Genomic DNA, 72,089 nt, shown 5'->3' on the forward strand with positions numbered 1-72,089 from the left:
AGAACTATTTTTATCTGTTATATTATATTTGGGAAAATAAACACACAGAGAAGTTAAAGGGTAGAAGTCAGCAAGGGTGGCTATTTCTGTGAACCTACTCATTGGAAATATTCTGTCCTCAGAGGGAGTCAAGAATCATCTGTATGGTGAAGATAGAAAGGGAATACACATTCATTGATTATCTACAATATGCCAGGCACTGTGTTAAGCACTTTTTAAATAGTATCTCAGTTGCATGTAGTACATTTGTGTGGACACATTTGTGTGTCCCATACTTATTTCTGGAATGTCTTTAGGGCTGTTTCATTACTATGAATATATATATATATATATACATAAATTTTGGCTGGCTTCAATATTAGAGCCAAGATGACAGTTAGTTTGGTTTGATAATCTCCAAAATAGTATCATCACACATGTGTGACAGTTAATCAATGTCTATGTTTTTCAACTATGAAGAGGAGAAAAATTGTCCATGACTTGGCAGGTCTCTTTGGTATCTTGTAGCAAATACTTTCTTAGATATGGAGAACTGACAATATTAAATAAATATTTATTATGCAAATCAATGTATTATTTCTGACAAACAAAACATTGTCAGTAGCTAAAAGAAAAGTATTAACAGAAGTCTATAAAGATCTTGTTTCCTATTTTTTTTCTGTGGGATACCTGGTGATTAATATTTTTTTTTTGAAGTCACTGTAGTGCTAGTTACATATAGATTCTCAGTAAGTACTTGATTGATGTTTCATTTTCTTAATGGCTGTAGCTTCCAGCAATTCACACGATTCTTTCATAGAATTTACTTTTTTAGGTGGATAATACAATTATCATCATCTTCATTTTATAGATAATGAAATGAGACTCAAAGACCATGTGTTAGAGTTAGCACTCTTCTAACGTCCTTCCTAGTGCTCAATCCATTATACCACATTGTTTTCTGGCATTGAGTCCCTTGTAACCAAAGGATAAGGTAAAGTAGTCAAAACTGTCACTTGAGGTAGAGTTGAGGATATTTTATGATAAGGTTTCTCTATCTCCAATACTTCCAGTAAGCAAGGAAATAGTCATGTACCATACCAGGCTTTGTGCTAAGTGTTTCAGAAATATTATCTCATGTAGTCCTCACAATAACTCTTGAAGGTAAGTGATATTATTATTCCAATTTTACAATTAAGGAGGCTGATGCAAAATAATTTATTTGACTTTGCCAGGTTCCCACAGCTAGGAAGTGTTAGATACTAGATTAGAAGTCAAGTCTTTCTGACTTCAGATCCCATGCTTTATCCACTGTGTCATCTAGCTAGAACCAAATATAGGCATCTAATTTCTCTGAAATAAAAACTTAAATGATCACTTTATAGGATATATATGACTAGACTTGAAATGAGAAAATTGGGGCAAGTAAAGGTTTAGTGACTTGTCCAGGGTCACATAGTTACTAAGTATCTGAAATTCAATTTGAACTCTTAGGTCTTCTTGACTCCAAGTCCAGTGCAGTAACTATTGTGCTATTGGTTATCTCTATTGACTGTTTATGTTAAAGAAACTGCAAGTTAGTCAGTAGAGCTACATCATAAAATGCATAAAAGACACAAAGTTTGGTAGAAATCTGGAAAACTAACAATCAGGTTATCAATGCTTTTAATGCCAAATAGGGGAATATGCATATACAAATACATACACACAGACACATAGACATGCATATATCTATATAGATCGATAGATATTTAAATGTCTATATATAGATATGTTTATCTAAGTTTATCTATATCTATATGTATATATCTATATTTATATCTATCTATCTAAATGTATACAGGTCTATATTTACATATTATCCGGGCAGTATTAGAGAGCCCTTAGAGTTCACTGTTCAAAGGGATAACATGGTCAGATGTATGCTTGCAAAAAAAAAAAAAAATCTTGTTTTCAAATGAATAGGGAGTGGAATGGAATGAGGAAAAAGTTAATGTGCTATTTGAGGAAAAAGTTAATGTGCTATTTTATAAATTTTACAATGTTATCATTCTCTCTGTTTTCTGTGGTTTCAGCAACAATTTTATGTTTTAAAAATAATTCCTTTTGGGAGAATGAAAGATGTAATACAGAAAGTCAAAGAGTTAAAGAGTTCCAGAGGAAGTCACTAATACATTGTCTATCACTGGCTAATTATTTGTTTATTAAAGCAGAAAGAGAAGAAGTTTTTATAAGTGGTCTATTCCTGATGATTTTATTATGAAAAATAAAAACTCCTCATTATATGTTACTTTATGGTTTACAAAGCACTCCTTACAACAGTACAAAGACAGAACTGCTCAATATTTTTAAGTTTTCTATTTTCTCTGACCAGCAAATGAGTTTTATACTGGAAGTGACAGAAGAAAAAATCACTAACAGGGAGTTGATACTCTAGACAAGTAAGGATATATTTAGAAAGCATCTAATTGCCTTTGAAGTGTTAAAATTCATATTTTTAACATGTCCCTAGGTGAACCATATCTTTGAGTGCTCAAAAAAGTAGCAGATATGATTGCTAAATCAAGTCAGAGATATTTCAATTATGATATAAAATGGGAGAGATACCAAAGCAATGGAGACAGGTAAATGTTGTCACAGTTTTAAACAATGTACACCAAGTAAAGTCTACAAAGCATAATCCAGGAGGTTTGACTTAAATGCTTCTAAAAGCCTAGTTTCCAGTTCTCTCCAAATATTTTTTCTAATTTTCAGAGAAAATATCGGTCTTCATTACAATAATAGCTTTCAGTTCTTGACATTATTATTTTTTTCTTTTTTGTCATTATTAGCTAACTGATCTCTTTTCATCACAAACTTAAATAATTTTCATATACCAGAAGTTGGCACATTTCTATCAGTCATTGAAATATGCTTTTTAAAAGAGTTGCTTACACATTTGCTTAGAATAATATTCATTCTTAAAAACCATAGAATAACATAGACAAAAACAACAAGAAAAGAGAAACACCTATGTATGGCACAAAACCTATCACTCAATGACAAAGAAATAATCATAGTTAATATTAAATTAGAATTTTATATTATCTGTTAAAGGACAAATGATCTTAGTCATCCTGGTTTTAGTAGAAACATGCATAATTATTGCTATTTCTAAGTAAACTCTCAAAATCATGACTTATCCCAAGTAATTTGCACATCTCTATACTACAGCAATGCATAGTGATCTACATCAATAAGTAATCTAGGGAAACATGCATTCATAGACAACAAAAAGCAAAGACAAAAAATATGCACACAGTTGACTCAATAAATGGCAAGTTCAGTGTCATTGAGCTATTTCTCAAGCCAGATTGCACATACAATAGGAACTGAGGAACTAAAAAAAAATTATGAGTATATATAGAATATTTATAGATTATTTTTCAACTTCATGGCAAGTAGATAAACTTTGGAGTTAGATAGATCTGATTTCAGGTTCTATGAAATAAACTGGCTCTGCAACCCTGAGTTAGTCACATTTGCAAGTATCATAAGCAACTGTGTAAAAGTCCAAATTGCAGAGTAGGTTCAGACCTAATTTGACTGAAGACATTTTCTCACTAGGAATTGTCTTTATGAATAAAAACAGTTATCCATTTTTTTAAGTAAGAAAAAGCACTAATAATTGGTAATATCAACAAAAGATTTGGTTCAAGTTAGGGCATCCTCCAAGGGTGTGATCAAAATTCTAAAGAAAGTTAAGTTCATACATAATTCACTGGTATGTGATGATTATCATTAGGACAAATTTGATTTAGAAGGCACAGTGAGTTCCATATGAAAAAGAAAATAATTACCTACCCAAAAGAGATGAAGACATAGTGGCTTTGGGAATGGACAGTTTTGTAGCCCCTTTATTCCAATCTTTGATCTCAAACGATAGCCTCTTTTTAGTCTTTGTTCATCTTCAATGTAATTATCACCTTGTGCTATAAATTTAAGTAAATAAAAAGAATATCTGATTGTTGAAGACTAAGGTTAAACGTGTGTTATTTTCTTTCTCTGTCTAGCTTCTGTTCCTTAAGTCCTAGACCTGAAAGACCTACTTTTGGAGAAATAATTACACAGTATATTGTTTCCTGCTATTATTCATATTGATGAACAGAGAAGAGAGTCACCTTAATGTTGATTCATTATCATTAAGTAACTTGCTAATAGACACGATAGAGGTTTAAGAAGAAATGTATTCTTTTTGGATTGACAGATAGTATCAAATGTGAAACAGAATAAAATGAGTACCCAATTTGACTCTACAGTGTTCAATTTGGTACCATAAAAATCCTCATCTTAAGGTTTTAAATTGCTGTTGGGTGATATTTTCATCTTTAGTTTCTTACTTTTATGCCTTAAAGAGTACATAATGACAGAATTTTATTGTCCTCCAGGAACAATTCAGTAAAGACTTGGAAAAAGCACAGATATACACACATATAAATGCATATGTGAATGCATACATATGCATATATGTTTATGAATATATATATATGTGAATATATGCATACACACATATGTATAATATATATTTTTTTCATTGTTTTAGAAAAGAGTTGGTGTTTTTTCTCCTCTTTTTTCTGCAAAATATTAACTTAATATCTTACTTAAATAACTTAAATATCTTACTATTATTAGGTAAGCAAAAATAAGGATATTATTAATAATTTAATTAATTATTAATTAAAATAATGTTATATATGTGTATATATAAATTTTCAACAATGGCAAATATATACAAACTGTTGGGTATTTGTAATGTACAATAGATGACATCCTTATTAGTGGTTTTAGTAGTGTATTCTGGAAAGGTGGACAAAAGTATATAACTGAGATTTTTCAAAAAACTAATCAAAAGGCACTTAAAAATAAATCTGATTAGTTGTCATTAAGATCAGTACTGCAAAATATACAGATGGTTGTCTAATGATATTACTTCCATTTTATAGATCCTCTAAAGGACTGATAAGAATTGTTCAAATCTTGTCTGAATCCTACTTATTAAGCCTATAAGTCAAAGAAATAACACACCTCTGTCATCACTCAATTCATGCCACAATATAAGTGGCATGCCCGCACTTAAATCTTGTCTATTCTATGTTCTGTATTATCTCCCAAATTAGCTGTGTTATCTTTATAACACTTGTGCCCTTTATGACCAATGACCTAGCCAAAAGTATATACTGTCCTTTATTTAATCTTCCTGTCATTTTAAAAAAATATGACATTGGCACACCCTTAGAGATGGAATAGAACATGTATGGGAAAAATAATCATTAAAGTCTTTAAGAATGTTTAAGAACATTCTTAAATAAAATGTTTAATAATTCTCTATTTTTTTTCTGCATCTCAGCTATAGTTTTCAATAATTCCTAACTCATCATGCCCACAAGGGAGAGCTGTGCTCAAAAAGGTTACTGTGACTGTATTAAATTACTAAAATCAATATTTTTTTGTTTTACCTAAGGATAGTAAGAATTTAACCTATTAAGCTGTTATTTTCAGAAGAAATATCAGGAGAAAGAATATCAACTATTTTCCTAAAACAAGGAAAAAGTAAAAATTAGATTAACCTGTTATGAAAATCATTTCTTAAGAGTATTACAATGATTGGAAGTAATATAATAAAATGGATACTATTCTGGGCCTAGAATGAGGAGGATTTGAGTTCTAATCTGACCTCATTTACTGACTATGCAAACATGGGCAAATCACTTAACTCTGTTTCTCTCAATTTCCATATCTGTAAAATGATCTGGAGAAGAAGATGGCAAACCACTCCTGTATTTGCCAAGAAAAACCCAAATGGTGTCATGAAGAGTTAGATATGACCAAAATAATTAAATAGCAACAGTAACAATAATTATTTATACAATAATGAATAAAGTATATAGAGGAGAATAATTGCAATCTCTAAGGATTTTTTCTGTATGATATATTGAAGGATTAATATTGGAAGATTAACATAGAGAACAAGGAACAGATATACTGTTAGTAAAGATTGAGTATGGTAGAGTCAAATAAAGTTGAAAGTTTAGTCATGAGATGCACATTTTATTTTTTGCTTGGTCATTAACTCTATGGACTGAAAGCAAAATAGTTAACCACTACAAATATTATTTTCCTTATGTATAAATTGAAGAATGTAACAAAACAGACTGAATTTGAAATAAGAACTCCTACATACAATTATTATACTGCTACATACAATCTGTTATTTCACCTAATTAGATTCTATTTCTTTCCGCTGTAAAATGCAGGGATTGGACAAGGTGACTTCAAATGCCCTTCCCAGTTCTAAATACATAGTCCTGTGAACTATGTATTTAGAACTGGGAAGGGCATTTGAAGTCACCTTGTTTCCTTATTTCAAGAAGATATTAAAATGGATGTTAAAAATAAGTAAAATAATTAAACAAGTATAAAATGCTATAAAAGGTGAAGTATTACTTTAGGAAAAAAGTCAGTGTATAGTGTCTTAAAAACCAGAAGATCCTGATGGAGGTTCTTCTCACAAACCTTTGGTATGTAACTCTAAATAACTCCCCTATGCCCTCCGTGCCCCTAGGAAATTCTTTAAAATTACACATTGCAAGGCACAAATCTAAATTTTGATAGGAGTTTCCTCATAATTTTCCTATTTCAACGAAATGTGAAGTGGCTGGAAAGGGAATCAATATCTACTATGTGTCTGTCAGCTCTTTTTAGTTCCAAAACACTGATACATTTAGTATAACAGATTCACAAAAGTAAAAGTTGTAATCTTCATTTTGCAATTGAGATTAAAGGACTAATTTAAACTCACAATCTAGTAAAGTTCAAGAACTGGATTTGAAATCAGTTCTTACTGATTCCTGGACCCACAATCTATATATTGTACAACCTAGGTCCAATCATAAAAAAAAAGGATATATATGTATGTGCATGTGTGTCTGTGTGTGTTCGTGTATATGTATATGGGTATATTAGATGATAATTAAATTCAACAGCCTCCAAAATATAATTCTACAAGCATACATAATAATAGTTATATAGGGATGTGACTTGTAGATTTTTAAAAGCTATGTGGTACAGTACAAACTTTAACAAATTATAGAAATCTGGAGAAATTTAGAAAAAATGTAATTGGTGAAAAAATACATGTTTTGTCTAAGGACTAGTGTACTTAAGGAGAGAAATACAATTTATGAGAAGATTGGTCACTAGGTAATGAATTGTTATGTCCATATTACGATTTACTATTACAAAGGTCCCTTCTACTTTTTTCAGCAACAGTGGTAGAAAAAGATAGTGGAGAGGAGACAAGAAGTTGCTGAGAAATTCCCAGTTGTTAGATCATATAAATATCTTAATGCTGGTAATTTTGTTATTTTACCTTGCAGGGCTAATGATGAACATAAACAAAAAGCCGCAATAATAATAATTAAAACATATGTTACAGTTTTCAATGAAGATTTAAAAAAATCAAACAAATCTTTAAACAATAACAACATATACTTTGACAGTGACTGGCAAGTGGAGCCAATATGTCAGAGGAGAGGGAGATTTCCTGCAGAACTCTCTCAACTTTATTTTCAAAATAATTTGAATGTGTCAAATTAAATTCTGGAGTGGTATAGTCAGCAAAATGTATGGACAAGCCATTTTTCCACTCCAATACAACTTAGGTGGTAAAGGAAAGTGCTGTGATATTGAGATGAAGATGACCCAGAATATAGCTGACAAGAACACCAGTGCTAGGCTTTAAAGGAAGTAATAGTAAGAGCATATTTGGAAGCCATAACCACAAAGAGAAGATAAAAGGATTGTATAACTTGTCTAAAAAAGAATAGAGGGGAGCCATGTGTTAGCAAGGGCACATGATGGAGCACTATTTGAAAACTCCATTGTCCATAACCCAATTGCAATTTTGAGTTCCAGGTAGGAGAGGGACATTTGTAGTCACAAGAATAGAGGTCTGGATAACAATTCTAGGGCACAGAGGAGAACCATTAATTCTTTAAGTTGAAAGAGAGCCGGACACCTCGGTAAGGACATTCCTTTCTGTCTGAATCACACTGCCTTGGAAGAACAACAAATCTAAGTGACTTGCATCATTATCTGTGAAAAGAACAATATAAAAAGACCTAATTCTTGAAACACTGACACACATACCCCTTCCCCCCCAAAAAAAAAAAACATTGTCCAACTCTAAGAATAAAGTTCAATCAAGAAATAAACTTGAAAAAATGAGGAAAAAAGAAACAACAAAGAACCTCATCATAAAAACCTACTAGGGTAACAGGAAATTCAAGACAAACCAAAAATGCAGTTAAAATACATACAATCAAAGCCTCAAAAGCAGAAAAAATCTAGAAAGTATTCAAGACCAATAAGAATTCTTAAAACAAATAAAGAGATATTAAAAGAGCAAAAATGATCAGACAAATAAAATTCCTGGTAGAAGAAAATTGGGAAAATATATGAGAAAAATCCAAAGAAAATATGAAAAGAGAATTGTCAGGTTATCAAAAGAAGTTCAAAAGCTAACTGAATGAAAGAACTCACTAAAAAGAACAATTCTTCAAAGGCTAAAAGAGAAAACTAGAATTGTCCAATTAGAAAAGGGGGTACAAAAACTCAATGAAGAAATACTTCCTTAAAAAGTTCAGCTGGGTGAATGGAAGCTAATAATTACATATGAGACATTAAAACAGTGAAATAATTTTTAAAAATGGAACACCATGTGAAATATTTCACTGGGAAAAAAATCTTTCCTGGAAAATAGATTAAAAAGAGATAATTTAAGACTTATTGGATGATCTGAAAGTTATGATAAAAAAAGAGCTGAGAAATAATCTTTTTAGAAATTAGCCAGGAAGACTGTCCTTGTAACAACTGCACTCACACTCAGGACCCAGAATCAGCCATTCAGGATAAGCAAAAGTCCTCAATTTTTATTCTTGGTCCCCAGACTCAGGATTGAACAGAATGGAAGCAGAATCTTCACGACCACATTCCCTCATTTACCGCTGAGAGTGTGTGTCTGGCTAGCTTTACTCCACCCCCTAGTCCTTCCTTCAATCCTCTATACACCAATCATTGAGCCAATACGGAGAGCGGAAAGGACCATTTTCTAAGCATATGCCCATTGAGTATCATCCAATCAGAAGTTAACCTCAAGCACTCAGCAGTCCCCATCTCAGTACATAGTTCCAGCCCTCTACATGCCCTGATGTTTCTATAACCAGAAGGTAAAATAGAAATTGAAAGCATCAACCAATCACCTTCTGAAAGTGGTCATAAAATAAGAAATTATAAATTAGAGATATAAAAGGCTTGGAATAATATTCTACAGGTAAATGAGCTAGATTACAACTAAGGATTGAATAGCTGGCATAACAAAGTATAATCCTTCTGACTAATTACATATATATATATATATATATATATATCCAGTGACACAGAAGACTTTTAAGTATTCCAGATGAAAAGACCAAAGCTGAATAGAAAATTTTACTTTTATTTCAATCATAAGATTTAAGTGAAGAATAAAAAAGTATATAGGAAAGAAAAATCAAAAGGAATTCATTGAGATTAAGCTGTTTATATTCCTCCACAGTAAAATGATACTTGTAACATCTTAGAATTTTCTAATCATTTGGGCAGTTGAAAGGAGTATACATAGAAAGAAGGTATATAAGTGAGTTGAATTTGATGGGTGATTATCTTTAAAAAAAATAAATTAAATTAAGAGATGAGAGAGGAACACCCTAAAGGAATATTATAAAAGGACTCCAAAATTCTTTTTAGGGTGTCAAAAGAAGAGTAAAAATGCAGTGAATGAGAGCTAGACAAAGAATCAGCCAAGTAAATATAACAGAAGAAGTGGCAGAACAGAGAAGACAGGTAAGTTTCTCAATGTCACTTGTGGATGAGATATAAGATGATGAAGAATAAATGATACACTATTGGAGTGTATTCTTAGGAGTTAATTCACCATTTTAAGAGGGTACTTTTGGGAGAATATGGGGGGAAAAGTCACATTAAAGGAGTTTTTGAATGACTTGTATGTTGGTTTGGGAAAGGTAATTAAAATTTTCCAATAATGAAAGATTTGAACAATTAGAATTATTGATCAAATTTATTAAAATGTAATTTCAATTCAACATGTTGTGTCCTACTCTTAAGTTTAAAAAATGAAAGACTGCATGACAAATGTGATGTTAATAGATAAGTATTTTCATTAATAAGATCTGGAAGGGTTAATAAACATAATGTTCAACCAATGAAACATAATAGCCTTGAAAACATACAATCACACAAACATGTCAGATTTAAACAACTGGAAAGATATCAATTGCTCCTAGCTAGGTTGATCTAATATAATAAAAATGACAATTCTGTCTAAATTGGTCTACTTGTTCAGTGCATACCTATTAAAATGCCACCAATAACAGAATTCATTAGGAAGAACAAAACATAAAGAATATCAAGGAGAATCAAGAAAAAAAAACACACAAAGGATGGTGGCTTAGCAGTACCAGATAGAAAATTATTATAAAGAAGCAGTCATCAAAACTATTTGAGTGGTGGATCAGTGGAATCAGTGTGTTAGGTCCACATAACACAATAATTAATTCCCATAGTAATTTAATTTAATAAACCCCCCTAGCTCCAAATTCTGGAATAATAACTCCTCATTTCACAAAAATTCCTGGGAAAATTGGAAAGAAATATGTCAAAAACTGGACATGGATCTACATTTCACAGCCCATACCATATAAGGTCAAAATAAGTACATGATCTGGGCACAAATTATGATACTGTTAGCTAATTAAAAGATCAAAGGATAATATACCTATCAAATCTTTGGAAAAGGGAAGAATTTATGACCAAAGAAGAAGTAGATAACATTATAAAGTGCAAAATGGATAACGTTAATAATGTCAAGTTTAAAAAGTTTTTTGTACAAACAAAACCAATAAAAACTAAATTAAAAGTGAAGTACTAAGCTGGGAAAAATTTACATCCAATGTTTCTGATAAACATCTCATTTCTAAAACATATAAATTACTGTGCCAAACTTATAATAATTTACAAGTTATTCACAAATTCATAAATGGTCAAACAATATGAGCAAACATTTTTTAGATGTCAAAATTGAAGCCATCTATAGTCATCTGCAAAAGCTCTCTAAATCACTATTAATTAGAAAAATGTAAATTAAAGCAATTTTTCATTACCATCTCACACTTCTCAGATTAACTAATATGACAGGAAAATACAATGATAAATGTTGGAGGGGGTGTGGGGAAACTGGGACATTAGTGCATTGTTGGTGGAGTTGTGAAATGATCCAGCTATTCTGAAGAGCTCTAAAACTGTGCATAGCCTTTGAGCCAGCAGTGCCATTAGTGGGTCTGTCAAGGACATCGTGAAAAAGAGAAAAGGATCCACATATGCAAAAATATTTCTAGCAGTTCTTTTTGTGATAGCAAAAAAATAGAAAAATGAGCAGATACCCATCAATTGGTGAGTGGCTGAATAATTTGCAGTATATGAAGGTGATAGAATATTATTGCTCTATAAAAATAATGAACAAGCGGATTTTAGAAAGATTTGGAAAGATTTACACGAACTTATGCTTAACAAAATAAGCAGGACCAGGAATACATTGCATACAATAACAGCAACAATGTTTGATGATCATATATGAAAAACAGTCCTTCTTAGTGGTTCAGTGATCTAAGAAATCCTAATAAACTTTAGATAGAAAACACTATCTGCTAACAGAAAAAGAACTAAGGAGCTTGAATGTAAATCAATACATGCAATGCTCACTCATTTTTTCTGTTGTGTTTTTCTCTCCTATGGTTTTTTCCTTTGGTTCTAATTTTTCTTTCCCAACAAGATTCAAAAAGATTTCTTTATGTTGTATCTAATATATGTGTTTTCAAAAATATTATAAATAAAATAAAAAAGAACAAAGTACAAAAAAGTAATGTTAAAAAAAGAAAACTGATGCAATTTTAGGTCCCATTGTTCTTGATATATGTTTTTGTGCCCTGGTCAGATAAAATCTTGTTTATTTTATTCAGTTTCATGCATCAATTTTTAAAAGGCTACTGAAAATCTGAAGGTTTTTAAGAGATAAACAAAGAAGTTAGGGAAAATATTTTGTTATAGGAAAATCAGTTCTAAATATTAGAAATGTTTAATCTTGAAAAAAGAGATGATGGTTAAAGATTGGCATGATAGTAATATAAAAGTGGGGCAAATGGTGGAACCAAGATGGAAGAGAGCAGACATTGACTTCTGTGACTTCTGAACTTTTCTGAAACCAACAGTAGACTAAGCCTGTAAACTGGATTTGGAGTAACAGAACCCACAACTATCTGGAGTATACCACATTTCCAAAAGATACTTTGGAAGAACTTTTGAAAAAGTCTCTTTCAAAAAGGCAGGGGGACAGTCTTCTAAGCCCAGATCACAACACAGAGAGCCCAGGGCAAGGAGCAGGAGTGGAGAGTCAGACATTGCATCTTCCACTCTAGGAATCTTCTGTGAGGTTCTTAGGCTACTCTGTCCTGGTTGCAAGCAGGTTTATGTAGATATGCTGTAAACCCCCCAAAAGGGAATATAACAGGCAAATTGTAAGCCTCTGAATCCCAGAAGAAGTCAGCACCTGACTGTGATTATCCAGCACTAAAATTCAGTCAGAAACACCGTACCAAGGGCAAACTAAAACAGTTGTTGCTCCCCTACTTTAAAAGCAGATCTCAAGCCTTAACAAAATGAGCAAAAAATCAAAAAGAATTCTGATCACAGACAACTTTTATGGAAAGAGAGAGAACAGTCTTCAAACCCTAAAGTTCCTAAAGGCCAATCAATTCCAGATGAAGTCCCCAAAAGAGATATCAGCTGGTCCTCACTTCACAAGACTTTCTTGGAACTTTTCAAAAAAAAAAAAAAAAAAAAGGATCGTAAAAGAGAGTTAGAAGAAAAATGGGGAAAGGAAATACAATCTTTGCAAGAGGGTATGGAAAATGAAATTATCTGAAAAGAACTTCTGAAAATAGATTTGATGAAATTGCATAAGCATATAACTTCCTAAAAATATATATTAGATGAAATGGAATAAGCATTTGACTCCTTACAAAATAGATATAAAACTTGTTGAAAAAACAGAATTTGAGAAATGGGAAAAGGAGCTAAAATGGTAACTGATGAAAATAATACACTAAAAAATAGAATTGAATAAATTGAAGTAAATGACTCAATAAGATTTCAAGAATTAGTCCAACAAAAGCAAAGAAAAATGAAAAATAGAAGAAAATATGAACTATCTCCTAGGAAAAACATCTAACCTGGAAAACAGATCTAGGAGAAATAATCTAAGCTTATTGAACTTCCTGAAGGCTATACTAAAAAAAAAAAGAACCTAGATATTATCATACAAGAAATCATAAAGGAAAACTGTCATGGTTTCTTAGAATCAGAAGGTAAAATAGCCATTAAAAGAATTCACTGATCATCTCTGAAAGAAATGCCAAAATCAAAACTGCAAGGAATTTCAGAACTATTGGATCAAGGAAAAATACTGCAAGCAGCCAAAAAGAAATAATTTTAATATTGAAGAGCCACAATAAGGATTACCCAGGACCTAGTAGTGTCCACTTTAAAGGATATAAGGGCCTGGAATCTAATATTCTGAAGGATAAAGGAACTTGGATTACAGCCAGAAATAAGCTATCCCACTACAATAAGCATTGTCTTTCAGGGAAGAAGATGGACATTCAATTATACAGGTGTATTTCATCTATTTCTAATGAAAAGACCAGAGCTGAACAACAAAAAAAGAATTGATCTCCAAACACAGAACTCAAGAGAAGCATAAAAAGGTAAAGAGGAAAGAATTCCTGAGAACTATGTTTCTGTTATGGATATACTTAGAAAGTATAGGTATAATTTGATTTTATTATGATAATATGAAAAAGTAACAAGAAGTGGAAAGGAAATTGTACTGGAAAAAGGAAAAGGGAGGTTAAATAAGGGAAATTACATTTCATGAAGAAGCAAAGAAGACATTTTAATTGAGGGAAAGAAAGGAAGGTGATGAGCATTCTGTGAATCTTATTTTAAGACAATTTGGCTCAAAGAGAGAATATCAGACATATTTTGATACACAGAGAAAGTTATTTCATCTTTATAGAGAAGTGGGAGGGGAGAAGGGAAAAAGCCAAGGTGAAAAGAAGGGAACATAGAAGTGTTAAGAAAAAGTGTAAGTAAGGGGGATGGGTCCTAAAGAGGGAGGGCTGTTTGAGGGAGGTGGTGATCAGGAAAAAACATACTGAAGAGAAGCAAAGAGGGAAACAATAGAGAAAAGCATAACCTAGGGTAAATAAGATGGCAGGAAATACAAAATTAGTTATCTTAACTATGAATGTAAATGGGATGAACTTGCCCACAAAATAAAAGCAGACAGCAGAGTGAACTAAAAGCCAGAATCCTATAATATGTTGTTTAAAAGAAATGCATTTATAGCAGAGTGATACATAGAGAGTGAAGGTAAAGGGTTGGAGCAGAATTTATTTTGCTTCAGGTGAAGTAAAAAAGAAGAAAAAGCAGGTGTAGTGACCCTGATCTCAGATCAAAGAAAAGCAAAAATAGATCTAATTAAATGAGATAAGGAAGGAGACTATATCATGCTAAAGGATCCCATAGATAAAGAAGCAATATCAATACTAAAAATTTATGCACAAAGTGGTATGGCTTCCAAATTCCTAGAGAAGAAGCTAAGAGATATGCAAGAAAAAATATACAGCACAACTGCACTAGTTAGAGATCTCAACTTTGCTCTTTCAGAACTAGATAATTCAAACCACAAAATAAATAGAAAGAAGTTCAGAAGATAAACAGAATGATAGAAAAGTTAGGTATGATAGATATTTGGAGAGGATTGAATGGAGACAGAAAGTTGACTTTTGTTTTGGCCGTTCGTGGAGCCTATACAAAAATTGACCATGTATTAAGGAATAAAGACCTCAAAATCAAATGCAGAAAGACAGAAATAGTAAATGCATTTTTTCAGATCATGGTACAATAAAAATTGCATGCAATAAAAATTAAGGGGAAACTAGCCCAAAAATGTATTGCAAACTAAATAATCTAATTCTAAAATATGAATGGGTAAAACAACAAATCACAGACACAATGAACAACTTCATCCAAGAGAATGACAATAATGAGACAGCATACCAAAATATATGGGATAATCAAAAGGTTATAAGGGAAAATTTTATATCTCTTGAAGCTTAGTTACATAAAATAAAGAAAAAGAAGATCAATGAAATGGGCTTACAACTAAATAAGGTAGAAAAATAACAAATTAAAAACCCTCAATTATGTACCAAATTTGAAAATCTAAAAATAAAGGGGAGAATAATACAATTGAAAATAAGAAAATTATTGAATTAATAAAACTAAGAGTTGGTTTTATGAAAAAAAAATAGATAAACATTTAGTTAACTTGATTAGAAAAAAAGAAAGAAGAAAATCAAATTGGTAATCTCAAAAATGAAAAGGGAGAAATTTCTAACAATGAAGAGGAAATTAGAGAAATTATTAAAAGTTATTTTGTCCAACTATATATCAATAAAATTTGATAATGCAAGTGAAAGGGATGAATAGCTACAAAAATATAGACTCCACAGGGTAACATAAGATCAAATAAATTATTTAAATAGTCCCATTTTAGAAAAAGAAATAGAATAAGCTATTGATCAACTCCCTAAGAAAAAATCTTCAGGGCAAGATATGAATCCTACTAAAATTTTAAAGAAAATTTAATTCCAATACTATATAAACTAATTTTTAAAAATAGGGAAAGAAGGATTCCTGCCAAATTCCTTTTATGACACAGATATGGTGCTGATACTTAAATCAGGCAGGGTGAAAACAGAGAAAGAAAGTTATAGAGTAATTTCCCTAATGAATATTGATACAAAAATCTTAAATAAAATATTAACTAAGAGATTACAGAAATTCATCACCAGGATAATGCACTATGATTAACCAGGATTCATACCAGGAATTCAGGGGTGTTTCAGTATTAGGAAAACTATTAGCATAATTGACTATATCAATAATCAAACTAACAAAAATCATGATTATTTCAATAGATGCAGAAAAAGCATTTGATAAAATCCAACACCCATGCAGAGATTTCTTAATTTGCATTTCTCTGATCAATAGTGATTTGAAGAACCTTTTCATATGACTAGAAATAATTTCAATTTCTTCATCTGACAATTGCTGCTCATTTATTAATTTAAGAATGGCTTGAATTCTTATAAATTTGAGTCAATTCTCTATATATTTTAGAAATAATGTTCTTATCTGAATCTTTGAATGTAATTTTTTCCCCCAGTTTATTGTGGCAGCCCTTTTTGTTGTGGTAAACTGAATGGATACCCATCAATTGGAGAATGCCTGATAAGTTATGGTATATGAATATTATGGAATTTTCTTGTTCTATAAGTAAGTTCAACAGGATGATTTCCAAGAGGCCTGGAAAGAATTATATGAACTGATGCTTAGTGAAAAGAGCAGAACCAGGAGATCGTTGAACATAGCAACATCAATATTATGTGACAATCAATTCTGATGGATGTGACTCTTTCCAACAATGACATGATTGAGGCCAGTTCCAATGATCTTGTTATGAAGAAAGCCATCTAGATCCAAAGAGAGGTCTGTGGGAACTGAGTGTGGATCACAACATAGCATTCTCACTTTTAAAAAAAGTAAAATGAAAGTATTTGAAACAATATATTGGAAATATGAAAATATATTTCATTTGTCTCCAGAGGAAATAAAGAGAAAAATGTGGAAGTTATAGTATTCAATTTTGTTGAATAATTCAACAAAAATGTATCTATCACCAATAAAAATATGTATGTGACTCTGGCAGGTACTAGGAATACAAGAATGAATGCTAAAACAGTTCCAATACTTAAGTGTTCACAATCTACTGGAAGAATATACATCTAAATATATGCAAATATAAGGTAGTATAGAAAAAACAAGGAAATTTGGAACAAGGAAGAATTCCTATAGAAGCTATATAGACTCTTAATCTATAGTTATTTATTTAGTAGTTACTGTATGTCAGGCACTTGGCCTAAACGTAGCACTTTCTAAGAGGGAGAGGTAAGGATGTAATTGAGGCAAAAAGAAATAGCCTATTTAAAGCAACAGATGTGAGACAGAAGGTTAAAACCAGAGCACAGCACAAAACTAGTTTGACTGGAAAGTAGAATTATAAAGGGAAGCGGTGAGCTTAGAAATATAGGTTGGTGGGAACATGAGTGTTAACAAAATTTATTTTGCTTGACAATACATATTTATTTCCTGGGCATTCCTTCCTTCCCTACTTCCTTTTCTCCTTCCCTCTTTCTTTCCTTCCTTGCTTCCTCCCTCCCTCCCTTGATGCTATAGAACCATAGGGTAAAATAGAATTTGAAGGAACCCATCAATCACCTTTTGAAAGCCATTAGCTATTTGACAAAAATGAAAAGAAAATATGAATGCAAAAATAAAATTACCCCCTGGATCTATTTAAAGAGGTTTTTTTTTTCTTATAGTTAAAAAGCTAATCCTATGAAATGAGGTTTTCCCAGAAGAGGGATTTTTTTTCTCTTTTAAAATATGAAAATAGAGTTTAGGGTTCCCGAAATACTTCTTAAAATTCCAGAGTACAAAGTAGTAATTTGTAAACACCACAGATTTCACTAATATTTGTCTTCCAATGAAAACTTTCTTGTTAGTGCAATCACATTCATGAAAAAAGTTTAAGAATGTGATAATGAATTACTTTACCAAGGTGTTGTAGAGGTGATTGAAAAAGATTGGAATACAGTCAACCTTCTGAACCAATTTCTTCAGGAAATTTTGGTCATATAATCTTTGTTTCTCTTTTTTTAGGGACACTGCCTAAATCTAAGCCTAAGCATCTTTGGTAAATTTGAGAGGAATAATGTTGGATCTCTGCTGAGGACGACTGTTACCATTATTCTTTTTCACTTCTATATTTCTTGGTTGTCAGGGCCATAGAAAGGACACATTTTCTTTAAATGTTCCTCCCTTTCTCTATGCACTCATGATACAATAAAAGATAGAATTTCTTCTAATTGACCACTCATATTATATCTTCCTTCTAATAGTAATGAAAGTAGAATTGATGACAGTTGCTAAGCATTCAGACAGGCTTTGCTATATAGCTTTTTTCCAAACATGCAGGAAAGATAATATTCTGAGAGCAGAGAGGTTGAATTTAATCAGTGCCTTTTGTTTTCTTGCCATTTGCTTTGATTGCTGCAGTTTAGCTCTTTGGTTCTATTCAATTATTATGTGTTCCTTCCCCTCCTTCCTCCTTCTTTGTTTCATTAGGGTCTTTATTTTATAATTTCTTCATTGTTTGAGCCTATGGAATTTAGGATTTAAATGGTTGTTTTGTTTCAAAGTTACTTCTCTTTCAGAAGTTTTTCTATGTGTACTTAACTGGTTATAGAGATGCCTTTCCCTTTTATCTTCAAGTGAAATATATAAATATCATATTAAGCAAGCAATTATAATCATGTAGCTGAATCATGGTGAAAACATGATTGTAGGATTATAAATTTGCAATTTGAATGAATCTTAGACAATGTGATCTTATTTTATAAATGAGGAAACAGGTTAAGAGAAGCTGTCATTTGCTCATGATCAAAAAGCTAATCAGTGTCTATGGAGAGGATTCAAACTCAGATCTTTCTGACTTTAAGTCCAATTACATGAGACTCATCTAGTATGATATTTATAATAACAGAAAACACAATCTCTCTCCTCAAAATATTTTGTTAATACTTTTGCTTTATACTACAATTACTTATCAATAATCCATATCTGCAGTATCCTCCTTTATAACAACAAAACCCAAAAACATTTTATCAAAACTGTCAAGTTCATTGATCTGAACTAAATATTTAACTTTCTACAGTCTTTCTACAAAGAAGAAAAATATGTTACATTTGCTAACTGTGACTAATATTGATATCTAAATTTGTTCTGAAATTCATTAACATTTAGTGTTGTCATTTTGGTGACTGTGGTCATTGTATAATTATTTTTTCTGTTTCTGTTTCTTTTAAATTGCTACAGTTATTCAAGTCTTGATTTTTTTATATATTTTTATTATAGCTTTTTATTTACAGCATATATGCATGGGTAATTTTTCAGCATTGATAATTGCAAAACCTTTTGTTCCAATTTTTTCCCCTTCTTCCCCCCACTCCCTCTCCCAGATGGCAAGTTGAACAATACATGTAAAATATGTTAAAGTATAAGTTAAATACAATATATGTATAAATGTCCATACAGTTATTTTGCATACAAAAAGACTTTGAAATAGTGTACAATTAACCTCTGAAGGAAATCAAAAGTGCAGGCAGACAAACATAGGATTGGGAATTCTATGTAGTGGTTCATAGTCATCTCTCAGAGTTACTTTGCTGTGTGTAGCTGGTTCAATTCATTACTGCTCTATTGGAACTGATTTGGTTCATCCCATTGTTGAAGAAGGCCACATCCATCAGAATTGATCATCATATAGTATTATTGTTGAAGTATATGATGATGTCCTGGCCCTGCTCATTTCACTCAGCATCAGTTCAAGCAAGTCTCTCCAGGCCTTTTTGAAATCATCCTGCTGGTTATTTCTTACACAATAATAATATTCATATACCACAATTATTATGCCATTTTCCAATTGATGGGCATCCACTCAATTTCCAGTTTCTGGCCACTACAAAGAGGGCTGCCACAAACATTTTTGCACATATAGGACCCTTTCCATTCTTTAAAATATCTTTGTGATATAAGCCCAGTAGTAACACTGCTGGATCAAAGGGTATGCACAGTTTGATAACTTTTTGAGCATAGTTTCAGATTGCTCTCCAGAATGGCTGAATGTATTCACAATTCCACCAACAATGTATCAATGTCCCAGTTTTCCCACATCCCCTCCAACATTGCATTATCTTTGCCTGTCATTCTTGTCAATCTGACAGGTGTGTAATGGTATCTCAAAGTTGTCTTAATTTGCATTTCTCTGATTAATAATGACTTGGTGCATCCTTTCATATGGCTAGAAATAGTTTCAATTTCTTCATCTGAGAATTGTCTGTTCATATCCTTTGACTATTTATCAATTGTAGAATGGCTTGATTTCTTATAGAGTCAATTCTCTATATATTTTGGAAATGAGGCCTTTATCAGAACCTTTGACTGTAAAAAAATGTTTTCCCAGTTTATTGTTTCCCTTCTAATCTTGTCTGCATTAATTTTGTTTTCACAAAAACTTTTCAATTTGATATAATCAAAATTTTCTATTTTGTGATTAATAATGATCTCTAGTTCTTTTTTGGTCATAAATTCCTTCCTCTTCCAAAGGTCTGAGAGTAAACTATCCTATGGTTTTCTAATTTATTTATAATTTCATTTTTTTTGCCTAGGTCATAAACCCATTTTGACCTTATCTTGGTGTACAATGTTAAATATGGATCAATGTCTAATTTCTTCCATACTAATTTCCAATTTTCCCAGCAGTTGTATTGCATTTTTTAAATCAAATTTTCTCAGAGAAATATAAACCTTTATTTATTGAACTGTTCTTCAAATGATATGCATATTCATTGCCTCCAAATTTGTCTTGTTATTAAAAAGTGCTTACAATATTTTCACATATTATGGAATTTTATACTTTCTGTTATTTACCTCCTTGGAAGTATTGTCACAATGTCCACCTCAAAACAATCTTTCTTTTTTGGTCTCCTTTTTTCTTCTTATTAGGAAATATCTTGTTCTCCAGAACTCAGGTCCAATAAGCAAGCTGACCCTGAGCTTGAACAAAAATTCTTTGCAATTGCCCTCTGGATGAACTCTACCACATAAGTCATAAAATTAACTCAAACCATCACAAGCTGGTTCCTGTGCTTAGTCAAGTACAAACAAAAACCACATTTCAATTATAAAGCCCTGCTATGGATAGTCTTTGTCAAAATTTGCCTCATTATTGTTATATGTAATTGTTGCCACTACACTTCACTGCTTGTTTCTTTGTCTAGCCACAACTATACTTACATTAAGGGATATCTTTGTTGCCTTGGTTGTTCTCAGTCCTAAAGACACTCTGGCATAAGTGTCTAGTTTCCTTCCTCTAGTGGACTACAGAAAACTTTTTGAATATAACTTTCGTGAGCTCTTTTATTCTTTATTTTACTTTGCATAGTGAACAGTATATATTAAGTAGTGTGATTATTGAATATAAAGGTATGAAAACCATTGTAACTATTACATAATTCCAATTATTTTGAAGAAAGATTGGTCTGTTTATATTTCTACCTGTAGCACAAGGCATGCTACTTGGGCATAGATCTACATTAGTGGAAGAGTATATCAAATAAAGAATTAAAAAAATATTTAAGTCAGATCAAGAAACATTTAGTAACTTCTTCTTTGTGACAAGAACTGGTGAGTCTGCTGTGATAAAATTTAAAAGGAAAGGGTTACTGCCTTAAAGAGTTCACATTCTAGTGAAGTCAATAGCATTTAAACCACTATGTACAAATCGGCAATCTACAAGCTAAAACTGAGATAATCAGCAGATGGGTGTCATTAGCATTATGTACCCTGGAAAAGGTTCTTTCAACAGGTAACATTTTAGCTGGAATTAAAAAAAAAGACAGAATAGTTTAGAAATAAAGATGAAGATAAAAGCATTGTAGGAATGGATGACAAACAATGAAAATTCAGAGAGTAAGGAGATGGAGAATCTTATGAAAACAATAATATGAAAGACACTGTCATAGTGTTAGAAACATTAAAGCCTAATAACTTCTTGTTGACTGTCTCTATATCATAAAGTACATGAAAGAAAGTAAGAATCTTATCATCAAATTTCTCTTACATTTTCATTCCTTTACTTTTTTTTTACATTTTCTTTATTTTTCTTCTTTTAATCAATATGATTTTTCTCCTGTAATACAATAATGTTCCACTAATGAAATTATAATCATGACTTTCTCCTACAACTGTCATAGTTCAAGAACACTGGCTCTGGAGAAGAACAATCCTGTTTAAATCCCACCTCTAGGACTATGTGGCCTTACATAAGTCATTTAGCCTCTCTTGTCCTCAGCTTCCTATAAAGTGAGGATCTCAGATTCAACAATTTCTGAGGGTTTTTGTAGTTCAAAATCTATTAATCTAGGAACATAATGCTTTGAGATATATAAATTTAGTATATTAATAAGTAAAAAGAAGAAATTTAACATGGGTAATTTAAATGACAATGAAATGCTTACGAAGAATGGAATGATATCCAATAAACTCAGAGGAAATTGAACTTAAAGACATTATATGACTTACTGAATCAGGTTTTAGGAATAGATTTTAAGAATGGGATTTTCTTTATCTTAGACATTCACTGTCTAAAATACTGACCTATTAGCATGACACATCTCTTCTATTTTGATAATGCTTATACTGTTTTTTAAAAACGTAATGATATTTTATATTTTATATGCAAAACATTTGAAAACTCAAAAATTCTCTAGGATCAAGTACATGTTCAAAACTGATTTGACAGGAAAGGTAGAATTCTTGGAGCTTCACCTTGGTAAGAGGTCCAGAAATTTGGCTTCTTCAGCTATTTTACTACTGTCTCAACCATGATGTTATCTAAATTGAATGGAATTGTGCTATGCTACCATTCCAGATATGATTATTATTCGTGTTCCAGCACCTTAATTTCACCAAACTTACATTCTGTGAAGACACCCAAGCATTGATTTTGTGACACATGAAGAAAAGACAATGAAGCAGAGTAGAAATAAAATGAAAGTTTCATTCTACTTAACTAAACTAAGCAAGAATAAAATGAATGATCTTTATGGCTAGACTTCATGAGCCCATTAAACCCTCAATTTAGTTTTATAACTGAAAAAAACTTATGCCCAATTCTGCAGATTTTGCAAAAGAAATATTTTCCTTTTGAAATTTTAGAATTATTTTTGAGTTCAATTAAACCATGGTTCTTGGCTAACTGAAGTTGTTACCAGTTGAGTGTCCTGTATTTCTTGACCAAGTGAACAATTCTGCAGTTCTCTTTATCTACCCTTAGATGAATAATTCATTTATTAAACTCGCATTTTACAGCAACACAGATAGGAAACAGTTTCAAAAGTGTGCCCTTTAATACAGTAATCTATTTTTTCTCATTAACTGTCTTTATAAACTCTCTTGGTACTTCTATCCAATAATATAGTCATGCCCTGTTGACTCATTTTCACACCAGACTATTTCCCTTTTCCCTCACATTGTCTCCTATTTGCCTAAAATGTTTTACTATGAAAATATTTTCTAGTAGGTATACAATTGAAGTTTTTATCATTTTGTCTTATGGTAAATAGTATGCAGAAATAAGAGATATTGAAATCTAAAATAGTTATTTTTCATGTATTCTGGATCAGTTTATCTTATAATTTTTTATTTCATTATGAACATTGTTATTTTATCAATAATATTCCTTTCACATAGTTCTGCATTTTTTCATCCTCACCATGTTACCTTAGATTCACAACCATCTGCTTCTAATTATTTTACCGCATCTTCCAGTAAATCAATGTAGTTAGGATTTCTCTAAAGTTATGTCTGTATATAAGATGATAGCCTTCACAATATAACTAACAATATAGGCAATGCTGAATTACATAGAAAGAAAATCAGAAAAGGGGGAGAAATCATCATATTGCAGTGAGGTCCCCAATAAGATTAAGTAATAAAAATATATTGAATGGTTTCATTCTGGAGTTTTATTTCTTTCTTGTAATGTCCAGGCTAGCTTTTTGGAGGTCCTCCGGAAGGGCCTTGGTCTCATCAGGATAGTCACCTTGATGATGGAAATGAATAGAATGCAAAATCTTTATTGTATCCTTCACAGTCTGTGTCTGTCATAGACTGAACCAGTCTCAATCTGACACAGTTTCCTCCAGCAGTCTGACAGTCTGACAGTCTCAACCAGTCTCAGTCTGAATCTTAAATATACCTTTTCAGATCTGGCCCTCTACATCTCCTGCTTTCTTTTGTTTTAGAGCCTGGGTGGTCACACCCTCCCTGACTTTTCAGGAAGGGAGATGTAAACACCAGAGGGAAATGGGGAGTCAAACCAGATATCGTTAGTGTGTTTCTTCTGAGCTGAAATTGAAACAGGTATAAATAAACCCATCAGCATGAGAGGTATTACATAAGCACGTAGTGATATAACTCACGCTAGTAGTGATGGCTCTTCCCACAGCTGAAGCATGCTCAGTGTATTATAATAAACATGAATTATACATGCAATTAGTGATGTAACAAGCAGTATGAATCAGCATGAAAGGAATCATGCAGGCAAGTAATGATATAACAAACAATATGAATATACATGCCCATAAGTCCTAGAAGGAAGGTATATAAATAACAATCACACATATACCTCTTTTGGCAGCCAAGACATAGCCCCAAACCAATATATTGTCCATTACTTTATGTGTCAGGGAATCCATTTATTCCTGCAAGTTTTGAAGTCCTGCAATAGTCTCATTATGTCTCAGGGAATCCAATGATTCCCGAGGATTTTCAAGACCTGCAACAATCTTATAATGTCTCAGTGACTCCAAAGATTCTTCACGGTTTTTAAGTCCTGCATCAGTCTCATTAACAATTTTTGATGTTCATGAGGCAATTCCCATAACTGCCAAACTCTTTCAGTGATGGGAACAGTTAGCGATGGAACCCTCTGATGTTTCTTGGGTCTTCTCCTTCATTTCTAGGGTCTTCTCTGACCCACTGTATTTAAACATATTAATAGAGAAAAAGAAACTAACCAGGATTCCCTCAGTAATGGCGAGTGAAGAAGGAAGAGCCCAATGCTGAATTTCCACCCCATGGTGGGGTATGGGCCATGTGGCATATGGAAGACCCAATCCTGGTGCTGCCCCTAGTGGGAGCCCAAGTCCTTTTGATCAAGGTATATCCCATGGAATGTGTGAGTCTGGTAGTGGTCCCCATTATGCATGGACTGGATCTTCTTGGAGGCAGGTTACTTGCGAATGCAGCCCAAAGTAGTGCTAAACTCCATGTAAGGTTAAGTTGCAGCCTGAGACTGATAGTCAAGAAGTATATAAGAGAAAGTTGAAAAGAACTTTGAAGAGAGAGTTCAAGAGTGTTAAGTTCAGGCTAGCTCCCTGGAGGCCTGAAGATCAGCCAGAGTCAGGATAAGTAAAACTCCTTGGTTTTTAGTGGGAGAAATGAAAGAAGCAGACAAACTGCCACAAGGCTCACCAAAGATGTATCATCGATTCTCAGGACCAAAGTCACCAACTTCTCTGATCTTCATCCTGCTGCAAGGTGAATCTGGTCTCTCTCACTTCACCCTCTAATCCTTGCTTACAATTATCTTAACACCAAACCTTGAGCCTGCATCACTGTGAGAAGAGCCATTTATCCAAACAAATGCTAATAAAGTCATTATCTTATATCAAATAGTAATTAGCCTTAAGTGCTTGGTTGTCTGATTCAAATACACCTATTCGAAGTTTCAGACCTCTACATCTCCCACTTTCTTTTGTTTTAGAACATAACCACTTGTGTTCTAACTTGTGTTATAACATCCATTACTTCTCAGGGAATTGAGAACCCCAAAAAGGACTTGATCACACCCTCCCTGACTTCTCAGGAAGAGAGATTAAAACCACCAAAGGGAAGTGGGGAGTCAAAGCATATATTGTTAACAGGTTTCAGGGCTGAAAGGTCTTTCTAGAAACAGGTATATACAAACCTATCAGTGTGGGATGTATTACATAAACACATAGCAATAAACACAGGATAGTAGTGATGACTCTCTCCACAGTTGGTGCAGATTCAATATGGTGTAACAAACAGGAATTGTACATGCAAATAGTGATATAACAAACAATATTAATCAACATGATATTGTAAAAGATTTCCAGATGTCATAGAAGGAGGGTATGTAAATAACAATCACACATAGACCTCTTCACCAACCAAGAGATAGCCCAAAAGCAATCCCTTCTCCATTACTTCATGTGTCAGGAAATGCAATGATCCCTGCAAGTTTTTGAAGTCCTGCAACAGTATTTTTATATCTTAGGGAATCCAAGATTCTTGAGGGTGTTCAAGTCCTACAACAATCTTATGATGTCTCAGAGAATCCAATGATTCCTGAGGGTTTTGAAGTCTTGCATTAGTCTCACTAAAAATTTTTGATGTCCATGAGTCAATTTCCACAACTGTCCTGCTTTTTCAGTGGTAGGCACAATCAACAATGGAATCACCCAGTGTTTATTGGGTCTTCTCCTTCATTTCAAAGGTCTGCTCCATCTCTCTCCAATGGACAAGGCGAATATGGCTCATTGGCACGCAACTGATTTCTTCTCCTTCTGTAGAGATACAAGCAAACCCTCTTCCCTAAGCAGTTAACCCATCTGTCCCTTCCATTCCCCACTTTCTGGATCTCTCCACATCACCTGGTGATTATCTGAAAATAATGGAACTGCTCGCACTGGACATTGCCCTTCCAGTGGATTATAAAACCTGTCTGCCGGAGGCACTGCATCTTTGTCAAAAATCAAGAAACTAATTGTATTAAGACATAAATTTAGAAGTTCTCTAGGGCTACCTGTGGCTCCCCCTTTATTTTGTTTTTGGAGGAGTGTCTTGATGTCTCTGTTTCTCTTCTCTATTATAGCTTTTCCTTGAGGATTAAAGGGTATGCTAGTGTTTTGTAAAATCTTATACTGTGCAGAATGTAAGCAATTTCATCATCTGAAAATTGTCTGTTCATATCCTTTTACCATTTATCAATTGGAGAATGGCTTGATTTCTTATAAATTAGCATCAATTCTCTATATATTTTGGAAATGTGGCCTTTATCAGAACCTTTGAGTATAAAAAACTGTTTCCCCAGTTTATTGCTTCTCTTCTAATCTTGTCTGCTTTAGTTTTGTTTGTACAAAGGCTTTTTAATTTGATATAATCAAAATTTTCTATTTTGTGATCAGTAATGATCTCTAGTTCTCCTTTGCTCATAAATTCTTTCCTCTTCCACAGGTCTGAGAGGTAAACTATCCTATATTCTTCTAATTTATTTATAATTTCATTCTCTATGCCTAGGTCATGAAGCCATTTTGACCTTATCTTGTGTTTAGAGTGTTAAGTGTGCATCAATGCCTAGTTTCTGGCATACTAATTTCCAATTTTCCCAGCAATTTTTGTCAAAAGCTGGAGTCTTTGGGTTTGTCAAACACTAGATTATTAACGTTATTGACTGTTTTGTCCTTTGAAACTAACCTATTCCAGTGATCAACTAGTCTATTTCTTAGCCAATACTAAATGGTTTTGGTAACTGCTGCTTTATAATATAATTTTAGATGTGGTACAGCTAGGCCACCTTCATTTTATTTTATTTTTTTCATTAATTCCCTTGAAATTCTTGATCTTTTTTTTTTTCCATATGAACATTGTTGTTATTTTTTCTAGGTCATTAAAATAGCTTTTTGGGAGTCTGATTGGTATAGCACTAAATAAATAGATTAATTTAGGTAGTATTGTCATCTTTATTATATTTGCTCGCCCTATCCAAGAGCATTTAATATTTTTCCAATTGGTTAAATCTGACTTTATTTGTATGGAAAGTCTTTGTATAGTTTCTGATTTTCCCTTGGCAGATAGATTCCTAAATATTTTATACTGTCGGTAGTTACTTTAAATAGAATTTTTCTTTGTAACTCTGTTGGATTTTGTTAGTGATATATAAGAATGATGATGACTTTTGTGGGCTTATTTTGTATCCTGCAACTTTACTAAAGGTATGGATTAATTCTAATAACTTTTTAGTAGAATCTCTGGGGTTCTCAAAGTCATCATATCATCAGCAAAGAGTGATAATTTGGTTTCTCATTACCTATTTTAATTCCTTAGATCTCTTTCTCAACTCTTATTCTCAAAGTTAGCATTTCTAATACAATATTAAATAGTAATGGTGATAGTAGGCAACCTTGTTTCACTCCTGATCTTATTTGGGAATGGTTTCAGGTTATCCCCATTACATATGATACTTACTGATGGTTTTAAATAGATGCTACTGATTATTTTAAGGAAAAGTCCATTTATTCCTATTCTCCCAAGTGTTTTTGATAGGAATGGATGTTGGATTTTATCAAATGCTTTTTCTCCATCTATTGAGATGATCATATGTTTTTTGTTAATTTGGTTATTAATATGGTCAATTATACTAATAATTTTCTTAATATTGAATCAACCTTGCATTCCTAGTATAAATCCTACTTGATCATGGTGTATTATGCTGGGAATGATTTTCTGTGGTCTTTTTGCTAGTATCTTATTTAAGATTTTAGCATTAATATTCAATAGGGAGATTGGTCTATAATTTTCTTTCTCTGTTTTCAACCTACCTGGTTTAGGTGTCAGTACCATCTTTGTGCCATAAAAGGAATTTGGTAAAACTCCTTCATTCCCTATTTTTTCAAATAATTTACATAGCATACGGGCTAATTGTTCTTTCAATTTTTTTGGTAGAATTCACATGTAAATCCATCTGGTCCTGGGGATTTTTTTTTAGGGAGTTGATTAATAGCTTGTTCTATTTCTTTTTCTGAAATGGGACTATTTAAGCAATTTACTTCCTCCTTTTTTAATCTGGAAAGCCTATATTTTTGGAGGTAGTCATTCATTTCACTTAGGTTATCAAATTTATTGGCATTAAGTTGGGCAAAGTAGCTTCTTATTCTTGCTTTAATTTGCTCTTCATTGGTAGAAAGTTTTCCCTTTTCATTTTTAAGAGTAATAATTTGATTTTCCTCTTTCCTTTTTCTAATCAGACTTACCAAAGGTTTATCTATTTTATTAATTTTTTCAAAGACCAATTGTTAGTTTTATTTATTCAATAGTATTTTTACTTTCAATATTATTAATTTCTCCTTTTAACTTTAAAATTTCAATTTTAGTGTTTGATTGGAGGTTTTTAATTTGGTCTTTTTCTAGCTTTTCAAGTTTCCAGCCCAATTCATTGATATTCTCTTTCTCTATTTTATTCAAGTAAGTCACTAAAGATATAAAATTTCCCCCTACTACTGCTTTGGCTACATTCCACAAATTCTGGTATGATGTCTTATCATTGTCATTATCTTGAGTGAAATTATTAATTGTGTCTATAATTTGCTGTTTCACCCAATCATTCTTTAAGATGAGATTATTTAGTTTCCAATTACTTTTTTGTCTATTTACCCCTAACTTTTTGTTGAATATAGTTTTTATTGTGTCAATATCTGAAAAGAAAGCATTTACGATTTTTGCCTTCCTGCATTTAATTTTGAAATCGTTTATGTCCTAATATATGGTCAATTTTTGTATTGGTATTGTATATCCACAGCAGAAATGCAATTCTCAAGAGTTCCTTTTACCTTTTCTGCATCTCTTGAGTCCTATGAGTGAAGATCAAAATTTTTCTTTAGTTCTGGTTTTTTCCTTAGAAACAAATAGAATTCATTTGTTTCATTAACTGTCCATCTTCTTTCCTGGAAGAAAATGCTCGGCTTAGTTAGGTAGTTTATTCTTGGCTGCATTCCACGTTCTTTTGCCTTTTGGAATATCAAATTCCAGGCCCTTCAATCCTTTAATGTGGAGGCAGCCAGATCTTGGGTGATCCTTATTGTGGCACCTCAATATTTAAATTGTTTTTTTCTGGTTGCTTGTAAAACTTTTTCCTTAATCTGATAGTTCTGAAATTTGGCCACAATATTTCTTGGAGTTTTTATTTTAGGGTCTTTTTCAGAAGGTGTTTGATGAATTCTTCCAATGCTTATTTTACCTTCTGATTGTATTACATCTGGGCAGTTCTCCTTTATGAATTCGTGTAAACTAGTATCTAGGATCTTTTTTTTCATCATAATTTTTGGATCCTCAGATCCTCAGATTATGTCTCCTAGATCTATTTTCCAGGTCTGTTGTTTTTCCAAGTAGATATTTAACTTTTTTTCTATTTTTTCTTTTCTTTTCTTTTTTTTTTTTTTTTTTTTTGGTTTTGCTTGACTGATTCTTGATGTTTCAATGAATCATTCATTTCTATTTGTTCAGTTCTGATTTTTAATGAATTATTTTCTTCATTAACTTTTTTTTACTTCTTTTTGTATATGTCCAATTGAGTTTTTAAATGAGTTGTTTTTCTCTATGGAATTTTTTTCCATTTCACTATTTTTTAAAAAATTGAGTTATTTTCTTTTTCTAATTCACAAATCCTATTTTCTTGGGAGTTCTTTATCTTTTCCAATTCAGAAATCCTGCTTTCCTGGAAGTTCTTTACCTTTTCCAATTCACAAATTCTGTTTCCCTGCACTTCCTGAGAGTTCTTTACCTTTTCCAATTCACATTTCAGGAAGTTGTTACTCTCTTGCATAGCTTCTCTTTACTTTCCCATTTTTCTTCTAGCTCCCTTTTAAGATTTCTTATAGTTTCTTCTAAGAGAGCCTTTTGTGTCAGGGAGCAGATTATATTCCTCATTGAGGTATTGTCTATCTGCTATTAGTCTCCTGGTGTTGAAAACCTGCTCTTTTTCTGTATAGAAGCTATCAATCATCCTTTTGATTTTTTTACTCATTTTGTTTAAAGCCTTTATGTCTCCCTTCAGGACAAGAATGTTACCAGCTTCCTCTGCAGAGCAGGGATATGTATATGTACAGTAGCTATCCTGTCAATGGGCTGCAAAGAGTGGCCAAGCTGTGGGAGTACTCTGGGAAAAGCTCCACACCAGAAGTGAATAGGCCTGGGTATCACAGCCTGAGCTGTGGATGTGCCTTGTAAGGAGCCCCTCTATGAAGATTAGCAATTGTCTTTGGGCTAGAGGATGAGCAGCTAAAATATCACTGCCCCTGCAAAATCCTGCTTTGGATATTAGCAGTTGCCTTATCACTAAAGGCACTAGAAGTGTCTCTGCCTGGGGAGCATAGTCAAGGTGGAGAAATTTTGATGCCCCACACTGTGCATATTAGAGGTTGCCCCAGGCTGTGTACCAGGGCTGTGCAGATTTGTAACTACTCTGAGAGAAAGCCCCTAGCTACAGAATGCCACTGCTGAACTTTGTTATGGTCTGTGTTGAGTCACTTCCAGTCCTAGGTGGGCACAACCAGATCCTGCTAGACTCTGGCATTCTTCAGAGTACCCTAGGCTCTAATATCTCTACTGGTACACTACTCCACAACCAAAGCAAAGCAGTCAGCCTATGGCAGAGAACTCTCTGTAAACCTTCCAACCACATATACTACTCCCACTCCTGGTTCATTCCAAACGCTAGCCTCTGGTTCTTTCCTTGCCTGCGCTGTCTTTTCCCACTGCTCAGGACAAACCTTTTCTGGTGATCTTCCAGATTATCTTCAGCTGGTGAGTTGTTGCACTTCCAACGTTCGTGAATTTTACCAGTCAAGCACTATTTCTGAGGCCGAATTTAATATTTGGTAGTGATGGTATGCAAGAGGCTCAGAAAGTTTCATGTGCCTTCTCCACCATCTTGGCTCGCATCTCTCCCACCCCCCACCCCCAAATTCTCTGTTCTTAAGGAAAATCTTTGTATTGTAAGCACCTTAAAATAGACTTCATATCCTAAATATTGAAAAAGAACATGCCTTTGAATTTTTTCTGGAGCTATATGCAATTTGTAGTTCCTTAGTGTTTCTATGGTCTTTTGTAGACATGCTTCTAACATTTGTTTCTCAGGTGCACATCCCGATATATCCATGTAGTGTAATAACACAACTTTTGGAAATGCATTTCTTATTGGAGTAAGAGCAGCAGCAAAATACATTTGACATATAGTAGGGTTATTTTTCATTCCCTGTGGCAAAACTGTTCATTTATATCTTTTATAAGGCTCAGCTAAGTTAATGCTGGGCACTGAAAAGGCAAATCTTTTCATATCCTTCTTATCTAGAGGGATAGAATAGAAATAATCTTTAATGGCTATAACCCAAAAAGGCCATTCTCTAGGCAATTGAGTAGGAGATGGAAATCCAGGCTGAAGAGTTCCCATAGTCTCCATCTGTTCATTTATCTTTCTTAAATCAGTCAACATCCTCCATTTTCCAGATTTTTTTCTTACAAGAAATACTGGGAAATTCCAAAAACTTAGAGAAGGTTGTAAGTGTCCTTGGTCAAGTTGCCCCTGAACTACATCTAATAAAGTCTGAATTTTATTGCCAGCTAAGGGCCACTGTCCTATCCACACTGGTGTATCAGTTTTCAATTGAATTAGAACAAGTGAAAGTGTTGGCAAGCCTTCAACAGTAGCCCTGCCTAAAAAAACTGAGGTACTCATTTGTATTGCTAATTGTTATAAAATGTCTCTTCCCCTTAGATTGATGAGGATTTTTTCAACTATAAAAGGAGTAAAAACTCCTGTTTCTCTTTCAAAAGTTCACCTCAAAGGGGTAGCACTAACTTCAGCTGCTACTGACTCCTACATATAGGTGTCTGCCTTAATCTTTGGCCAATGACTGGGACAGTTGGCACCTCTAATGACTGTACTATCTGCATTTGTGTCTAGCAATCCTTCTAATGGTATACCATTTATATAGATAGGGAGCGTAAGATGTTCAGCTGTAACTGCTGCAGTCCAGAATATTTTTGAATTCTGTTGTTTGGAGTCAGAATCTGGGCAATTATCACCAGATTGCCTATTAGGAGTCTGTATCAGTAAATCTCATGCTACTACTTCTGGTTGATAAGAAACACATTGTTAATCTGTATTAGGTTGATAAGAAACACATTGTTAATCTGTATTAGTGACTGGGATATTATCTACACATTCCTCAGTTTCCCACATCAGAGTATAGATGAACGCTGTTTTCTAAGTACACTTAGGAAGTGAAATGGTCAAGACTACTGTGCCTGGAGGCAAGGGATTTATAGGCAGGACAGGGACAGATTTCACTTCTGCAGGGGGTAACTTAGTAATACCAGCTGCATGCAACTCTATTCTCCCAAATTGTATTCCCTTTCTCCCATAAGATTGCTTCTTGGCTGATTGGTCATATTTGAGTACTACACTTCTAAAGACTCTCTGGGTGTAGCATCTGCTGCCATCATGCCCCAAGTATTTTTGTTTTGGGCCTTGGTGTTGGACCTTTCATCCCATTTCCCTGAATCAGTCTACATTCTGATGGCCAATGGAATCCTCTGTTGCATTTTGGACATGGGGTTTTAGATCTTGTTCTCCCACCCTGTTTTCTGACTCTGTCTCTATGCCAACATTGAGCTTTCAGTTGCTCTACTTTACCACACTTAAAGCATTGACAAGTTTTTCTGGAAGTCCCTTGCCAAAAGGGATCCTGTCTTCCCATTTTCACATCTTTGGAAGTCTGTATCATAGCCTGGGTATAAAAGGTATTTGTGCTCACTATGGCACAGTATTTTATGATCTCCTGTAAAGGAACATCCTTGTGTAGTGCTATTATAATTCTTTTATAAACCTCATTAGCATTTTCTTTAGCAAGTTGTCTTATCATAATTTCTGTTGCTGCATTTTCACCAATAGTTGGTATGACAGCTATCTCAGATGTCTCACAAAATCAGCAATGCGTTCATTTGGTCCTTGTGCTATTTTCATGACGGCCTCTCTTCTACCTTCTTTATCTGGGATAAAATCACATGCTTTGATAACAGCAGAAGCAATTTGTTCATATGCTGGGGTAAATAATCTGTGCTGAAGTGCCTGCATAAGAACCTACACCTGTTAGTTTATCACATGTGATTGGAGTATTAATTCCAGATTGCCTATTTTGTTGGGCTTGTATCCTACAGAGTTCACTATATTCAGAGAGCCACAACATGTTTTTCCCAGGTTCTAAGCATGTCCTTGCTATAGATTTCCCATCATGAGAGGTTAAAATTTCATAAGCCAAATTTTATAATGACATCTTAACATAAGATGATGTAGCCCCATAAAGAGTGCAAGCCTTTTTCAGGTCTTTGATTATTTCTAGATCAAAAGGAGCATATCTTCTCCTTTCTTGATCTAAAGAGTTAAGCTGTTCAATCACAGAATACATGTCTATTCTCAAATCAGCTGTATTCTGCCCTTTGTGGCTTTAAGTAGTGCCTTTTGCAATCTAATCATGGAAGGGTGTGATTGGTGGGGGGGGGGGGGAGGAGTGCTGGTGATATCATTGCCCTTCCCACTCTTCCACCTCCCTCCACGTAGGAAGGTGAAGTTGATGGAGGAGGGTCAAGAGCCTGCTCAGGTGTAGGCAGGGTTGAAGCTGGACTGTGAGAGTGAGAATCAGTATGCCCTTCAATTTCATTTAATTCCTCATGCTCTCTGGAGATATTTCCATTAATCTCTCCTTTCTCTTCCTCTTTCTCTTCACACTTCCTCATCTGGTTGTTCTTAAAACTTTACTTTTTTCTAGAACTTGCAGGATTCTTTAAGGCCAATTGTAATAAGTTGAACATACTGAATGTTTCCTTAGAAATTGAATCACGACCTTTATCATTGTAATATTCACATAGTTATCTCCTACTAGTTTCCAATTATCTGTCTATTTCTTCTCCCTTGAAGTAATAAGGGGATGTGTATTCTAATGTATCTATGAGTCCATTAATCTGCTCTTAAGTTACAATCAAAACTTGTCTCTTTATTAGTCTGAGTATGCTTCCTGTAGATCTCCTTTGGCATGGGTATGGAGGTGGGGATGGAGATGGGAGAGAATCTTTTCCTAATATTTGCCCCATTTCAGCTAGAAAATGAGAATTACTAGTTTAGCTCTTAACAAAGTAAGTTCCATTTCAATTTGTCTATTAAAATACTCACCCTATTTCCTGGTCACAGGGACTTGTTCAGTGAAGTTAGAGTCTTTAGTTCACACACTGGGTGCCAAAATGTTAAGTCCAGGCTAGTTCTCTGGAGGCCTCAGGATCAGTTAGAGTCAGAACAAGTAAAAGTCCTTGGTTTTGTAAGTGAAAGAAGCAGGCAAACTTCCATGAGGCTTGCTAAAGATGTATCCTCAGTTCTCGAGTCCAAAATCACCAACTTCTCTGCTCCTCATCCTGCCACAAAGTGAGTCTGGCCTCTCTCACTCCAACCTCTAATCCTTGCCTACGATTATCTTAACACCAAACATTGAGCCAGCATCAACTGTGAGAAGAGCCATTTATCCAAACATATGCTAATAAAGTCATTGTCTCATATCAAATAGGTAATTAGCCTTAAGTGCTCGGTTGTCTGATTCAAATACACCTATTCTGAGTTTCAGCCTGATTAAAATTGACCTGATTTTTATAGGACCTCACCTAGAATCCCACATTGGGTGCCAAAATGTAATGTCTGGGCCAGCTTCTGGAGGTCCTCTGGAAGGGCCTTGGTCTTAGCAAGATAGTCCCTACGAGAATGGACAAGAATAGAATCCAAAGTCTTTATTGTCTCCTTCACAGTCTATGTCTGTCATAGCCTGACCCAGTCTCAGTCTGACCCAATCTCTTCCAGCTGTCTGACAGTCTGCTTGTCTCAACCAGTCTCAGTCTGAGTCTTAACTATACTTTTTCAGAGTTCTGGTCCTCTATACTTTCTCCAATGGCATTGCCTAAAGGAAAGTTACCCAAGTATTATAATTTCGAGAATATGAATGGTGGAAGGATAAGGTATAGCAATTAATGCAATGGGTAGAAAGAACACTTGGAATGCTAAAGATCTGAGTATGATTCCTGCCTTTGAAATTCACTAGGTGTATAACCCTGGGTAAGTCATTTTTTGCCTATGCTAACTCATCTCTAAAATGAGTATAATTATATCTCCTACCTCCCAAAATTGGTGCAAGAATCAAAAGAGATAAAGTGATTTGGAAATCTTAAAGTATTACTTAGATTCTAGCTGGTATTATTATGAGGGATAAGTAGTTCTCAGGATGGAGTAGAAGTATCCCTACTAGACAATTGAGTCTTCCTCTCAATATTATGAGACCTATCCTGATTTCCCTATTAATACCCTTCTTCCCAAACTATGTTGTATATAACTATTTTCTATGTAAATGGTTTCTTTTACATAGGTATAGGGGTATTTTAGGTTGTTAATGCTATTAAAGCTTAAAATTGGGCTGATTTTTTGGATAACCTATATTTATATTTGTTCATTTCTTTATGATGTATAAGGATGTTGTCTCTTCTCTTCCATGCCCTTATATTGTAAACTTCATACAAGTTGAGATTTATACTTTTTCATTGGCAAATTCATCAGCTTATTCATATAATTTTCAAATAAAAATAATAGCTGACATTTATGTAACATATAAATTTTGCAAAGTGCTTTAAAATCTCATTTTATCTTAATAACTACTCTTATAAAGTAGGTGATATTATTTCCCTATTTTATAATTAATGACCTGAGGTAGCAAGAGGTTAAGTGATTTGCCTAGGATCTCAAAGATATCTGAATCCATATTTCAACACATCTTCCCTACTTTCAAATTCAACATAATATAAGCTATCTTATATAATTTTATTAATAAAAATCACAATATTTAATCCCTTTCTTGAATATTTTTTCTCAATTTTTAAAAAAAAACTGCTGAGGAATACTAAATTATCCTCACAAAACTTAATATGTTTCAAACTGACATCTTCATTTCCTTTTTAAACAAGTCCCTCCTCCAAATTTTCTCACTCACATGAAGGTCAACATTACCTTTTTAGTAACACAAGCTGATCTTTGGCTTCCTAATTCTATGCCTTCATATTCATTAGCAGTTAAAAATCTACCAATTATATTCTAAAAGCATCACTTATCTAAATCATTTTCTTATCTCTGATCTTAATTATACCACCCTAATTTAGAGCATCATCACAACTTTTATTGACTACTGTCATAACTTCCTAACTTGTCTCCTTGATTCTATTCCCTTCTTTGTCCAATATATCCTTGACACTGATACCAAAATATGCTTATGAAGGCACAAACTGATAACTTCACTTTCTTCTCCCTATTGACTCTATATTTTTATAAAAAAAAAAAAACATTTTGTAGTTTATTATTATGGATCACTAGAATTTGACATCATTCTATTTTTCTATCCTTATTGACCATTATTCTTCTTTACATATTCTATGTTTCATTTACACTGGGCCACTAGATGCTTCCTGAATTGAACACACTTATTTTTATTTCCATTCATTCATTCAAAGTTAATGCTATGTCTCAAGTGTACTCTCTTCTCATTTCTGCTTTTTTAAATCCTAATTCAAAAATGAACTCAGATACCACATTCTAGATCACAGCTTTTAGGATCATCCCAGTTGAAAGTATCCTTCCACTCCTAAATTATTTTAAAAATAATTTTCTTTATTTTTCTTGAACTCCCTCTACATTTTGTGAAATTTAAATATCTTATCAATTATCTTGAGAGATGGGATTTTTTTTTTGTTCAATTCGATCCCCAGAATCTAAGATACATACAACATACAGAATAGGCACTTGAGTCATATTTGTTGAATGACATTTAAATAGTTGTCATAGTTGAGAATTCTTAATAACAATTCAGAGTTAAAAATCAGACTTCATGGAGCATGTAGAACCATATAGATTTTGAAGGATATCTAACCATTCAATTCAATGGACATTTATTTAGCCTCTACTGCTAAGAATAGAGTGCAATGTAATGGTACAAGTATAAAGATGACTAAGGGAAAGCGTCAGTCTTAAAAAAAAAAAAATCATAGTCTACCAGGGACATGAGTTATATAGCAGGGTTAATAATATGGCTTCAGCACAGAATTTATTATGTATGATGTAAGTGGTACTATACACTATTTCAATATACCCACCCTCCCCTGCTTTAGTTTTTATTGAATGATTTCCAAATTCTGGAGTGGCTGGGTGGCAAGACAATGAAGGCACACATCCTTACATAACTTCATAAATTACTGGCAATAGTTAATAATCCATCATTAATTAATTATTTCTGAGCTTTCAACTCAGTTTGTAAATGGTAAAACAACAACAATAACAACAAAATAATTTTTTTGTAACTCTTTTTGCTTTTCTGTGTCTCTAAGACTCTTTCTCTTTTCATACCTTTCTATCTTTATCCCAGTTACTTTTATTCAAGCCCCTGATGTGAAAAGCTTGTATAACATTAGTATTTCTAGATAAAGCCATGATTTTTAAAAGTTCAAATTTTCTAATAAAGAGAATATTGAAGCTGGAATTTACAAAATGAACAAATATTTCACATCAATAAAATCAACTAGGTTACTATTATGTTCAAGGAACTATATTAGATAGTAATCATACAAAAATAAAATAAAAATAAAAATACTTAACATTCAGATCCTAAAAATGGCTAAAAAACTATTGGGAGGGAGAATAGTACATATACATCCATATACACACTCCCCTCATACATATATACATATATATTATACACAACAAAGAAAATGATAAGGGAAAGGAAGATTGAAACAATATGAAGAGGAAGACATAACTTGCATCACAAGGAACAAGGAAAAGACTTCACAGAGAAGGTGGTACTTGATAATATTTTTTTTTTTAATTTAAAAATATAGAGTTTTGTGTTCTTATTGTCAAGGATTGTCTGAAGAAAAATGATGGAGTTTAGTGTTTTTAAAAATAGGAATATCTAGAAATTCAACTTATTTGTGACTTTAAATGTGCAGAGAAGTAGATGGAAGTAATATTTCAAAATATGATTGGAACCAGACCATCAAGAAGAAGGCTAAGATATTTGTATTTTATCTTATAGGCCACAGTGATGGGAAATTTTGTGAAGTTGACTTAAGTTTTGCAATCAAAACCAATATATTCAACAAGCTTGCATGTCTCCCAAAACTTGTGAAGGACAGGCTCATGACAATGTAATTGTCACTTGTATGAAAAAAATAAAATAAATAAAACATGCTTCCATTATCAGTATATATGCTCTTAATAATGAACCCTGATGATGTGAAAGAAAAATTTTATGAACAACTAAAGATTCTCTTTCTCAATGTTCCAAAAGAGGAAAAACTTAAAATTCTGGGTGACTTTAATACCAGAGCAGATACAGGTGACTTTATCAGCCATAACAGGGAATCCTTGAGAACAACGGAATCATAAAGAGCAACAGCATAATGTTCTCAATAGACAGTAATAGATCAATACTGAAGCCATTGAATATACATCTCATGCTGAAGTCAATTCCTCTCTAGCAGAAATTCCAACTGAAGAGCTATTGAATATTATTTGGCTTCTCTCACATGGCAAAGCAAATTCAATTGTATTTCAACTGAGATTCATAAGCCATGGAACACACTGCTAACATAAAAATTGACTAAAATTTTTCAGGTTATATGGCAGGAGGAGGTTGTCCCTAGATTTGCAAGAATGCCTTCATTTTCCTGCCCTATAAAATAAAAGGAAATATCCTGTCTTGTGTTACAACATTATTTCTCTCTTAACTATTAATGGAAAGATTCTTGGCAGAATCCTTAATAAGATAATCCATCTCTTGGAAGATAACCATTTACCTGAAAATCAGTGTGGTTTCAAGAAGGGTTAAGGGATGCTTCATATAGTATTTACTGCCTGACAACTTCAGTAGAAATGCCAGTAGGAAAATAAGGAATCTGAATACAAGGTTCATCTACCTGACCAAGGCTTTTGATACAATCAGTTGTGAGAACCTGTGGAAGATCAAGGCAAATTTTAGTTGCCAGCAGAAGTTTATCAATGTTGTACATTAGGTTCGTGATGGTATGCTTGCACAGGTTCTGGATAATAGATGATATTCTTAAACTTTACCAGTCAGTAATGGAGTGAAGCAAAGCCTGATTTTTGTTTGTTTGTTTGTTTGTTTGTTTGTTTGTTTGCAGATAATTATGCATTCAGTGCAACCTCTCAATCTGAGATGGAATAAAGTATGGATCAATTCTCTGCTACTTGTGATAATTTTGACCTAACAATTAACACATAGAAAACAGGTTTTCCACAAGCCAGCACCACATCTATATGTGGAACCATTGATTACAGCAATAGAGAAATTTTGAATATTGTGGATAAATTCATTTACTCTGGAAGTATACTTTCCAGGGATGTACATATACATAATAAGATTGATGCCCATATTGTCAGTTATTTCTATGTCTGGGAATTCTCTGAAGGAAAGTGTAGAAGAAAAGAGCTCTGATACAGCCTATTAAACTGTTTATCTACAGAATCTTTGTGATGATCTCACAGTTGTATCTTGTGAAACCTGGACAATATGCCATCCCCATGCCAGAAATTACTTCCATTTAAATTGTGTCAGGAAGATTCTGGAGATCATCTGACAAGATAAGGTGTTGGACATATGGAGATCTTTTCTCAGTTTGAACTACCAATCATTCAACTCTTTAAAAAAAACCCACAATTCTGATGGGCTAACCAAATTGTTTAAATTCCAAATGTATATTTGTCTCAAAGATTATTTTACAGAGTACTTATGCAAGGTTGGTGCTCACATGGAAGTCAGGAAAAGTGATATAAGGGCAGTCTTTGGGTCTATCTGAAGAACTTTGGAATCCATTGTGAAGCATGAAGAGATATAACACAAGACAACCAATTGCCGTGGTTGTATCAAATAGGGAAGTACATCTGATCAGCAAAGCAGAATTGGAGTAGCTCTAAAAGAAAATGAAATGCAAAATTTAGAGACATCTCTACTTTAAATGATCTATGTTTGAGATTTATTTGCCTGTATTGGTCTGATCATGCATGGGTGGGCACATTGTACTTTAACCTCAAAATGGTAATGTCATTATGGTTCTCTTCAAGACAGAAGGACAACAATCAGGGAACTACCAAAGATTTGTTTAGAAGAATGTGATTTATCTGGCCCTATGCATTATAAAGATAATTTTCAGAATTATGTTAAGGATGGAGATGAAAAGATTAAAGACAAGATTATCAGTTTATTAGTTTAGGTGAAAAGTAATATAAAGTTCAACTAGCAGTTACCATACAACAACAGAGATTGTCACTGAAGAGAGAGATATCGTGGAGAGAGCCATCAAAATATGTCAAATGATTGGATGTGGGTTTTGGAGATGTGGTGGGTAAGATGAGTCAAAGATGTCTGGGTAACTGGGTGTTCATCAATTACTTACTATGTCATATTTCATGGTACTACCTAAGACAGTTGTATTTTGGTCAGCCCACAACAATACACATTGCAATTTTATTCTAATCTATACCAACAACAAAAAATTAACTTCTAACAAGTATAATAAGATTAAAGATTTTGGAGGTTAAGAAATGCTAAAATGCAGAACTTGACAATCCTCTTCTCTATGTATTTTCTTCTTTATTCCAAGTTATTCTTCATCATTTGCTCTCTGATATCCAGTATGTACTTGTTAAATATTGCTCATCATTTTTTGTGTTCCAAATGCTTTCTTCATCTTCCCCCTATCCCCTTCCCCAAAGAGCAAGTAATCCAATATATGTTAAACGTGGAATTCATATATATATATATATATATATATATATATATATATATCCACAAATTATCATGCTGCACAAAAAAAGCCCATATCAAAAAGGAAAAAAAATGAGAAAGAAAATAGAAATCAAGAAAACAAACAAACAAACAACAAAAAATACTATGTTGTGAGCCACATTCAGTTCCCACACTCCTCTCTCTGGGTGCAGATGGCTTTCTTTATCACAAGACCATTGGAATTGGCCTGAATCATCTCATCTTTGAAGAGAACAATGTCCATCTGATTTGATCATTGCATAATTTCACTGATGCTGTGTATGTGTATCTCCTGTTTCTACTCATTTCACAGCATCAGTTCACTGAAATCTCTTCAGGACTTTTTGAAATCATCCTGCTGATAATTTATTATAGAACAATAACATTCCATAACATGCATATTCTATTACTTTTTCAGCCATTCCCCAACTGTTGGGCATCCACTGAGTTTCCAGTTTCTTGCTACAAACATTTATGTACATGTGGATCTCATTTCCTCCTTTATGATCTCTTTGGGATATTAGTCCAATAGAAATACTTCTGTATTAAAAGATATGAACACTTTAAAGCCCTTTGGACATGGTTAGAGAACGATCTCCAGAATGGTTGGATCATTTCACAACTCTACCAACAATGTATCAGTGTCCCAATTTTCCCACATCTCCTCCAACATTTTTCATTATCTTTTCCTGCCATCTTCTGCTCATTATTTTGAGAGAGTTCACTGACCTCATATAAATGGGTGTCAATGAGTAGAATTTAGATTCAGATTTACCTCTTCATGTTTATTGTGACATATTTGATGCTATTTATTATGAAGCCGAGAGATACTGTATCATCTTTTATAACGATTTGCTTCCAAAAATATAAGATGAAAACTTTTTTTTTCGTTCAGATATATAATAGCATACCAATCTTTCACTTGCTGCATTTCTTAGGTAGACATTTTAGATAATCCAGAGTAAAAGGAAAAGGTATGAAACAGTTGAAACACTGATGAGTTTAGACTCAGAGCACCTAGATTGAAATCTTGATTTGGCTACTTAGTACTTAATTTAAGCGTGGGCAGTCTCCTCTCCTATGAAATAATAAGCTTAGGCCATATGATCTTTACAATCTCATTCAACTCTAGCCCTATTCTCTTTATTCTCAAAATAAGACAGGGAACAGAATTCAGAGGAAGCCCTCTCATTTAACTATTCAGCATCTGTTGTTTGAGTTTGCTTGAGAGATAAGATTCAATTTTGGGGTGTTAAGAAGGAACAAAAAGGAAGAAATGGGGTTCTCAGAAAAAAATATCCTAAATCTCATGGGAACAAGAAAAACATTTTATACACAGATTGTAGAGGGAGTAAAGTAGGCAATGTAATACATGCTTTTCATTGCTCATTGGTGTTTTTAAATAGAATTAAAAAACAAAAACAAAATTTCATTACTGTTAATTTTTAAGTATTAAAAAAAGATTAAAATATTTTACAGAGGAAAGTAACTACAATATGATAACCATTCTTTGTCTGAATGACTATATTTTTGTTCAGAGTAAATAAATTGTCACATTATCAAGTCTAGATATTTCTTAGTCATTTAACTATCAAATTTTATTTCTTGATGATGGATATTTTCTTTTTGATCTCCCAGGGGTATTCTGCTAGTAAAGGTCAATGAAGTATTCTGGGAAAATGGGGGAAAAGTATATTCTGTTTTACAGATTATAAATATAGAAAAAAAGAAAACTCTGCCTCAAATTAATTTAATTTCTTTCCTGCTATAGCCAGTATTGCAATAGAGGAAGGTGAGGTATAATTTAGAATATAAATTTACAAGTTCTTTTTTCCCCCTTGTTTGTTTCTAAATCATTCCCTAAGCTCAATTTGTATTTGAATGTATCCCAATTATCACATTCCTAGGTTGTATCACCCTCACATCTGTAATAAGGAGCCTATTGTGATTTATTTTGAACTGTTTCTCCAGGGTGTATTTCAATGAGGGAGAGGGTGGCAAATTGAAGCACATTCTTTTTATATAATCTGATTGAATTTATTTTTATAAGGGAAAAAAAAAACATCCATGGTAAAGAAGAATGTTTTAAACCTAGAGCTATCATTTCTCTTTTGTGGCCTTGAGAGGGCAGCATTCTTTCAGTGCTATAGATGGTTGGTGGTGACTTTCTGTTTTTTTTTTTTTGTTGTTGTTGGTTTTTTTTTTTGCTTTTTTTAAATGATATTTTCCTTTTTATGGTATTGTAAAATATATTTTTGCAAAGTAAAAATGGAACACAGAGTGTTTGATCACTCAACCAATTAAGTGATTTCAGAAAGACTTCAAATCATTAACCCAATTTTGAAAATACCACTCATTGATTTATCTTCATGTAATGTGTGTGTATATTTATATATGTTCATGTATACATATGTATGCATGCATGCTTATCTATTTATTTCTAAACATAATTTGAGTCAGGAACATATTTCTTTTCAAATCCTTGTAAAAAGTTCACTTTTCTTTTCCCCTGGAACTGAGACTAGCTAGGAAAATACAACATAAAGTTGTCACACTCTAGAACTATTATAGCAATAATCCCATGGAATAGAACTTTTTATCTGCCATTTGAAATTGTTACTTGTAGAAATCTTCTAGTTTACATGGAATTATTAATACTTTTATAAAAATTTAGAATTTTAACTCTAGAAGAGGCCCTCTGCATGGTATCTTTTTTTTTTTTTCATTTTACAGATTTGAAAACTGAGTTTCCAAGAAGTTGAACAATCCACTCAGAAAAACAAAATAATTAATTCCTTTGCCACAGCTAAAATTTCAGTCTCTTGCCACATTTTAAGAACACTAGAATGAACATTTTGTTCAATGCTTTTGTTCTATAAGCATTTGTCTTATTTAAAGATTCACAAAGTCTTTAAGTAATATAATAAAGTTAGTCTCTCGCATGTAAAATGAGAGTCAGGTAGTGTTTTGAAAGGAGGCAGTTGCCTGTTCTCCCCCTACCATACTCCAAGGAAGAATTTGTAGAAGAAGGAGAAACAGGTAATTCAGTTCAGAAGCTTAAACACTCTATTCTCTGAGAGAGGGGGTATGGGTTTAGTATTCTATTTATCCCTCTAAATATTATTAGTTTAGGGAATTTTTTAGTTTAATTCTAACTTTAAATCACAGTCTCATTAATCGGTGACAGGAACCCAAGCTTTATATCCAAAACTTAGTTTTCTTCAAATCAAATGTCAGATCCAAATTGAACTCACATAGCAAATAGTATATCTACAAATAATTATTCAAATCCATGGTGGGCAAAAGGGAAGGAAACAGAAATCAGAGAAAGTATACACAGGGGATACATACCAGACAATACAGAATGAAAGAGTTCTCCAAATGGGATTAAGGAAATTCAGCTCCATGAAGAGCAAGAATACCAGATTTCTTCTCAGAGTCTCTAATGTACCAAATCAGAGATAATGGCATGATGAGACTATTGGCTTTTCTAAAGTCAAACTTCTTTTTGAGTTTCTTCCTTCAGTACCCAAAGTGAGTTTAGCATTTTTCATTTTCTTTATCAAAATTGGAAAGCAGAAGCATCAAAAATGATTATTATTTCAGCAATCTGATGAGTGGGAATCTGAATATCCTTTCTAAAAAGCATTGTTCTTATAATTTGGGTCATTTTCCTTATTTTTGTATTGTTGTAGTATGTAATGACCGCGTATTTAAAATCAGCCGGAGTCAGGAATTCAGGTTAAGGGAAAAATCTTCAATATTTATTGAAGTGAAGAGGTAAATAAAGATTGCTATAGCAATATGGGCAGCTGCGACAGGAAGCCAGCTAACAGAGAGCGATCTGAGCTGAGCAAACCATCGCAATAGCAATGCCAAAAGTCTCTCCTTCCCCTTCCTTTTCCACTCCCCTGCCTCCACCCACCAAAATCGTCATTTCCTATACAACACATCAGGACTTGCACAAAGAATGGGCGGGGGCCATTCTTTCTCCAAACTTATATATTAATAGAGTATGGTCCAATTACTATTTAGCCTCATGTGCTTGGGACCTCAGTGCATCAACTCAAGCCTCAGCCCATTACAGTAGTAAGTTTGTTTATTTTTAATATACATTACTTCATGAATCATGTTGAGAGAGAAAAATCAGAGCAAAAGGGAAAAAGCATAGGAGAGATAAAAAAAAAAAAAGTGAATATGACTTGTGGTGATTTATAGCCAGTCTCCTTAGTTCATTTCTTAGCAGATAGCATTTTCTATCCAAAGTCTATTGGGATTGCTTTGGATCATTGAACTACTGAAAAAACAAGGCTTTTCATGAAGTTGATCATAATGCATTCTTGCTGTTATTGTGTACAATACATTGCTGATTATGCTTGTTTTACTCAACATAAGTTCATGTACATCTTTCCAAGTTTTTCTATAATCAGCTTGTTGATCATTTTTATTGAACAATAATATATTCCATTACTTTCATGTACTACAGCTAGTTCATCCATTCACCAATTGATGGGTATCCACTCCTTTTCCAATTCTTTGTTACTTCCAAAAAAGCTGCTACAAATATTTTTGCATGTGTATGTCCTATTCCCTCCTTTATGTTTTCCTTGAGATACAGATCCAATAATGGCACTGCTGAGTCAAAAGGTATGCAAAGTTCTATAGCCCTTTGGATATGATTTGAGATTGTACTCCAGAATGGTTGGATCATTTCACAACTACATCAATAATGCATTAGTTTCCAGTTTTCCAACATCCCCTCCAACATTTATCATTATCTTTTCCTTTCATTTTATCAGGCATCATTTTTCCATTTTATTTAGTGTATTCCTAATACTTAGCACAGTGTCAGACATATATTAAGTACTTAATAAATATATTGCATTATATTCTTTTTTTTTAATAGCATCAATGATCTTATTTGATTTATTACTATGATAGAATAACAGTTCCTGCTTTAGTATATACAAACATATGATGCTTACCATATAATATGGCAATTCACTCATGATCATTGTAAACCATGGACATGGACCTAGGGCACTAGCACTTATCTTTTTTTTTTTTTTTTCACTGATCTGCACATATCTATTCTCATACACTTTTGATTAGTGGGATTGTATTTTTATCAAAATTGTCCAGTAATGGAGATGGTATTAGAAATGTGTAATAAAGGAAAGCTAAGCTAAATGGTTCATGTCTTTGCTTCATTAGACTCCTGGTTAACATTTGCTTTGTATGGTTTCTTGGAGGGTCAATTCAGGAGAGATAATTTTGGAGGGAGAAGGTAAAAAGTGAAGACTTTTGTAGAGGTGTGATAGCCTCCTTATTATTGAATGCTGTTTTGTCTTGTTTTGTTTCTAATTGTATTATTAGGTCTCAGGTCTTTTCCTCATTTAATGATTCACTGTCATTTTGTCAATCCAGGAGAATGATGTAAGAGAGCATACTGATTTAGCAAGCCCACACTAATAGTTTTTAGCAAAGCCACATTTACAAACTAAAATGAAAAGGTAAACTCAGCAATTTAATCCCTATAATGAGCTAGCGATTACTTTCAGGATCTTAGAACCACTTTCCGTTATAAATTGCTATTTGTAGATAGTAACTACTCAGTCATTCTCCTACAAAGCTTCTTGTTATGTAAAACTGTTTTAATCATTAAAAGTGTTTGGTTCTTTAGAAATGCATATAAGTCTAAACTACCTAATAATATACACTATGCTATCTACAGTGAATTTCAGTCTCTTTTTCCTTCCAAAGGCAAAATTATTTAAAATAATTTTGGTGGCTGAGTATCAGTATGTTTTCACTACATGTATCATTTCCAACAAAGACCAACAAATGGCTTAGAAGAAAAAGAAATTTCTGATTTCATTAAGTATGTGTTTTTTCTTACACAAATGTGTGAATTGTTAAAATTCCATTGGCATATTTATAAAACTACATGTGGGTAGAATACCCCAGTGGTATTCTCTTCTGGATACATGCCTTAGCTAAAATCTCTTTTATCACAAGATGATCTTAACATTATACTACTAGTTTTGGAAGAATGATATCTTTCTCTAAAAGCTAAATTTAAATCATGATATTTTTAGAAATTAAAGAGAGCTACAAATCTTATTTCTGTGAAAGAAATGATGGGATTGAGGGGACATATTTGGTGACTTTACCTCTCATCCGATATCCATGGGAAAGTAACATACTACTACTCATTTCAAAATGAGACTAAAGTAACTTTGGATTTCTTCATTTTTGACATGGCAAGAATTACATTTCTTCTCCTTTTGCATCTACTGCATCTCTACATCAATAGAGAATGAACTTCTGCATTATGTTGGCAAATAATATTTTGGCTCTTACATAAAATAGAGCTTTTATGAGTCAGTGTGATAATGTGAATGAAGTGCTAACCCTTAAGTCAGGAAGACAGATTTAAATATCAGCTTAGAGACATATTATGAAAGAGACATATTATGAAAGGCAGAGACTCATTCATTTTGTCTTCATATAGCACAGGGTGGGGCACAGAAAGGGTGCTTAGTAAATGCCTATTCCCTTGATATGTTGACAAACAGAGATTACATGCAAGGTTTCACTGCACTGCACATTCAGTTATTTGCATTAAAATCAGTTCCATATGTAATGATGAATGATGCCCTTTTCTAATTTCCAAAAAAAAAAAAAAAAAACCTTCAGCTCAAAAGAGATTAGTGCAAATATTTTAGGAGACATAATTAGAATAAATAGATATTTCTAGATGACATATTACTGCTCTCTCATTTTATAGATGAAGAAATTGAAGTCCAAACATGTTATAGTGGCTTATCTAATACCATACAACTAAGAAATGGTAATATGTGAAATTGAACAAAACCTTTAAAATTCCTAACTTTGTACTTTTGTACTACACATAGCTGTCTCTCTTTCTTTGATTTTTGTCCCTGATTTCATTATACAGGATCATTAAATAACTGTGACATTTTCTATAAAGATGCTAAATGTCTTTTTTTTTTCTCTAGGACGATGCTTATATTTGCTCTGCATGCATTCATGTCTGTCGTGACATGTTTATATGTTTGTCAGAATTTAATAACACTTTAAAAACAACAAAAACTACACATCAATTTTCTGACTTTAGATTTGACAATATTCATGCTTTTAAGTTCATAAACCCATTATCATAGAATAAGTATAACAATTTCTTTTATTCAGTACCTAGTATAAAAATCATTAGTCACATTAAAACCTTCATTGAATGTAATGTTAAAGTTGAATTCTATAAGCCTTTCTTTGGATATGAGCTCATGTATTTAGATTAGAATTGATTCTTTTCTTTCATACTGGCTAGTAGAAAATTCTTTCTTTTCTAAAAGCTTAACCATGGAAGATGGGGGTAAAAGGTAGTTAGATGAAGTTCAATTCTTCCATGGAAATATGCATTCTTTTGTAAAAATACAAGTTTACATTTCAAAAAAGAGAATATAGATGATAAATATCTAATTTATAGAACAGATAGGGTTTTCAATAGATTTCATTACATTTTAAAATCAGTGAAAAATAAAGTTTTACACTCTGTAACAGCACTTGGAAAAAAAAACCAATGATTTTAAAATAGCAATATTCAAATAAGTTTAAATAAAAATATAGTGGGCATCCTAGAAAGTATTCAAATGTGTTTCTTTTTCATTTCTCATAATTGTTTCTTATACCATCATACCACTAATATTTATCAGTAATTCATATTTTTATATTGAGGTTTTAAATTAATTGTATGAATTTAAATCAAGCTACAATAGTAAAGACTACCAAATGAAATGAAATGCGAGAACTATGGTAAGGAATATCTACTGAATATTTATTTAGTTTTAATAAGTAGAATATACTCACCTAATAATTGAATAGACAATCAGATCTCAGATACATCTTCTTGAAAAGGAGTGATTCTCTTCTATTAAAAAAAAATTTACAAAAAGATTTATAAATACATATTTTATAAAGTGATTACATAAACAGATCATGAAAAAGTGCTAGATTTGGAGTCATATAAATAGACTTTGATTCCCAAATCTACCATCTTCTTTCTGTGTGTCTTTGGACAGGTCATATAAGGACTGGTTGAACTAGCTATGGATATTTAAGCAGACTCAGGGATAATATGACAGCTGTCTTAAATATTTGAGCGGCTGTCATTTTTAAGGGAGATTAGATTTATTTTCAAGTCAAGTCATCAGTATCCAGTTCAACTTCTTCATTTTTCCTGACAGGCAAAGGGACTTTTCAAAATTTACCCAGGTAATCATTGTAGAATTAGATGGACACATACTAAATATGTGCAACAGGAAACATTCACATATTCACAGTAAGTTTAAAGAATCTCAGCTGAAGACAAAGGTAGTGTAGTTTCATCTAGAGTCAGGGAGACCAGAATTTAAATTCTGACTCCTTTACTCCTGTAAAGGAGTTTCTTTTCTTAATTTATCTTTTACATAGATGGTATTCCATTATTTTCTTAATTTTAAAAAAAAATTAGGTGAATTTCCTTTCTTTTCTTAATTTAAAAAAAAAAAAAAAACTTTCAATAGTATTTTATTTTTCCAAATGCATGTAATGATAGTTTTTAATATTCACTTTTGCAAGACTGTTACAAATTTTTCTTTCTTCTTCCTTTACCTTCCCTAAGACAGCAAGCAATCTGATACAAGTTTGATATGTGCAATTCTTTTAAACATATTTCCATAATTGCCAGATTGTGCAAAAAAAAAAAAAAATCTGACCCAAAGAGGAAAAGAAAACATGAAAAAGAAAAAGACAAAGAAAAAAGTGAAAATACTTACTTTAATCCATTTTCTGTCTTCATAGTTTTTCTCTCTCAATGCAGAGGGCATTTCTGGACATTACTTCTAAACTTTATCAGAATTTAATCATCCTGAAAGATCACATTAACACTGAAATGTATACTTCCTTAATAACCCTTGTCCTTTGGGGTCCCTCTTTGTCTCTAATTAGAGAGTGAACAGGGCAGCTAGGTGGCACAGTAGATCATCACATTATGATGTCATTGGTCTTTTTCAAAAGTAAAGATGAATATCAAGCATTTATCAAGTGACTAATGTGTACCATCACCATGCTAAGAGATGAAGACAAAAAGACAATAACTGTCTTCAAGAAACAGGAAGAAAATAGTATATTACAAAAAGATAAAAGTGAAATATAAGGAAGAATAAAGTCCAGAGAAATGAAGACAAGTGGAAAAAGAAATGTCTGCCATGGGTCTTATTCTTAAAGGGAAGATCTTGAAAGAATACTCTCTTGTTCACTCTTTTTTTTTCCTGAGGCAATTGGGGTTAAATGATTTGCCCAGGGTCACAAAGGTAGAAAGTGTTGTGTCCAGATTTGAACTCAGGACCTCTTGACTTTAGGACTGGGGCTCTATTCAATGCATCACCAGAAAAGTCACTCATGTTTCCTTTCATTAGTCTTTATAGACCTTGTTCTCTAGTCATTTTATTATTATGATCAAAGATTTTCTGGATTAGCTAGGATTTATGGATGACCTGAATTAAATGTAAGACCCAAAAGAGGAAACAATGCAAAATGTACTGATTGACAAACATAAAATATAGAAGGGCTGTACCTCCTTCTTTCTGTATACTATACATTTTCTAATTCAGCTTAAGATAAAATTAATTTTTTTTATAGGGGATGAGTGTTACAATTATTTCACTGTCCATTTTTATGGATTCACAGTACCTCAAACCATGTGGTGTTCCACTTCTATCATGAAAAAAAAGATTTAAAAATCATGTAAAATTTAAAATGATGATTTATTATTTCTAATGAAATCTTACAATTTTTCAGCAGAGCATGTGAGCAGCATGGAGAAAGTAGAGTATTTACCTTAAAGACAGAAAAACTTATGTTCATTGTTTGTCTCTAATATATACTAGCTTTGAAGAACCTCCAGGAAGGGATGAGGTTTGTTGTTTTGTTTTGTTTTGTTTTTTTTTTTTTGGGGGGGGTGATTTTTAACTTTATGACTAGAGAAGCACTAAAGGGATCTATAAATAGAAAATGGCTAAAATATGTTGATTCATTGCCATAAAAGTATATTCAATTGAATTTTTAAAATAAAATTAGAAAGTTTCTAAACTATATACATTATAAATTAATAGCTTTGAGAAGAAAAATCTAGGGGTATACAACAATTTCATGTATGGCCTTCCTTTTTAGGTAATGGATTGATATACATAATCTCCAAGGTCCTTGATAATTAGTCATTTATTGACTCTGATTCTGTACCTATTATATGTTACAACTATTTTTATTGCTATTCCAAAAACATTTGTGTTTTCTTTTATATGAGGAGAATTTTTATTCAAATGCAGTATAAATTATTTGATTCTCTAAAAGTTTCAAGGAGCATGTTGTATGACAGATGATATCATGACATACATTTTAAATTTAGTTTTTAATTGATTTTTAAACTATATATCCACATCTCTTTATTGAATGTAATTTTATTGCATTATGACATTAAAAGGATGTAAGTGATATTTCTATTTTTCTATATTTCTTTCTAAAGTTTTTATGCTCAGCCAGGTGGTTATTTTTGTGAAGATGTCATATACAGCAGAGAAAAAAGGTATACTCACTTCTATTCCCACTAAATTTTCTAAAAAAATAAAAATCCATCTCATTAACTTCCTTATTGTTTACACTTTCTATTTATTTATCTCATTTTCAGGGGGGAAAGTTGAGATCCCCCATCATGACTATTTTATTGTCTATTTCCTTGTGTAATTCATTTTACTTTTCCTTTAAGAATTTGGATGCCATACCATTTGGGGTATGTGTATGTCTTATTGTATGTGTGTATGTGTGCGTGTATATACTATGTAGCATTGTATAAGATACTTTATTTAAAATATTTCCCCCATTTACTGTTGGAATCCTTACTAACTGCTAAGTAATTAGAGTTGATCTAATCTTACAAGAAGATGTTTTGGGCAGAACTTGAAACAAGGTACTAAGTAGAACAACCCATAATCCCTCTCTCTGGAAGGAGCATAAATAGGCCAATGGGCCAGTCGGAGAGTGCGAGAGAGGAAGACGCTACAAGTCGAGATTTCACTGGAATGACATGAAGACTGGAGCTGGCTGTAGGCTGAAGAAAGCAGAGGCAGAGGCTGAAGGACCAGACCTTTGGATTTGGTGACATTCGGAGAGAGCTCTTGGAACCAAGCAGAGAGATAGGCCTCTAAGCTAACCGGGCTATATTGGAAACAATAAAAGATCTGAATTTTTATCACCTGGCTGCTTTTTAAGAAGAAAAAGATCACCACATTTTGGCGCCCTGAACGTGGGACTAACAGACCCCTCAGTGGATTTCAGTGGAAAAGCTATGATCCTGATTCAAGTGGAAAAGCCTCTGATCCTGATCCAGTGGAAAAGACTCTTCAACCCAGAAATTAGAGTGAGTACAACAAAGAAATTTTGTTAAAAGAGTTAAAGTAGAATTTCAGCTAAGATGGGACAGATATTTAGAAAACAGCCTGTTTCTGTTCAAGGAAAATGTTTAGAGAGCATTGTCAAAATTATGGAAAGCCAAGGTTTAATTATAAGTTTACAGCAAATCACTGAACTTTTACAAACTATAAAGGACATATGTCCTTGTTTCTCTCTTGATAAGGAATTAGATCTAAATGAATGGAAATTGGTTGGAGAGGATCTTTGTCAATTCTATGATAAAAATGGGCCTAACTCAATAATTAATACATATAATGTAATACAATTGGCTATAAGAAGTTATTTAAGTGATAGAATGATGAAAAGGAAAGTACAGGAGGAAGTGCCAACTTTACTAGGTGAAAAGGAGGATGAATCAGATGAGAATGGAGTTAATTACAATTCTGAGTATGATACTTCACAGCAGGAGGAATTAGGTGATTCCACATCTCATGACCCTCCCCCCACAATTAACCCTTCATGGGTGGAACAAGGGGGAGGGAGAGAGACAGAAACACAGTCAGCTTCTCCTGTAAAGCAGAATTTGACAAGATTAGAAAAAGCATTAATTAAAGCAAAAAACGAAGGAGAAGATATATCTGATTTTATAAACGCATATCCTGTGATTGAAAGGATTGACTCTTCAGGTCAAAAAGAGAGAAAATACACTCCTTTTAATTTGGGAAAAATTAAAGATTTGAAAAAGGGTTGCACTCTTTATGGGGCTACATCATCTTATGTGAAGATGTTACTAGATAATTTGTCTTATGAAATCCTAACCCCGAATGACTGGAAATCCATAACGAAAACTTGTCTAGAACCGGGACAAAATTTATTGTGGCTTTCGGAGTTTCATGAATTATGTAGGATTCAAGCCCAACGCAATAGGCAAACAGGAGCTATTGTACAAGTTGCTTTTGACCAACTAACTGGAGAAGGTCAGTATGCAGAGAGTTCAGAACAGATTTATTATCCCATAACAGTGTATGAGCAAATTTCTAAGGCTGCAATAAAAGCTTGGAATTCTCTCCCTGGACAGAAAGATGGAAATAATGCTTTCACAAAAATAGAGCAAGGTCCCAATGAACCTTTTGCAGATTTTGTGGGACGTTTACAAACAGCTGTAATAAGAACCATTGGAAATAATACAGCCACAGAAATAATGACTAGACATTTGGCTAAGGAAAATGCCAATGAGGTTTGCAAGAGAATTATATGGGGGCTAGACAAAAATACTTCTTGAGAGGAAATCATAAGACGCTGTGCCACAGTGGGCACAAATGCTTATTATGCCCAGACTATGATGAACATGGAAAGACAAGGTCCTTCTTGGCAGAGGAATTCTAGAGAAACTCGTCGATGTTTTCAGTGCGGAAAAATTGGACATTTGAGAGCTCATTGTAGATATGGAGATAGAGTGAGAAGACAGGGTGAGAGAAAACCCAAAACCCCATGTCCAAAATGTAACCGAGGCTTTCACTGGGCCTCTAAATGTATATTGACCCAGAGGAATGAGAGGCAGGGCCCAGCTCTAAAGTATCAATCAAAGGACAGGTGGGGCATGATAGCAGCTGAGGTTACACCCAGAGAGACTTTAGAAATTCAGGATTCTGATGTCATCAACCAACAGAAAAGCAATCAGGATTACAGTTGGGAAGAATACAGGCCTTTTAAGACAACAAGACAATATCCAATGCAAACGACTCCAATGTAATTACCAGATGATGAGGAGAAATCCCAAATTTGGTAAATAGAAGGGAATTAGATTAACTGCTTGGGGAAGAGGATCTGCTTATATTTCCACAGATGGAGAAAGAATCAGATGGCTGAATATGAAACTGTTAAAAAGACTTTTAAAAGCTTCAGGAATCATTGGATTTCCTAACACAAGATGAAACTGTTTTACTTCTTGAAAAACCAGCAAGAATCATTGGGTTCCCTGAGATGAAAAATTGTTGATGAGACTTTTGCAGTACTTCAGGGCTTACAGGAACTATTGGATTTCTGGCACATGAACTAATGGACAATGGAATCCTATTGGACTGTTTCTAGGACTTATGGACATGTGTAAATTTTTAGGTTGATTCATGTTGTTACATTACTACTAGCCTGTGTTATATTGCTATGTACTTATGTAAATTATGTATAATGCCTCCCATATTGATGGATTTATGTATACCATGTATATCTGTTACAAAGTTCTGGCCCATATTGATGGATTTATGTGTACCCCCTCAGAAACCCCCTATGTTTTAAAACAAAAGAAAGGGGGAGATGTTGGAATCCTTACTAACTGCTAAGTAATTAGAGTTGATCTAATCTTACAAGAAGATGTTTTGGGCAGAACTTGAAACAAGGTACTAAGTAGAACTACCCATAATCCCTCTCTCTGGAAGGAGCATAAATAGGCCAATGGGCCAGTCGGAGAGTGCAAGAGAGGAAGACGCTACAAGTCGAGATTTCACTGGAATGACATGAAGACTGGAGCTGGCTGTAGGCTGAAGAAAGCAGAGGCAGAGGCTGAAGGACCAGACCTTTGGATTTGGTGACATTCGGAGAGAGCTCTTGGAACCAAGCAGAGAGATAGGCCTCTAAGCTAACCGGGCTATATTGGAAACAATAAAAGATCTGAATTTTTATCACCTGGCTGCTTTTTAAGAAGAAAAAGATCACCACAATTTACATGTGAAATAATTTTGTCATTTGTTTTATTTTTAAGTTTTGCTTTCCAAATCCTATTCCTCCTTGGGCTCTCTTCTCACTGAAATGATAAAACATCTGCCATCTAGCAAAATAGAATTTATTTATTTATATATTTTGATTAGATTTATTTTTGTTTTTGCTTTGTCCAAAGTCATAAATGCAACTCCTGCTATTTTTTTTAGATTTAGCTGAAGCATAATAGATTCTGTTCCAACAACTTATTTTTACTTGGTTTCTCTAAATTTCAAGTGTGTTTCTTGTAAACAACATATGGTTGGATTCTGGTTTTTAATCCATTCTGTTATTCCCTTCCATTTTAGGGATCAATTCATCCCATTCACATTCAATTATGATTACTGTTTATTTACCTATATTTTATTTCCTGTTTATCCTTTTCTTTTATTTTTTTTTACTCTGTCCCTCCTCAAAAGTTTATTTTTCTTCTGGCTACTACCTCCTTTGATTCATCCTCCTTTCTATCAATCTCATGTCTTCCCAATACCTTGCCTTCCTCCTTCCTCTTGGGTAAGAGAGATTTACATACCCAACTGAATTTACATGTTATTCTTTCTTTAAGCTAATTCCAGTTAGAGTAAGATTTTAAAATTGTTCACCCTCCTACATTTCCATATTTTATGTGAGATAATTTCCCTAATTTTTTTCTACTCTCTTTCTCCCTAGGAATCTTTTTTCTTATGCTTTAATTTTTTTTTTCTTCCTGAAACCATCCTATCACAGTCAACTCACTCCTATGCCCTCCATCTATATATATTCCTTCTACTTGTCCTAATAATAAGGCTCATAACAGTTAAACATAGTCCCTACTCAGATAGTAATGTAAAAAGTATGAGCTTACTGAATTTCTTATGATTTCTTTTTTTTTTTTTTTTTTTTTTTTGGCTTTTTTTTTTTTTACTTCTCTTCAGTCTTATATTTCTAAATCAAAATTTCTATTCAGTTCTGTTCTTTGTATTAGGAATGCTTTAATATTTCATTAAATGACCATTTTCTTCTGAAGGATTATACTCTATTTAGCTGAGTACGTTATTTATAATTCTAGCTCCTTTGCCTTCCAGAATATTCTACCCACAATGCTCCAATTCTTCAATGTAGAATCTGTTAGATAGTGTACTATTTTGAATGTAATTGCATCATATTTCAATTTTTTTTGAGATGCATGCTATATTTTCTCCTTGATCTGGAAGCTCTGGTATTTAGGTATAATCTTGGGATTTTTTATTTTGGGAAACTTTTCAAAAGGTAATGGCTGGATTCTTTTCATTTCTATTTTACCTTCTGGGTCAAGGATATTAAGGCAGTTTCCCTTGATAACTTGCAATATGATATCTACATTTTTTTAAATCTTTGTTCATTTCATTCAGGTAGACAGATACTTTTTAAATTACCTCTCATCTATTTATGGTCCAGGTTAAAAAAAAAAATTCCCTGAAGGAGGCATTTCATGTTTTCTTCTATTTTTTCCACTTTTTGGTTTAGTTTTTTCCTGTTTCTTCGAGTTCTTGGAGTTCTGTGTCATTGAGCCATTAGCTTCTACTCACCCAATTCTTATATTTAAGGAATAATGTGTTTCAGTGAGCTTTTGGCTAATTTTACTTTGTGAGGATTTCAATGAATTTCATTCCTCTTTCTCCATTTATTTGATTCTGTTTTGGGGTATTATTTTCTTCAGTATTTTTGTAACTCTTCTATTAAGCTGTTGATGCTCTTTTCAAAATTTCTTTACACCACTTTCATTTCTTTTCCATTTTTCCTGAGCCTCTGTTATTTGATTTTCAAATTTTTTTTGAGTGGTGCCAGCAATTTCTTTTGCTCTTATACTAATTCACATTTCCCCGCCTTTGTGGCTTTTTATGAAGCTATTTTAATTTCATTGACTTGTTCTGCACTTGTATCTTGATCTTCTCTGTCTCAATAGTAACTTTCTGTAATGAGATTCTCTTTTTGTTCTTATTGTTTGCTCATTTCCCAGCCCATTTCTTGATTTTTACCCTTGTGTTAAAGTTCCCAGGATGAAAGGGTCATTAGCCCAAGTTTCAGCTAATTTTGTCCTAGTATTTTCCAAAATAATACTGGGCATCTGAAAGTTTTCAGTTATCTGAAGTGGATATGTAAAATGTCCAGGCTAGCTCTCTGAAGAGCTTCAGGATCAGTCTGAGTCAGGATCAAAGTCCTTGGTCTTTAGAAGGAGAAATGAAGGAAGCAGGCAAGTTGCCACAGGACTCATCAAAGATGAATCTTAGATTCTGGAGTCTGGAGCCTGAAGTCTTCCCTCCTCAGTGTGCTGCGGCAGAGAGACTCTGACTCTCTCCCTCAGCCCTCCAATTCTTTCCTCCAATTACCTCACTATACATTCAGCAAGCCCCAATCTTTAGGAGAGCCATCACATCACCATATCATCTAAGTATATGCTTATAGAATCATTATCTCACATTGAGTAGGTAATTAGCCTTAAATGCTCTGCTGTCTTAGATTCAAATACACCTTTTCAGAGTTCCAGCCCTCCACATCTCCCACTTTCTTTTGTTTTGTTTTAGAACACAGATGGTCACACCCTTCTTGACTTCTTAGGAAGGTGAGAATACCAAAAAGGAGGTGATCACACCCATCCTGACTTCTCAGGAAGAGAGATGAAAAACGCCAAAGCAAAGTGGGGAGTCAAATTACATACTGTTAGCAGATTTTTGGGTTGAAGGATCTTACTAGAAAGAAGTAACATAAATTCTAGAAACTTAGAAACAAGAAACATAAATCCATCAGCATGGGAGGTATTACACAAGCCCATAGCAATATAGTGCAGGTTAGTACTGATGATTCTCCCCACAGTCAGTGCAGGCTCAATGTGGTGTAACAAATATGAATTATACATGCAAATTGTGATATAACAAACAATATGAATCAACAAAGTATTGTAAAAGATTTCCAAAAGTGAGTATATAAAGAACAATCATACATATGCCTCCCTCAATAGCCAAGAGATAGTCTAAAACCAATTTATTGTCCATGACTTCATGTGTCAGGAAATCCAATGCTTCTTGTAAGTTTTTGAAGTCCTGCAACAGTCTCATCATGTGTTAGGGAATCTCATGATTCCTGCAGAATTTGAAGTCATTTCAAGGGTCTGCTCCATCTCTCTCCAATAGACAAGACAAATACAGCTCATTAGCACCCATCTGATTCTTTCTCCACCTGTAAAGATACAAGCAAACCCTACCCCCCAAGTAGTTAACCTATGTGGTCCCTTCCATTCACCACTTTCTGGATCTCTCCACATCACCTGGCAATTATCTAAATGTAATGTTCTTTTTGGTTTTCTGGAGGTCTCTGGGGCAGCCTTCTTTTCAGTAATCATCAGGAGAATAGCCAGGTGTTAAAGGCCAAAAGTCTTTATTGTCTCCTTCACGTGCTACTCAGCTAGCTTTCTTGTTGCCTTCAGCGGGAACTTGGTTTCAATGGAGAAAATGCAGGAGGACAGACTAGCCACCACAAGGCTCATGAGGATGGAAATGAATCTCTCTCTCCTGGGCTCTGAGAGCTTGAGCTCCCACCTCCAGTCCTTTTGGACTCTCTGTCCTGAATGAATCTGAAAACTTTTGCTTCAACCTCCAGCCACCACAAAGGTGGATGATGGAATGAATCTGTCTCTGGATCCTTTGGCTGAGTTTGTGTCAGCTTATATGCTCTACACTGAGTATAAACCAATCATTATATCACTAGGAAACCATTATTTGTTGTAAGATTAAATCAATTATACTGAACTTAGAGAACTATTAAGCCCCATGCTAAACTAGATAACTACATTGTCTCATCAATCTCACTGACTTATCATCTTGAAAGAGTCCTTGTTTCAGACCTCTGGTCCATATCATCTAAAGATGGTGAAGCTGCTCACACTGGACACTGCCCTTTTGGCGGGTTAAAAAACCTGTCTGCTGGATCCAGTGCATCTTTATCAAAAATGGAAAAAAAAAATATAGTGTAAAGAGCTAAATTTAAATGTTTTCTAGGGTTACCTGTGGCTCCCCCTTTCTTATGTCTTTGGAGGAGCATCTTTATGTCCTTGTTTCTCCTTTGAAGAGTATTAAAGGTATGCCAGTGGTGTGTAAAATCTGATACTGTGCACAAACATGTGCAAAATGTTTAGAAGTATATGCAGGTCCATTATCTGTTTTTATTACTTGTGGCACACCCACGAATGCAAAAGCTGTATAAGGAATTCAGCAACCACTCTGGCTGTCTCTTTTGCTGTTGATATTGCAAAGGTAAATCCTGAAAAGGTGTCTACTACAACACAATAAAAGACAGAAGACCAAAAGATTTATAATGGGTCACATCCATTTGACAGATTTCATTGGGTCTCAAACCATGAGGGCAAGAACCTCCTGGAGGGAGCGTAGGAGCATGGAAAAGGAGGCAACTTGTACAGGCATTTACTATGTTCCTAGCTTCCTTTTTTATTATCCCAAATTGCAAACATAAAGCTTGAGCAGCCTGATGATGTTTAGAATGAGATTCTTGGGCTGCCTGAAATAAAGGAGCATTAGGTAAAATGGTTAGAATTCCATCTGTTTTTGAATTTTGATAAAAAATAGGATCTAATATATATATATACATATATATATATATGTATATATATATATATTAGATCCTATTTTTTTGTAGCATCTAATATATATATATATATATATTTGTAGCCTCTAATATATATATATATATATATTAGAGGCTACAAATTTTATTTGAGCTGTGACAATTCTTTGTAGCACACCTACTGAATGGGCTGAATCAGATATTAAATTTATATCTCCTGGATAATAAGAGCTAGAATGATTGCATACAACTCATTCTGCTGAGTGGACTGAAAAGAAGTTCTGACTACTCTATAATTAAGTCACAAGAGTATACAGCACAAGTGTTATGTTTGGATTCATCTGTAAAAATGGTTGGTCCTTTCAAAGGTACCTTAGAAACGTTTTCTTCTGGATGCCCATCAATTGGAGAATGGCTGGATAAATTGTGGTATATGAATGTTATGGAATATTATTGTTCTGTAAGAAATGACCAGCAGGATGAATACAGAGAGGACTGGTGAGACTTACATGAACTGATGCTAAGTGAAATGAGCAGAACCAGGAGATCATTATACACTTCGACAACGATATTGTATGAGGACATATTTTGATGGAAGTGGATTTCTTTGACAAAGTGACCTGAGTTTCAATTGATAAATGACGGACAAAAGCAGCTACACCCAAAGAAAGAACACTGGGAAATGAATGTGAACTATCTGCATTTTTGTTTTTCTTCCCGGGTTATTTATACCTTCTGAATCCAATTCTCCCTATGCAACAAGAGAACTGTTCAGTTCTGCAAACATATATTGTATCTAGGATATACTGCAACATATCCAACATATAAAGGACTGCTTGCCATCTAGGGGAGGGGGCGGAGGGAGGGAGGGAGGGAGGGAAAAAAAATCGGAACAGAAACAAGTGTCAATATAAAGTAATTATTAAATAAAAATTAATTATTAAAAAAAAAAAAGAAACGTTTTCTTCAAAAATCCATTGAGAATTATGTAATAGGCGGGTTATCTTTAATGGAGACCAGTGTGTAAAATTTGACACTCTGGGATGGTTTCACAGCATACATTAATTTGTGCATTAGTATAAAAGGTATCTATTTTGTTAGGTCTTGCCCCAGATAATTATATTACTTGCTTAATGGCCTTCAATAGAATTCTAGCCCAAGCACTGAGTAAAGAGTGAAGCTTTGTTCTGGTTGTGCTGGGAGGTTCACCCACTCTATCACACTGTCCTTGATGATGGACTGCTGTGAGTGTCTTTTTTGTAGCAAAGACTGATATTTCCAAGGGTTTTTGAGTGACTCAATTGCATTGGATAAAGCCAATTCAATCTCTCTCAAAGCCTTTTTAACTTCTTTTGTAAGTTAGCGTGGTGAGTGTAGAGCAGTGTCTCCCCTTAAAATGTCATATAATATTTGTAAGTGATAGGTAGTTAAGCCTAACACTGGACTGATTCTTTCAATATTTCCTATCATTTTTGAAAATCATTGAATGTATTCAACTTCTCTGTTAAGAAAGAATGTTTTTGTTCTATAAGTACCTTAGCATATGTTTCATATCCTAAATATTGAAAAGGAGCATGTCTTTCAATTTTTGGAGCTATATGTAATCTGTAGTTCCTTAGTGTTTCTATGTTCTTTAGTAGACATGCTTCTAACATTTGTTCCTAAGGTGTAAACCCCAAGATATCATCCATGTGATGTCACAACATAAATTTTGGAAATGCTTTTCTTATTGAGTAAGAGCAACAGCAACAAACATTTGACACATAGTAGGGTTATTTTTCATTCTCCTGTGGCAAAACTGTCCCTTCATATCTTTTATATGGTTCAGCTAAGTTAATGCTGGGCACTGAAAAGGCCTATCGTTTCATATCCTCCTTATCTAGAAAGATAGAAGAGAAACAATCCTTAATGTCTATAATCCAAAGAGGTTATTCTCTAGGCAACTGAGTAGGAGATGGAAGTCTAGGCTGAAGGTTTCCCCTAGTTTCCATCTGTTCATTTACTGTTCTTAAATCAGCCAACATCCTCCATTTCCCAGATTTCTTTCTTACAACATATACAGGGGAATTGCAAGGACTTAGAGAAGGTTGTGTGTCCTTGATCAAGTTGCTCCTGAACTACATCTGAATTTTATTATTAGCTAAGGGCCACTGTTCTATCCACACTGGTGTATCAGTTTTCAATTGAATGCTACAGGTGAAGATGTTGGCAAGCCTTCAACAGCAGCCCTGCCTAAAAAGCTGAAGTAATTATTTGTAATCCTAACTGTTGTATGATGTATCTCCCCCACAAAGTGATGGGGATCTTTTCAACTACAAAAGGAGTAAAAATTCCTGTTTCAATTTCAAATGTCCATCTCAAAGAGGTAGTACTAACTTCAGCTGTTAGTGATCCTTCTATGCCAGACATTTAGGTGTCTGCCTTAATCTTTGGCTAATGACTGGGCCAGCTAACACCTCTAAGGACCGTACGATCTGCACCTGTATCTACCAACCCTTCCAATGGTATGCCATTTACATAGAGAGTAAGCATAGATCAGTCAGTTATAACAGCTTCAGTCTAGAATATTCCTGGATTCTGTTGCTGGGAGTCAAAATCTGGGCAAATATCACCAAATTGCTAATTAGGAGTCTGTATCAGTAAATCTGATGCTACTACTTCTCCTAGTTTATAAGTCATATGTTGTCTACCTATATTAGTAACTGGGATATTATCCACACATTCTCCAGTTTCCCACATCAATTTTTGTTTTGTAAGCACTCTCAGGAGGTGAAATGGTCAAGCCTACTGTGCTTGGATGAAAGGGATATAAAGGCAGGACAGGGACAGATTTTACATCTCCAGGGTAAATCTCAGTAGTTCCAGTGGCAGTAGATATGCTACTGGGACATATACTCTACCCAATTATAATCTCTTTCTCCCATCAGGTTGCTTCTCGACTGATTGGTCATGTCTGAGTACTGAACTTCTAAAACCTTTGTGGGTATAGCATTGTTTGCCATCATGCCCCAAATGTTTTTGCCTGAGGCTCTGGGGCTGGGCCCTGCATCCCATTTTCCTGAATCAATCTACATGTTGATGCCCAATGGAAGTCTCTATTGAATTTTGGACATGGGTTTTTGGGTCTTGTTCTCCCACCATATTTTTTCATTCTATCTTTATGCCAACATTCAGTTTTCAAATGCCCTAATTTACCACATGGAAAGCATTGGCGAATCTCTCTGGAAATGCCTTGCCAAAAGGGAGCCTGTATTCCCATGTTCCAATCTTGGGAAGTATGTATCATAGTCTGGGTATAAAAGTTATTTGTGCCCACTGTGGCACAAATCTTATGATCTCATCTAAAGGAGCATCCTTGTGTAGTCCTAGTATAATTCTTCCATAAATCTCATTAGCATTTTTTCTAGCAAGTTGTCTTATCATAATTTCTGTTGCTACATTTTCTTTTTTTCTTTTTTCTTTTGAACTGGATCTAGCACATTCTTTTTTTAAAATAACTTTTTATTGACAGAACATATGCATGGATAATTGTTTTACAGCATTATCCTTTGAACTCACTTCTGTTCTGACTTTTCCTTTCCCTCTCTCCCTCCTTCCCCCTCCCCCCCCCTTGCTGGCAGGCAGTCTTATACATGTTAAATATGTTATAGTATATTCTAGATACAATATATGTGTGTAGAACCATACAGTTCTCTTGTTGCACAGAAGAATTGGATTCAGAAGGTAAAAATAACCCAGGAAGAAAAACAAAAATGCAAGTAGTCCACATTCATTTCCCAGTGTTCCTTCTCTGGGTGTAGCTGATTCTGTCTCTCATTGATTAATTGGAACTGAATTAGATCTTCTCTTTATCAAAGATATCCACTTCCCTCAGAATATATCGTCACATAGTATTGTTGAATGTGTATAATGATCTTCTGCTTCTGCTCATTTCACTAAGCACCAGTTCATGTAAGTCTTAACAAACCTCTCTATTCATCCTGCTGGTCATTTCTTACAGAATAATAATATTCCATAACATTCATATACCACAATTTACCCAACCATTCTCCAATTGATGGGCATCCATTCATTTTTCAGTTTCTAGCCACTACAAACAGGGCTGCCACAAACATTTTGGCACATACAGGTGCCTTCTTTACCCTTCTTTAGTATCTCTTTGGGGTATAAACCCAGTAGTAGCACTGCTGGATCAAAGGGTATGAACGATTTGGTTACTTTTGGGGCATAATTCCAGATTGCTCTCCAGAATGGTTGGATTCATTCACAACTCCACCAGCAATGCATCAGTGTCCCAGTTTTCCCACATCCCCTCCAATATTCATCATTATTTTTTTTCCTGTCATCTTAACCAATCTGACAGGTGTGTAGTGGTATTTCAGAGTTGTCTTAATTTGCATTTCTTTTATCAATAGTGATTTGGAACACTCTTTCATATGAATGGAAATAGTTTCAATTTCATCATCTGAAAATTGTCTCTTCATATCCTTTGACCATTTATCAATTGGAGAATGGCTTGATTTCTTATAAATTAGAGTCTATTCTCTATATATTTTGGAAACAAGGCTTTTATCAGAACCTTTAACTATAACAAATGTTTTCCCAGTTTGTTGCTTCCCTTCTAATCTTGTTTCCATTAGTTTTGTTTGTACAAAGGCTTTTTAATTCGATATAATCAAAATTTTCTATTTTGTGATCAATAATGATCTCAAGTTCGTTTTTGGTCACAAATTCCTTCCTCCTCCACAAGTCTTTGAGGTAAACTATCCTATATTCCCCTAATTTATGTATAATCTCATCCTTTATGCCTAAATCAAGGACCCATTTTGATCTTATCTTGGTGTATAGTGTTAAGTGTGGGTCTATGCCTAATTTCTGCTATACTAATTTCCAGTTTTCCCAGCAGTTTTTGTCAAATAATGAATTCTTATCCCAAAAACTGGGATCTTTGGATTTGTTAAACACTATTGTGTTTATTACTGTATTATAGTTATTGACTATTTTGTCTTGTGAACCTAAGCTATTCCACTGATCAACTAATCTATTTCTTAGCCAATACCAAATGGTTTTGGTAACTGCTGCTTTATAATATAGTTTTAGATCAGGTACAGCTAGGCCACCTTCATTTGATGGTTTTTTTTTTTTTTTTCATTAATTCCCTTGAAATTTTCAACCTTTTGTTCTTTTATATGAATTTTGTGGTTATTTTTTCTAGGTCATTAAAATAGCTTTTGGGGAGTCTGATTGGTATCTGTTGCTACATTTTCAACAATAGTTCATTTGACAGCTATCTGTAGACATCTCACAAATTCAGCAAAGATTTTATTTGGACCTTGTGCTATTTTGTGAATGTTTCTCCTCTATCTTGCCTTACTTACTTGCCTTACCATGCTTTTATAGCAGCAGCAGTAATTTACTTATATACTGCTATGGGGTAATTAATCTGTGCTGAATAGCTGCATAAGGACCTACACCTGTTAGTTGGTCACAGGTGATCGATCTATTGACTCCAGTTTGCCTATTTTGTAGGGCTTGTATCCTACAGAGTTCACTATAGTCAGAAAGCCACAACAAGTTTTGTCCAGGTTCTAAACATGTCCTTACTATAGATTTCCAATCATTAGGGGTTAAAACTTCAAAATCCAAATTATATAATGTCTTAACATAAGATGACGTAAACCCATAAAAAGTTCAAGCCTTTTTCAGATCTTTGATAATTTCTAGATTAAAAGAAGTGTATCTTCATTTTTCTTGACCTGAAGAGTTAAACTCTTCAATCACAGAGTATGCTTCTATTTTTAAATCAGATATATTCTGTCCTTCTTCTTGGGCTTTAAATAGTGCCTTTTGTAATTGAGTCATGAAGAGGTTGCTGGGGGCCAGGAGGTGGGGGGCAGTGCTGGTGGTATCATTGCCCTTCCCACTTTTCCTCCCTCCACCCAGGAAGGTGAAATTGATGGGGGAGGGTCAAAAGCCTGCTCAATGTAGGCTGAGGAAACCTTTAAGTTCATTCAATTCTCCAAGCCTTTCAGCTATTTTTTCAGTACCATCACCCTTCTCCTTCTCTTTCTTCTCACACTTCCTTATCTGGTTGTTCTTTTTAAAACTTTTCTTTTTGTTTAGAACTTGTGGGATTCTTTAAGGTCAATTGTATTATGTTGTGTATATATAGAATGTTTCCTTAGAAATTGAATTAGGACCACTTGTTTCACTTCATCTGCCTCTATTTCTTTTCTTTTTCCTTGGAGAACTAATAGGATGTGCATTCTAATGTTTCCAAGAGTCCACCAATTTGCTTCCAAGTTACAAGCAAACTTTCCCTCTTTATTAATCTAAGTTTGCTTTCTATAAACCTCCCTTAGGGTGGGGGTTGGGGTGGGGAGGCTCTTTTCCTAGTATCTGCCCCATTTCGATTAGAAAATTAAAATTACTAGTTTAGCCCTTAACAAAGTTTCCTGCTTATCCATTTTAATAAATCAATTCCTGCGTCACAGGGACTTCTTCATTGAAATTACCACTGAGCTTCGTGCAAGTCCTTAATCCATGTTGAATCAATATATAATGTCCAAGCTAGCTCTCTGAAGGGCCTCAGAATCACTCAGAATCAGGATCAATCAAAGTCCTTGGTCTTTAGAAGGAGAAGTGAAGGAGGCAGGCAAGTTGCCACAGGACTCATCAAAGATGAGTCTTAGATTCTGGAGCCTGGAGCCTGAAGTCTTCCCTCCTCAGTGTGCTGCAGCAGAGAGACTCTGACCCTCTCCCTCAACCCTCTAATCCTTGCCTCCAAGTACCTCACCATGCCACATTCAGCAAGGGTCAATCTTGAGGAAACCACCACATCACCATATTATCTAAATATATGTTTATAGAACCATTATCTCACATTGAGTAGGTAATTAGCCATAAGTGCTCTGCTGTCTTAGATTCAAATACATCTTTTCAGAGTTTCAGCCCTCTACAGATATGATCTAAGAAGAGGTATTATCACTTTTCTTCTGACCTTTTTGAACATCTTCTGACCACAAGCCACTATAATCACTGATCTCCACTCTAAAACATATTCTAGTGTTGTTATTATTGTTGCTTAATCCTTGACCATGCCCCACAACCAAGTACTGGCAATGCAAAAAGGTCCTGTATCAAGTTCCAGCAAAGAGTTCTATTAATCTCTTTCTATTTATGTGGCTGATTTTCCCTCATCTGTGGGCTGAGAATTCTGAAAGCTGCTGCTTTGCTGGTACATCTGCCTTAAAGGCATAACCTTTGCTGTCTGCCACAAACTCCTGGAGCCTACCCTATTTCTATGAGACAGATCTTTCCCATCAACTTTTTAAGTTGTTTTAAACTAGAAAATTGCTTTTCCTCAAGCTTTTGTTCTGTAATGAACATTTATATTTGAAACATAAAATTGATGTGAATGAATTGAAACTCAGTCTAGTGAGGTCTCATTCCATCATCTTGGCTCTGCCATTTTGCATATATTCTTTATATATATTTATGTGTGTATGTATACATAACATATATATTTATATATGTACACACATACATAAGGAATTCTACATGATTTTGATATAATAATGAGGGATACTTTGTAAAAGAGTCTGTAAGGTAGCATTTTTTTCTACCACATGACATGCTTCGTCTTAACATATATACAATAAGAAAAACAGGAACTTATATTCTCTACAACTCTCTAATCATTTTTGAGATGAAAATGAAATGGTCTATTATTAAATGCCATTTACAAATGGATACTTGTTTTACACTAATAACTTCACCAAAGATTCCTTGAATAGATGATGCTCATAAAGACCTCAACAATGAGAAAAACAAGTACATGGTTGTTTTATTTTTCATATTTTTCATGATTGACTTTTTATATCAATGTTTTTCCATACATTTTCTCATGCTCTGTGAATCTATTCTTCCTTTATGTAACTTAAAATTTGTCCCTTGATGATTTCATAATTTTTTTATCCACTTAATATACTTCTACCAATTACATGCAAAGATAGTCTTCAACATTCATTTTTGTAAAATTTTGAGTTCCAAATTTTTTTTCCTTTCCTCATTTACCCCCTCTCCCCAAAACAACTAGCAATATGATATATTGTACATGTACAATTGTGTTAGACATATTTTCTATTAGTCATGTTGGGAAAGAAAAATCAGAACAAAAGGGGAAAAACACATGAAAAAAACAAAACTGAAATGAAAATAACATGCTTTGATATGCATTCAATTTCTATAGTTATTTTTCTGAAGGTGTATGGCATTTTCCATCACATATGTATTTAAATTGTTACAGATTACTATATTCCTGAGAAGAATTAAATCTATCTTAGTGATCATATAATTGCATTATTACTAGATCTTGCCTTTGTGTATGTGTGTGTGGTGTGTGTGTGTGTGTGTGTGTGTGTGTATTCTAGTGGTTTTGTCATATTTGTTCTCTAGATCAAATATAGTGCTCCTATCATCCTTTAAGTTAACAATAGTGTACTGTAACAATTTTTCCAAATCTTTCCCATTTTTCTTCAAATATCTTCTTTTGTTTTGTACCACTGAATGTCCTTGACTTTTTCTCCATATCTTGATAAGATTTATTTTTTTTATTATTTTACCCTCCTATCCTTGTTTTTGCTTCATGAGACATTGCTGCTAATATTCATTCATCATAGTTCATAAGATTTTTTAATATTATTTTTATATTTAATGCTGACTGGCAACTCTCCTTATTTGGCAAGAAAATTAAATGTTTGCTGACTAAAATGTTTTCTGTGTTCTTTTACTTTTATTTTAGCATGAATTAATTTATATACATTCAACTTCTGGGTGAATTTATTATAATCAGTATTGATGGAATTGATGTCTATTTTCAATTCATTAATTTTCAATGGGTTGCTTAAACATTTTAATTACATGCTTTATTTTTTATCATTATTTTTCTTTGTTCTTGGTTATTGCTTATTGTGTTCTTAGCTCTATTTAGTATCTGGTCTAACCATGCACAGATAACTGAATCAACAATCATAACTGTGACCATAAATATCTTTCTGTTAAAATATAGTCATTCACATCACTTGGAACATTACTTAGTGCTTACCATCTCTATTACCAACTAATTTTGATTTTGTAAAGAACATTTATAATGGGGATATTAATCTTCATAACCTATAAACTTTAATAAATCTCATTTCTTTTTCTTGAATCACAGTTTCTCATATATTTAATTTTATTTTTAAGCTTTTTTCCATATTTGCATTGTTACCAAGTGTTGTAGCGCATATTCTCTGACAGAATTTGAAGTCTTATCAAAATCTTCTTAGATTAACTCTCAATTTTCCAACAACAGATCTGCCTATTTTGGACATCACAAAACACTGACCATGTACTCCCAGATGTGTCACCTCCTCCTAACTTCTTTTTGTTGATGTATTCATTCATTCAATTTTAAGCTCCTTGAGTAAGGGCTATCTTTCTTTCTTTTATTTCTATTCCCCAGTACTTAGTTGAGTGCCTGGACCATATTAGGTGTTAAATATAAGTAAAATGAATTAAATATGATTTTTCTGTCTTATTACTTTACCAATTTTATTACAACCAGTGTTCATTAGTACATAAACTACTATTATTTTGAGTTTATCATTTGTAATGCAATACTTGAAGACCAAATATTTCTTGAAGTATTTATTGTAGCATTTAAGTATACACTAAAACTACTCCATCAACTTACTTCTGAATGTCTCCAAAGAATTGTGAGCAATTCTATGATTTGGAAGCAATTTCCTTCTTTACTAGCATTTTTTTTTAACCCACTCCACCCACCATTTTATTGTATATCAAGCCTTCCCCTTTATCTTATCTTTTTTCCTAGTATTTCTTGCCCTCCCTTCTATTTTTTCTGTCCCTTTTCTTTTCCTCTTTCTCTGTCTACTTCTTTATAGGATTAAATAAATTTCTGTATCCAACTGAATGATTAAGTTAGTTCCTCATAGAGCCCAAACTGATGAGATCAAATTTCAGACAATGTTTATCCCCCTCCCTTTTCCCTGTTGATTGAAATAAGTCTTTTGAGCCTCTTGATATGAACTAATTGCCCCATTATAGCTTCTCAATAAAGTTCTTTAAGATTTCCTTCTTGGGATCTCTTTCCAGAGGTGATGAATGGATTCTTTCAGTAAGTATTCTTGATAAAGGTCTCTTTTCTAAAATATGTAAAGGATTATGTCAAATTTATAAGACTACAAGTTCTTTCCCAATTGATAAATGGGCCAAGGATATGAACAGACAATTTTCAGATGACTAAATTAAAGCAATGGGTAACTATATGTAAAAATGCTCTAAATCACTATTGATTAGAGAAATACAAATTAAAAAAACTCTGAAGTACCCTCTCACATTTCTCAGATTGGCTAAGATGACAGAAAAGATAATGATAAATGTTTCAGGGAATATGGGAGACGTGGGATACTGATGCATTTTTTATAAATTGTGAAATAATGGTGAAATAATCCAACCATTTTGGAGAGCATTCTGAACTGAGCATACCCTTTGTCCCAATAATGCCATCATTGGGTTTGTATTTAAGAAAATCAAGTTATGCCAGAAAAAAATATCTTCCATATCTTTCTGACTCTAGTCCTTCACTCTAGTAAATATATACCACACTGCATCTACTGAAAATTGATTTTGATTTATTTGACCCCAAAATACTTTCATTTAGCACAATGTGTGGTATATAGTAAACAATAATAATAATCACAATAGTAATAACTAATATTTACATAGTTCCTACTATGTTTCAGACATGGTACTAGATACTTTACAAATATTATTTAATAATCACAGCAATCTTGCAAGGAAGGTGCTATTAATATCCCCATTTTACATATGAAAAAAGTGAAGTGAAGAGGGATTGAGTGTTTTGTCTAGGGCCACGCAGATGGTAAATGTCTTAGACCCGATTTGCAGATCACTTTGATTTCAGGACCAGCACTATATCCATTGTGCTACTTAGCTGCCAATGCTCTTCACCTTCCCTTGTTTTCTTTGTTTATATTCACTAACCAAACAAGCAGAAAAACTGGTTTACATATTCTTTGAGTTAAATATTTTTTGTTATATTGCATTGGATTTTTAAGACTTGTGGTATGTAGTACTGGGAGAGATCTTGAAAGTAATCTGATACCAAAAAAACAAACCTGTTTTGTACATTAGAAAACTATACCAAAGGCTTGGGACTTGACCAATACATGAGAAGTAAATGATAGCACTAAAATTTTGAAACCAAGACTTCTATTTCAAATCCAATGTTGTTTTCACTAATCTGTACAGAATCCTTATGTTTTTGAAATTAAAATATATTGAGCTTTAGTCAACAAATAAAAGAAGCATTGTTTAGTTTAAATGGATTCTACTAAAGATGTATTAAGAACTAGCCATTTAAATACCTAATATAGAAAAAGTCCTAGTAGAGGAGGCAGATTTGAGGTAAAATCTATTGTCATATGAATTGGGACTAAATATGTTCTTAGTTGTACAAACTCTTTTCTTACTGTTTGCCAATAATTGATGATTAATAAATGCTATTAAATAGAAAATGTT

The sequence above is a fragment of the Antechinus flavipes genome, chromosome 1, assembly GCF_016432865.1.
Source record: "Antechinus flavipes isolate AdamAnt ecotype Samford, QLD, Australia chromosome 1, AdamAnt_v2, whole genome shotgun sequence".
Classification (NCBI taxonomy): domain Eukaryota; kingdom Metazoa; phylum Chordata; class Mammalia; order Dasyuromorphia; family Dasyuridae; genus Antechinus; species Antechinus flavipes.